The 72,089-nt window shown below is 43.1% G+C and overlaps 2 protein-coding genes and 1 long non-coding RNA gene across 3 annotated transcripts; all 3 read right to left on the reverse strand.

The window, feature by feature from the left end:
* Positions 1-3,901: 3,901 nt before the first annotated feature.
* On the reverse strand, positions 3,902-4,789 carry LOC145793860 (protein FAR1-RELATED SEQUENCE 5-like). The gene has a single exon (XM_082876741.1). The coding sequence runs from the start codon at positions 4,787-4,789 to the stop codon at positions 3,902-3,904; it is 888 nt and encodes a 295-aa protein (XP_082732867.1).
* A 45-nt stretch (positions 4,790-4,834) lies between these two features.
* LOC145793861 (protein FAR-RED IMPAIRED RESPONSE 1-like) lies at positions 4,835-5,548 on the reverse strand. The gene is made up of 2 exons (XM_082876742.1): positions 5,396-5,548; positions 4,835-5,323 (listed from the first exon to the last, which is right to left on the reverse strand). Exons 1-2 carry the CDS (start codon positions 5,546-5,548, stop codon positions 4,835-4,837), a joined length of 642 nt encoding a protein of 213 aa, XP_082732868.1.
* Positions 5,549-70,220: 64,672 nt separating this feature from the next.
* On the reverse strand, positions 70,221-70,793 carry LOC145792475 (uncharacterized). Its single transcript, XR_014331872.1, has 3 exons — positions 70,671-70,793; positions 70,464-70,576; positions 70,221-70,360 (listed from the first exon to the last, which is right to left on the reverse strand). It is a non-coding gene; the product is annotated as an uncharacterized LOC145792475 (long non-coding RNA).
* Between the last annotated feature and the right edge of the window lie 1,296 nt (positions 70,794-72,089).

The raw sequence follows: 72,089 nt of genomic DNA on the forward strand, positions 1-72,089 counted from the left end.
TTTGCTGTTATAAGTGAGCAATTGCTCAGCATAGGAGTGGAAAACTGGTTTCAAGGTGTTAGCTGGTGGGGGTCGTGCCTTAGGGAAATAGGCATACAACCAGGCCTAGAAGAGCCAGAAGGGGCCACTACAGTTGCCAGAAATCTTATTGTCGACAAAGGAAAATATGGCCTTGTAAAGGGTGGCAAGAAGATAAGGGGCTAAAGCCATAGTTTGGCCATCTTGCATACACAAGGCAAGGGGGAGGTATTCCTTCGTGATCTTGTACCTAGGGACACAAAAAACAAACTCACAATGCCAAAGTAAGTAAAAATAGTTCTTTTTTTGTCCTCGATAGGGGAACTAGGCTCGCCTTTGTATTTTTTGGCAAAATCTGTATAGCATATCTCAGCGTTTAAAGTAAAGGTCACTTTTGGAGGCTCAAGGAGAGCATGAATTGGATTGCCTAAGATTAGGAGACCAATCAAGTGAGCTACATCTAAGATGGTAGGGGAAATCATACCAAAATTGAGGAGTAGGGAGTTATAAGATTGCGACCAAAAGCATACAGCAGCAGCAATCAGCCCTTTGTCCATGTCATAATTTTTAGTCGACAGTCTAATTGCTTCACCAATGCCGTGGTGCTTCCATACTTTAGCGTCATGACCTTCAATTCTCCTAGCCCAGCTTCGCCAAACAGAGTCTGGTGACCTCCACGATCTGAGTGGGTTTTTGCTGACATTCCAGTTAGTTCACTTAAGTCTAGGTTCGTTGAGAAGAAGGTTCTCACCATTACCAAGGGGATAGTAAGGGGCTAGCTCGTCTGGGAAGCAAGACGTGAAGGTAGGGCCTAGCGTAGCCTTAGCGATAGAGCTTGTGCTGGGCAATAGGGTAATACCTAATTTTAGAGGAACGATACGTGCTCTGATAGGGTCTACGAAGCGGAGTAGGTCTTCATTGTTGTCCTCAGATGGAGATGGTGAAGATTTTTTGGGCGCCATGGCTTAGGGTTTTGTGGTGCTGTGGTTTTGAACGGCAATGCTTGAGAAGAAGGAGTCCACTCTGAGGAGTTCGAATCAGAGGGAAATGAAGTTGAAGTGGTTTGAAGTTGAAAAGGTAGGTCTTTTATAGCTTATGATGGGGCCAGTATATTTAAATGCTCTCATATTGGGCTGTAGTTTTATTTTTGTTTTGGGCCCGTACCAAGAAATTTGCTATTGGACTTATCTCTTGGGCTCAGGGGAATAAATCCTGGGTTAAGTACAAATTGGACCCAACTGGCAAGTTTACTGAAGGTTAAATCATATGATATATAACTTGAACAAGGGGGCCATTGTTTGCACTAAGTTTTACTAGTCTCTGTAGACAGATGGTCCACTTAATAGAGGATACGTGGCCTAGTCTGAAGGAATGTCCTACAGTTGAAAGTGGGTTGTCTGTATGTGGGTCACCTAGAAGTGATGGGGGCAGTTTTTAGCACCAGTCATGGAGTTGATGGGCACACTTTCAGGAGGAAGCATGAGACAAAGCAGGAGCCTTGCTTTGTCGATAGAAGTTTCAAACGGTTGGTTGCCATGAAATAAACTGAAGAAAAGGGAGATCGACAGATAGAAGCAGAGGTTTAGTATACTTGGAAAGCCTAGAAAGGAGATCATGGGTTTTGATATCCCTATGCTGTTTTTGTGGCCCATCATTGCATGATCTCACATTTCTACACCATAATTGCCACTGTAACTGCCCCCTAACTTCGAATCTTCAAACTTTGCCAAATATTGACTTTTCCCTGTCGACCTTCCTTTTCATCATTGTGGCGCATGTCCTTCATCATTATGAGACAACAATCGATAGAATATTGTCCACTAAACACAACCACAATCCTTGCAAACTGGCCTACTGAACCACAACACTTGGCCACTCACTATAACTGCCCCCTACCTTTGAACCTTCAAACCCTGCCAAATATTGAATTTTCTTTGTAATTTAATCAATAAATTCAATGTCGGTAAACTTGTTAATATTTGAAATACCTGTTTTTCTGGATTGTGATGACATAAACACAATTGTTGTCCTACATTTTACATAACCACAATACATAACTTATTTATATTAAAAACAAAATATACATTTCGGGTTTATAATCATAAAAATGGAAACTACTTTTTTTCTCTTTTAAAGTTCACTCATATTTTCAACTAAATTATTATTGGTTATTTTTAAAAAAACACCTCTTTCCACCTATTTTTTCCACATCCTGCCAACAGGTGCTCCATTCAATTCAGGGCACATGGCAAGTCCACCTAAAGACAAGGGTTATCAACTAACATTGAATCTTGCATGCCACCTGACTTACATAGTGGAGCAGTTACTGACAGTGATCATGGATTTAGTGGCCACCCTCGAAGAGGAAGCATTCACTAATTGGGAGTCTGTATCTGTCAAGGAAAGGCTAAAAGGACTTGGGCATAGGTGGCAACTTCAAGATATGCACTTCGACAGGTACAAGTAAAGGTTTTATGTGGTTTGAAGACATGGAAATGACCGTGCAGTCACAAAAGTTGCACAGAAGCAGTTGCAGATTCAGCAGATCATGGGATCGTGGGAAATAAGAGCTATAAATGGAAAAAGGTTTGCAGACATAGAGCACATGAACAACAACACAACAACTTACTTTCTACATTGTAACTTCGGAGCAGTTTTCTCCCTTCTCATTTTTCAACCTCAAATCAGCAAAGGTTTATCTTCTATGATTTTTTACCATCACCTCATATCAGAGAGGTCATTCTACTAGTTTACTTTGTTACCATCAGTTCATTGAAAGAAGTCTTCATCATTTTCAGGCATTCGAACCAATACCACAATTGCTTGATTTTCTTCTTTAATCTGTCAACTTTAAATTGCTGCTTGGTTGTTGTAGATATAGGCCCACTTTAATTTTACTAACAATAAACCCATCACTTTCGTAGTTAACATGAAATAATTTCACAACTCCTGTTCGTAAATCGTAATTCATGTAGCAATCGACATAGAGATAAAGTAAACGAGTTCGTTGGGTTACTTTCTCCAAGTAATACCCAAAATTAACTGCCACTTGGATTATATACAAAATGCATGTGCTGGGATGTAATTTTGCAAAACCACATGGACAAAATTCGTATTTTACTTGAAATATAATACTAATTTATCGAAACAAGTCATAACAAATCAATACGAAGCCAAACACATCGTTAGCTAATAAACCACACCGCAAGAAACCATTCACTTAGATCCAACCAAATATGGAACACAAACAAGCAACCCGCAATAGGAATCTTAGAATACAGATATAAACCAATTTCCAACCCAAAACAATACACAGACAACCCATATATATCTCACCTTCAATTAGTTTTCAAAATGACAAGTCACTGCAAACACAAATGACAACATCACTCTAAACAATATGGGAAATCACTGTTCCTGGCCTTGTACATAAGTAACGTTGTGCCATTTCGTGCCATTGTACGTAACCAATTATTTACACGTTACTTTCAGCAATCCATGCAAAATGAAAACTACATACATATCTACCCTGTTCTTCGCAATGATGTGTTTCCAATAGCTAGTACTGTCTACCTAATAAATTAAGGGAATAAGTAAATCATACAAATTATACAATTACCTGATTCACCTTATCAATTGTGGTTGAATCATTTTTGCACACTGTAGCTTCGACACTACCGTATTGGCCCACAGGCTATTTGGAATCAGGAGAAACATCGAAAAATAGTCGTCGTTGCTTAATGTGCGGTGTACTTGGATCCACCAACCCAGGTTTGCAGCGAATGGGCAATGACTCTGCATTGTACTCATGGTCGGTGATGTGGGCTGTATCTGCATCTAAGTTGCTGCCCACTGTTCGGCTAAACCGAATCTTAGGACACGTTCACTTTGTGTGCCTAATGCATTTGTAATTCCCACATTTTCTTGGTCTTCGACAGTTGGACGAGGCCCGTCCCGGGTTCCCTTTTGTCTTCATAAGATCAGGATCTTCTACTCTGAATTGTCGTGGGATTGAATGTTTCCTTTTGTATCCATCCCCATTGTTCAGATTCCTCTCATATAACTCCTCCATCCGGCTCGTCATCGGAAGACATGCATCCCGAGCCTCTGTGAAACCTTCTGTTGATTGTGAAGCATAGAAACACATTTCATTGTAGGAAGAACTCAATATCCCATACCAGGCCGTTTGTGTTGTAGTGCTATTAATTGAGGGTTGAGGCCATTGCTGGCCATCCTTGCTTGCAGCCCTTGTCCATCTATGCAGCACACAAGTTGGGGGAATTTGTGTTAAATTTTCAGCTTTCATAACACATATCATGTGACAACAAGGTAGCTCCAACGACTCAAACTTCATGCAAGAACATCTCATTGCAGCATCCATTGGATTGTGTGTTACTATCCATGATCTATCCTTCACCTTGTACTTATGAATATAGTAGCATTTCTGACCATCCGGCAAAGGGAACACGTCCTTCACATTCAACTTCCCCTCTTCTAAGATTTCATTGCGGAATATTCTAAATATATTTCGGGTGAATAGCTCAGCTCCATGTCTCTCCATATCTTGCAATGGAGTAATCAATACCAGAAAAGTGTTATTTGTTTCAACATCATCTCCAGCCTCGTTATACCTTATCCTTGCAAGAGCCCGATCATAGTGCCTAATAAATTCATATAGCTTCAATTTGTGTTGGAGGAAGGGATTGAAATAAGCATTCATACTCTCCGAGCGCTGAGTGCTCTTCATCCCAGCAAACAAATGTCCACGCATATATGCCTCAGCCCATATATGACGTTTCTCATATGTCTTCAACACCTAGCTGTTGGTTTGAAGTCCAAATTTTTCGACCATTCTCATCCAGCCATCCTCAAACTTTGCCTCATCCGTTTCCATGTCCATGCACTGCTTGAAAGCATGTGCAAAGCCACTTTTGTGAACATTTGAAATAGCATTTTTCCCAAGATGCCAATTACATAATCGATGTCTTACGTTCAGAAATACTCTTCTGTTTGCCTTTCGCATCGCCTTATCCCCATCTATCAGTACAGACACAGGTGCTTTATTGCCCATCGCCTCCATAAATGTTTCCAAAACCCATGTGTATGTATCAATTGTCTTATTAGCTAGCAAAGCACATGCAAATATGGTGGTCTCAAAATGGTTAGTCACACCAGCCAACATGACAAAAGGTTTCTTGTACGCATTGGTTCTGTAAGTTGAGTCAAATATCAACACATCACCAAACTTTGCGTAGTTAGCCCGCGATTTTGAATCCTCCCAGAGCAGATTTTGTAACTTGTTATCCTTACACACATCATACTTGTAAAAAAAAACGTACATCAACATCAAGTTTTGCACATAGGTAAACCAACACACCTTATTACCATCCTCAACTTCTACTCTACGTTCGGCTTGAATATGGTTGTGCAGATCCGTACGGATGAAACCAACATTCTCATAAGACCCGGATTGATTTACCATATAGTCCATGATTTGGCTAGTCTTCACACTGACGTTACGCATAGCCATTGCTTGAGCTTTGTCAACGCTGTTTAAACCGTGATGTGACCTCAGATACATCACACAGTGTTGTTTTGCCAATTCATGGTTGTGGTTTGCGACGAAGTGAGTCATAACATACTTTCCCCCTTCACCAGCATTTACCTCGTACTGTATGCGAAATTGGGCTTTGCAAGCTACTCTTGTTAGTGCCTTGGGAGCTCTACTCTTCTCAGCAACACGGTCCAAGTATTTTGGTAATCTCTGACCTTCCCTTGAACACAACCACAGCCTACTAACAACCTTTCCCTCTTTATTTGTGTTAAATCTGAATTTTCGTATACTAAATCCCTTGGCTTTAGCATACGCATTTTAGAAAGCTTCTCCATCTTCGACCGAATCAAATTTATGTTCCAGAATAGCACGTTCAACATCACCAACCATGTCATTGAGATGAGCATCGTCAACCATTTCTTGTTTCACATCAGCTCCGCCATCTTCAACGTTCATGTTGGTTGCTTCTTCATTGCTCAGACCAGCTTTGCAACCATGATAAGGTTCCGCCTGACTTTCATTGATCAAACGAATGTCATCTGCTTCATTTGGAATGTCATAATCATCACATTCCCTTTTAACTTCCGTTGGGGCCATATTGTACATGACATTAGTACAAACAATTACTTGGTGACCGAAAAATGTTAACACAAACACAAACATGACATTTTCACACGGTTTAATTGTTTGTGCAAACACAAACACTCGCTTGAGAAAGAGAAAGGTTAGTCGCCAATGGAGGGTTTCCGTTTGAGCGAAGCGTAGAGCGGTTGAAGTTAGGATGGGGGTTTAGTTGAGGGAAAATAGCTGAAGTGAAGAGGCCAGAGAGAGAGAGAGACAGAGAGAGGGAGACAGCTCCATACCTCATATCTAGTTGGAGAGAATGCCTTCACTTTAACAATGGAACCAATACAGCCATGTGGTTCCATTGTTGTTGGAAATCGCCCATTATACTATTCCCTATAGAGCTCTATCAATGGAACCCAGCAAGGGCTTCTCGTTGTTAATGGAAATCAAGGGCTACACTGGCTCAACCTTACACAGAGAGGAGAATAGAGAGAGATAGAGACAAAATAGAGAGAGTGAGTGGGATGCAATCATGAAAATACAAGCATTAACCGGTTGTCCCGGTTTCAACTTTTTCATGATTAAACAATTCAATAGTCTTGATCAATTATTGTAATCTAACGGCTAAAAATTGGGTTGCATATGGTGTGCAACCTTAAAGGGGTTGCACACTTAAACAGCGCCCTACTTTATATAGAAATTGTAAGAATCAATAAATAAAGTGATTAAATTGCACATCAACAACACCTATGTTTTCTCTTTTGAAGTGTTGTTGGCTGCAATTGAAACCTACATTGCATATATATTAAAAAATTAGAAGGTAACAAAATCAAAACCAAACAGATTTCATAAAAAATTTAAAAATGAACCTGCTCCAGAATCGATGTTGAGTCCCATATAAACCCTTCCAAATGCGCCGTAACCGATCAATTCACCTTTCCTCCACCGGATCAGCCGGGCGTCATCTTTCTTGACTTTGATTGTATCAGACTTGGCAATCGGTGGAAGTGCAGGGATTGAAGGCTTTGAGAAGAGTCCAATTACCGATTTGCAAATGCTGGAGCCGATCTTCTCAACGAAGCCTCCGAAAGGCTTGAAAACCAGAGATTGGCGAACTGAACCGATGAAATCTTGCATTGTATTGCGAGTGATGTAGGTTTGATCGAGAGAGATTGAAGAAAGAGATAGCAGAGGGAAAAGGCTTGTTTTTTTGAATTCTTTTGCACAATCATGCTCACGGTTCTATTAATTTATGGATTACACTGACACCCGGAGATTTCAACTTACCATAAATTCTTCCTTTCCATGTTTGTGCAAAAGAATTGAAGCAACTGATCATCATATTTTTAGTAATTCTATTAATTTGTGGTAAATTACACTGACACCCCGAGATTTCAACCTACCATAAATTCTTCCTTTCCATGTTTGTGCAAAAGAATTGAAGCAGCTGATCATCATATTTGCAGTAATTGTCTTCCTTTGCATAAAGTTTCCTCTCGTGAACTTTTGGAAAGAATTTTATTCACCCAAACTCAATTCAGACCATTTATTCAATAAATCAACCTTAATTTGACTCAATTTGACCTTTATTCACCCAAACTCGAGTTGGGTTCTCTGTATATGTCTCTTGAAAAAAGAAAGAAAGTGTTTTTGACTCAATTCAGACCATTTTTTTAAATAAAGCCTTGGAAATTGATATGGAGACCCAAACTTTAGCTGGGCTATCTCTGTTTCTTCACTATGCCCAATATTTTAATGTGATCATACAGCTTAGCTTTATATGGATTGGTCTATGTAAATTGTAACCTTAACCGACAAAAATTAGGAATTGTTTCAATATCAATAAACTTGAGCTTACCCGCAAAAGGAAATCATGAGAAAAGGATATCTAAAGAATTAATTGTTTGCTATAGCAGTATGTGAACTGATACCAGTATCAACTCAACTGCTTGCTTTGAATTAATTGGCAGCCTAACTTGGTGTTTTGAGCCTATTGACTAAACAAATTTGTTTCAAACAAAAAAATTTAGTTTGTATCCAGAATCCCTAGATTATAGGAGTCTCAATCTCAGTCTCGCTAAGGACCTTAAACAAGAATTGATTAGGTTCTCATTTTTAGTGTCTATGATATGAGGCTTTATTTTTTTTAGCTAATTTATATACAAGGGGAAGAGGGAAAACTTGGCATGATAGAACCAAGAGCAATGAGGAATAGTCCAAGCATAATGCTGACGATGAACTATGAAAATTATCTCTTGGACATTCTGATGATGAATTTCTAAACACAATGCTTGAAATATGACTTATATTGTGTTCCATGAATTGTTCTCCTGCTGCTCTCCTATGGCAGGCAGGCTATAATCCTATAATTCATACTTTTGCCTTCATGAAGGAGAATGTGGAGGCAAATAATCACCCCTGAGATATAGTTAACTAATTCAACTGCTTTGCCTTTGCAGGAACACTTCTGATGTGTTTTGGGAAGTAATTTCTAACCATCAAGTTCTCTCACTGTACCAGGGCCATGGGACAAAGAACCTGTAGTCTGTTATTTTTTCGTTTATCTACTTCTATGGATACAGCTTCTTTAAGAAGCTATATTTAAAGAGAAGTGGATCAAAATCTATTGGAACGAAAGCTAATTTGGTTCTTGCTGCCGCTGCTGGGGCTTGTACGATTGTGGTGACGCAGGTGAGGTCATATTTTAGCTTGTTATATTACTGATCAGTAATAAATTTTCTTCCTGTTAATTACAATCAAACACCCATACTGGGTGTTTCATATCACATTGATTTTGGCTGATCACTTAATCTATAACTTAAGTTCATGATATCCTTGTTTGATTAAAGTATAATAACCACTTTGTCTAGGCTAAATTGTTCATGTGGGGAGTCATGATGAATATTTAATAGAACAGGGAATCATAACAAAAATAATGATGATGAAAATTGATTGGATATTGTTTAATGACTTCTAATTATAATTTAAAGTTAATCTTAAATTTGAATGCATAATAGTAATGATGAAGTCTCTTTGAATGCTTAGAAGAATAAAGTAAAGCATTTTTTTGTTAAACGTTCTAATTTTTGATATTGTTGTTCAGCCTTTGAATACAGCATCATCAAGGTTGCAAACAAGTGAATTTGGGAAATCTAAAGGACTCTGGAAATCCCTTTCAGAAAACACTTGGAGTGAGGCATTTGATGGTCTAGGCATTTCTCTTCTTCTGACAGCAAATCTATCTATCCAGGTACTTGATTGTGCTTCCTAGCATGAAACATCTAAGTTGGTAGATTTGGGAGATTTTTCCAATTAAAAATAAAATAAAATTTCGGAGTAATGATTGGCTTATATAGCACTAGGAAATTGTTAAATTTTCTATAATATGAAAGTAGCAGACCATGTGCAATGGTTAAAAAAAAAAATGGTTCCGTCACTGTTGTTAACAGTAAAAGGGTGGAGGTAGAAGAGAGTAGAAACAAAAACAAAACAAAACAATAAATAGATAGAAGGAAAAAGAAAAGATGAAAAATAAAAATGGTAAAAATATAATTTTAGTAGTTTATTTTGGTGCACATGCTAAATTTGGTGCGGTGCAGTTGCTGTCAAATATAACATAATTGGTTACTTTTACGTTTTACTCTAAATTATACGAAAATTATGTATATATATGTATTTTTAGTAAGAAGGTAATGTATTTTTCAAATAAGGGAGTAAAGTATAATTATTGTAACTATGAATATTTTAAAAGAAAGAAAGAGAAAATTTTGAAGCAGAAGATCCAAATTGGGTCCATAATCATGCATTCACTGATGGGGCATTATTTTGAACACACTACTCTTGAATCTTGACTTTCCGTTTTGAGCTGGAATTCATAGCTCAACTGGTCATGAATTATGAGTGGTAAGAGGGCCACACACACCATAAGGTTTGTCGGCTGGCTGGCCAAGGGACCCACAAATATGCAGAGCAACATTTATGGTGCATGGATTTTCATCAATTTTTCAGTTGCCTGTTCATTTCAATCAAATTTCTTCATAGCATTGAATGAACATTATTGTAGCGATCCCGGTTTCGATCATTCTTTCATGATTTGTCACTTCGACTGGGCCGGTCAGCTCGCAGGGGTCCAGGGGGCTGCGCCCCTTGGCGGGTCGAAGGGCAGCGCCCTGGCAGGGGTCAAACTGCCCGGTTAGCTCGTGGGAGTCCAGGGGGCAGCGCCCCTTGGCGGGTCCTAGGGCAGTGCCTTGGCGGGGTTGAGGGGCAGTGCCCTCAAAACAAAAATGCAAAATGCATTCAAAGTTGATTGTCCGCTTGAGCAGCCGTTTATGCGCTCAAGCGGAGAATATTTGGTTTCAGAAGTTTGACCTGTCTCCAAAAGTACTGGATTAGTGTATTTGACGCTTGAGCGGGGCATTCCACGCTCGAGCAAACCATGTTATATCAATTCGTGAATCTGATATTTCATATCACTTTTTCAGTCGTCTCTCTCTCTAAAACTCTCCAGAATTCCAGATTAGGAGCTTCTCTCTCTAGAAGTCATCTTCTCTCTTTGATTTCTCCAAATCCGTTGGGATTTAGAGCTAAGTTCTTCACCAAAGTTGGTTATTATCTCAAGAGCTTCGTTGTGTGCAGTGAAGATCGAGTTTCGATACCGTTGATTTTGGGGGTTTCATTTCATTTCTTCTTCAAAACTTGAGGTAGGAATTTTTTTAGAGTTATGTATATGTTTTTGCAAGATCTAGATGATTTTCGAAATCATCCTTTGATTAGCTTTGAGAAATTGATTGTTGATTTCAAGAAGATGAGTGATTTTGAAAGAGGGTTTAATTGCTTTTCCTTTTAAAATAGAAATTGAAGGTTTTGAACCATATTGATTGAAGAAAGATGATTTGGGAGAGATTCTTCTAAATATCTTGGAGATGAATGGTTTTGGTGAGAAAACCTAGAAATTGGGTTTTTTCTTTGAAAGATGTTGAAAATCCTTGGAAGATGTTGTCATATTTATTTTATGTACAAAAATAAATGGATGTTTTGAAAATTGTTTATTTATATATAAATGATGAATTTTGTAAAAAAAAAATGAGAAATGTTGTTTATTTTGGAAATTGTTGTCAAAATGTTGATTTAGTCTTGAATTGACGAAATTGTTAAGATTGCTCGAAATGTGGGGATTACGTTATTCTCTTGAATGAATTGGATATAAAAGTATATATATATATATATATTCATCTTGTGGAATTGGGTTGAAAAGAGGATTGAGAATTTTGATCACAATGGTATATTGTGTAGAACAATTAAATATGGAAGTAATGTTGCATTGCATTATTAAGCATACATTGGCATTTCAATTCATTGGACTATGTTAAGATTTGGAAATTTTCATTGAGAAAAGAATGTAGGGAAATGGGTTTTCATGAAATGGTTTTGGGGTAAATACGGTGGTAAGTCTTGATATGTGGTGTAGATGAAATTGTTTAAGTTGACCTGAGTGTCCTTGGTGAAAGACTAGAAAGTCGCGCGGATAGGTGCCCAGCTTTCCGATTAATACCGGTAAAAATGACAATTGGTAATACTCGTATAGTCTACTTGCAGACACTAACCTAGGGATTACCAAAGTTGTATTTACCGTCCCCTTTAATTAAATTGATAAATTTTGAACAATTGAAGTTGCATAACATCATTGAGCATGCTGGTTTTCAAAAGATGAAGATGTGTTTTATTTTCAAAAAGGCATGGCATGGCATGTGCATTCATCTCTTGAGACTTGTATAAAATGTATATACTTTGTTAAGGATTTCCTACTGGGTTTTATGCTCACCCTACCGGATTTTTGTGCAAGAAAAGACGTGGTGAATCCGCCTAATTGAGGGCGTGGAAATGTGTGTGTTGAGAGCACTAAAGTTTTCATTTGCTGTGATCCTATTTGTAAGCCAAGGGCTATGTATGTGTGGGTTTGAATAACCATTTTGTGTATCGGGATTAAGCCTTGGAAGATTATAAACCCTTGGGGGTGCTTATTTGGTTATTTACTTCTTGTTGAATCAATGTAATATCGCATGAGGAACTATTATTATTATGTAATGCAAGTATGAGAAGTTATATTTGGTTTTCCTTTAAGAGAGCCATGATTGTTGCATTATCATTTGGGCTAGAAATTTGGGGTGTTACAATTATCTAGTTATTGTATTGTTCCTAATTTCTTAGGGAAGAAAATATATACCGTATTTGGTTTCAATTTTTTAGAAATTGAATTTTTTATTTTTAATGAATATTTTTAAAATTCTAAATAATTTTTTTACTTTTTTAGATGTACTTTACTTAGATATATTTAAAAAGTAAAAAGTGAAACTCAAATTTCTAATCATTTTACAGTTTAAAAAAAAAAACGTAAACATGAGGATTCTTTGCATTTTTATCCTTTACTAGAAAAAAGGTAAAAGCTAATAATAAATGAGAAAAGTAATTATATAGTGTATTAAAATAGATAAATATTTGGGACTTCTTCAATGCATGAGGCCTTCAACAAATGGCTTAATGGCCTATCAGTCAAGCTGTTACTGGTTAAACACATTGCATTTGTAAAGTTGACTTTTTTTTTTTTTTATCTATTCTTGATTGATTCTTTTTGTTATTCAATTTGTAAATACACTTGAAGGCTTTTTTAGACTAAAATTAGTCTATGTTCTTCTAACTTTGAATGTACTTTTTTTTTCTTAGAAATTATATTAAATAATTGTTGTTGTTTATTGGTTTTTTGACAAGATGATGAAGATACTTGAAACAAAGTACCGCCTTTAAAAAATTCTTGTTCTTCTGTTTTTGGGGTCTTTGATTTCTTGATTCATTCCAAACTAAAGTCTATATGGGTTCATGTGTGGTATGTATGGGTCATGCTACTACACCCCTTTTGGGGTGTGTACTATATGTAAATTATAATATTTGTGCTGTTGATTACCACAAATGTCATAACTAAATATGAGTCATAACTAAAGAAAAAAATATGAGTCATAACCAAACACTATATACGGTAGAATGTGGATGAAAAGAAGAGACCAAGTTCTTGTATAGACCATTCTTAGTGTTTGATGGTTTTCTAGTAAAAAATTATACAATCACCTGTTTAATTTCTCCAGAAATGTAATCGATTTATATAAGCTACAACAAGTTTTTGATTACATTCGGTTGTGGAATTTGAAACATGGGTTTAAAATTGCTTGACATTGTAGCTTTGATTGGTACTTTCGTTTAACCCAATCACTACAACAAAATTGAATTTTTAGGGCTTGTAATGCATGCCGTTAAAACTGTTTCACAACATGCACACAAATGCCGTTATATGACATGTCGTGGAAAGTTGAGCGTCATTTACGACATACAGGTAAAGTTGTAAAAAGCGATAAATTAAACATTAATGACATACTTTGTATGTCGTATATAATTTTTTACGACATTTTTGTCATGCCATAATGTAGACACCCCATTTTTGACCGTCCTCAAGACTTGGACGTCACTGTTTGAACACTCGGTGATTATCCTTGTTTGTGTTCGTTTGGAGTTCCCGGAGGCCTCGGCTCACGCGCCTTGTCTCAGGATCTCCGAACTTGACCTTTTAGTGTCTGGTTTTGCACCAAACACTTGCATCTTGCTTTTGAGAGGCAGGGTAGGGCTTGTAGACCATCCCTACCCATCACCGGCTGTGGCTAGATGCCACCGGCTGGTTCTTGCTGCCACCGGCAATATAGTTTGCCGGCCGGCACTCTTTGTTGCCGGTCAGCACTGTTTTGTGCCGGTCGGCACTCTTTTTGGCCAAGATGGCATTTTTTGCCGGCCGATTGCTGTTCATCTACTTTTGCAGATATTTTTAGACAGCTGTATTGATTTTACTCCCCTCCATACACGTGTATGGAGGGATCTCCCTCTTGCAAAGCTTGTCTTGTAAGCTTTACAAGAGGCATATAGAGAGAAGCCCTCTCTAAGGCAAAAAAAAGAGGCTTTAGAAATTTTTGAGGAGAGAAGACAGAGGAGAGCTCTGGTTTTTCTTAGGGTTAGGATTAGATACACAACCTATCTCTCTTTCCCTCTCATTTTGCACACTAGGTGTTTTGTGTCTCACTATTGCACACAAACACCTAGTGTTTCACCTTCCTCTTGGAGCTGAGGTTCTAAAGAGTGTGTTTTGAAGCTTTGGTGTTGGATTCAAGCTCAAGGAGGCCATTGGAGCACCATTGTTGAAGAGGACTACAAGGGTGAGAAACTAGTCCCTTTTTCCCCCATTTTTGCATTGATTTTCTACTAGTCTTAGAGCTGTTTTTGTGATTATTGTATAACATAAAAAAGTTCTGTTTTTAAGCCCTCTTTATTGTTTATTAAGAGTGTTTCATTGTTTGAGGGTTGTTGACCACCCTTAGGCCTCAAAAGGCCTCATTTTGAGCCATTTTGTGCTAGCTCCGGGATTTTGGTGTTGAGGTCTCTTCACCACTGAAATCTTGAGGGATTTCAGTGGTGAAGATGATGCTTTGAAGTCCCAAGAAGGAGAGGGCCACCCCCTCTCTTTGTTGTCCGTGAAAAGGACATATTTTGACTTCTTAAGGAAGCCTATGCTTGAGTGTGTGTTGAGCATGTTTGGTTTGTTTTTCATGCTTATATATCCATGATATAACATGATTTAAAGTTGGTTTTGGAACTCCATGCATGTTTAGCATAGTTGCCATATAATGCCTTATTTGTGCCTTAACATGTTCTAGGTTGTTAGCCTTTGTTGGAGCATGTTTTAGGCTTGCATTTGTGAAGTTTATGTGCTTATTTTGTCATGTTTTAGCTCTGTCCATAGTCGTTTGGGTTGATCTTTGCATGCATTATATAGCTCCTTTGTATTTGGGCTTGTTGGCCTTGAGTATGTGCATGTGTAGCATGCCATCTTTGCATTGTTTTGGTGATTTGGAATCATCCTACATGCTATTTCAGTCCCATTTCCATGCTTGTTTGATTGCCTTGCATGCCTCTTTAATGCTTTGAAAGCATGTGTTGCAATGCTCCATGTTTTGGCCATGGTGTATGCCTTTGAATTTGGGCCACTTAGATGCCATCTAAGGAGTCCTTTGGCCTTGTTTTAACATGCTAAAAATCTGTTTTTAGTTGTTTAATGCATGCCATGTTTGGTCTTGTTAAAGTGTAGTTCAATGCCTCATTGATTTGCTTTGAACATTTAGGCCTTTTGGTGCATGCTTGGCTTGATTTGTTGCTTGGTTTGGCACCATGTGTTAGCATGATTTTAGAGCTTATAATGCATGCTAATTTGTCCATGTTTCCTTCTTTCAAGTGTGCTTGAATGTTGTTTGATTTATGCTTAAGTGTTGGTCCTTATGTGCATGTGTGTGTGCATGCCATTTAGCCCTCAACTTTTAGCACAATGGCTACGGTTTTAGGCCTATTTTAGAGTCGCCTAATTCATGTTTAAGTCCATCTTTGCCATCCATTTGCATTGCCATATGTATGCTTGCATGATTGCATAAGTGCTTTGCCATGCCATGTTGCATCCTTAGCTTTTATGCCTAGGTTGCATTGCATCTTGCATGCATTCCTTGTCCCTTGACTTGGATGATAGGGATTGGGAGTTTTGTTTGATTGGTTTGCATTGCATTTGAAACCAAAGTTGCATACTTGGTTCTTTGGGCCATCATGCATAGAAATGCGTGATTGGTGGTCCGAGAACCGAGGCACATGTTCCTTTGAGTTATCACAATGATAAGAGACATGGTTGATGCATACATGCCTTGAAATATGCTGCCATGCCTTGTTTTGCCCTCTGTTGCTGTGAGTTGCAGGTTCTGCAGGAATACTCTGCCGACCGGCAGTGTAATGTGCCGACCGGCACAATTTTCTCTGCCGACAGCTTCAATTTTGTGCCGATGGCCATACTACACTGCCGGTGGAAATTTCAATCAGCCGGTGATGACCCCCCTCTGTCCAAGGATGCAGTCCTGAGGCTTTGACAGCCTCCAGAGGAAGAAAGGAAGGAAAACAGAGGCAGCTTGCGCATGGTGGCGCGCTTCCCGAGGCGTTTTCCCGCTTTATTTAATTTATTCAATTTGTTAATTAAATTAGTTAATTTTTAAATTAATTAGCTGGTGTAGTTAATTAATTTGTATTATTATTTTGGTCCCTCCGAGCGAGGGCAAATCTGTAATAAGTGTGCGTGAGTGCGTGTATGTCTTCCAACCTCACGTCTTTCTTCCCTTTTATTTACCTGCTTACGATGGTAGATTAGGGCACGTTCAATTTAGCATACCTTATGCTATGCATGTGTGCATCCATGCATTTGTATTACATGCATTAGGCTCGGTACATCATGCTAACCGCATATGTTTTTCAAATCAAAAACTGAATACGTGATAATTGTGCATTTTCACATGACATGTTTAGGATAGCCGAGCCTATTCTAGCAATATTTTGTATGCGACGCATTAGACACTTCACATGGACTTGGATCATGCATGTTTGCTAACAAGTTCTTTGTTTTGGCACGGAGTACTATGTAAGTATTTCCGCTTTAGCATATCGCATGAGTGTGAATGTTACCATGACAGCATGCTTAACATGTGGCTAGATGCTTATGTGTTAAACTGTTTTGAATGCCTGTGGGTGAAGGCCGGATTGTTTGAGTTGGAAAAACTCGTTGAAATCCGTATTTTAGCCTACTTGCGAGTAGCAAATTCCAAAGCATTTTCAAACCAAACGGATATGCAATGTTTATTTCCAAATTAGGCAATCTAGTCTATACTTGTTTACTGTGCGCATAACATAGTAATTCTAGGCTAATAATTGGAATAAGAACACATAACGTTTTCAAAATTGGATATCACGGTTAGTAGAGGCCGGTCTTCGGACCGGGCGAAAGGGGGTGCTCATAGCTGACCTTCCCCAATCGTACCCAAGCTCCCGAGCCGAGACAACTCCGGTGATGACGGACACGTGGCCTTCGGCACCGAGTCAGGGTTTCCTAAATTTTCCCATTTTAAAAATATTTAGGTGGCGACTCTGTATCTGGCAAAGCAGTCCATGTTTGGCACTACTTTTTCAAAAATCTGTTTCTCAAAATGATTTGCCAGATTTGGACTCTTTGGTTCAGATTAAGAACCGTGACACAAGTCGAGTCCGAACTGTAGCAGCGAGGTCCCCCCCCGCGGACATGTTACAGTTTCTGGCGACTCTGCTGGGGAATTTAGAGAGCTTGACTCGAACTCGTGATATCCTGTTTTGATTTCGCTTATGTGTTTCTTTGCATTGCATGTGCATTGGTGCGCCTAGGAACACAGTGTTTGCCATCTGCCATTCCTGAACGGTTTGCCGGAGGCTTGTCTTGTCAAGACATGTCCATAAGGCTGACCGGCTATGGGCTCTGACAGCATGGGAACACAAACCCCGGTTTTACCGGGACACCCTTTTTGACCATTCGACCTAGTACATATTCGGAATCCGTAGTGACCATTCCAAACTAGGACAGGTTGCTTACCCGATAGGTTGTTTGAAACCGCTGTGTGCGTAGTGAAACCCTAGTTCCTGACAAAATAGGACAGGGAAACCCTACCCCAACATAGGGGTGTTTTGTTCTCTTTACTTGCTATGTGCTTTTAGAGTGTTGCTCTACAGGGAACGCACATGTCAGTTTGCAAGTCTGAGTATTAAACCTGGGGACACCAGTATCAGTATCAGTTGTGAGAATCAGTTATCCGCGGGTATGGGTTCAGTTTTTGGGAACAGAAATTTGGGAATAGTGATCAGCAGTAAGGTACAGTTGTTCGGCTACACCCGTGTTTGATCAGTTTGGGCTGAAATGCTGTCTGTTTTTCTTTCAGTTCAGAGAGTTGCAGAGTTGATACAGAACAGTCAGTGTCTCCCCTTGCTGAGGCAAGATTTATGGCGACACAAAGTTCAGAAGAAATTGTGGTTATGACGGCTGCATTGGAGCAGGGAGCCGCTCCGCAGAATGAGGCCGCCATTAGTATATCATATCTGCCCAGGTCACCCGTTGTGCACCCGGTCTGGGCTCCCCAGTTATACCAGGCTCGTGAGCCCACCACTTTCGAATTAATGGGGATGATAGGCGATCTCCAAAGGTCTGTGGCAGACCTCACCTATGGAATGTCGGCTTCACCGCCAGCGGCGCCGTATGCCGGGAATTTCGTACCACAGGAGCCCCCGCTACTGGGGCGGATTGTGATAGAGCTCAGCCAGCCGGAGGTGGCTTCCGGCTATAGCCACGACACGCCAGTATTAACCCAGACCCTCGATCAAGCTGAGGCCAGGGGAAAGGACAAGGCAAAGATAGACGCCGACCCCATTGAGCAACTGCTGTGGGCAGTCGAGGCTCTGAAGGCCAGAGGGATGAACAAGCAACAAACGTCTGCAATAGTGACCAAAGCTGTGGATGATGCTTTCCCCACTCCGATCAAAGGCAGTTCAAGCCAGGCAGAAAACCGGGATGGGCCCCGTCATGCCCAGATAGTTCCAGTAGTTCCCAACCCTGCACCGGGGAAGGTTCAAAAAGCCAAGGCAGCGCTAGCTGATCCTTTCGCCAGCGCATCTGGCAAGAATCCTCAAACTGCAAAGTACCTGCCCCGAGGGCGCAGGGTCTTTCACGACCTCCACATGCCTTTGTCTAGGGCATTGCTAATATTAGTGAAGAATGGGCATCTTAAGCCTTTGGAGCACCGGCCACTCCCGAAGAATCTCCCCACCACTCATGATGCTACCTTGTACTGCGCGTACCATCAACAGTCCGGTCACAGTACCGATGGGTGTTCCCATCTTCGTCATGAAGTGCAGGATTTGATTGATAACAAGGGTATCCTACCACCTACCTCAGGCAAGCCCGTCACCACTCAGTTGCTGGATTTTGAGGGCTCAGATACTGCGAGTATGTAAAGTGAACCGCCTGCGGGCAACATTTGGTACATTTTTGGATGAAGCGTCTGGCACGCATTTTTGAGCATCGGTGAAACCGAGTTTTGTAAGTCTTGGTTTGGATGTCGAGTCAGTCTTTTGTTTTGAGTCTGTCTCTTTGTCTTGAGTCAGTCTTTTTTGCTTAAGGGTCTGTCGGGTTGTATCGAGTCAGTCCCCGTTGTATATAATACCTGGTGATTCTGGGGTTGTTGCCTCGAACACCATTTTGTTTTATAATTATTATCTGTTTTTGTTTTGAGTCTGTTTCTGCCGAGGGGCCAGTTGCACCAACAAAGCCGATCAAAACAGCTGTTGCTATCTCAACTTCATGCTTGCTTTCAGCAAAAGTGCCAGAGAATTTGAATGGGCTGACAGTACATCTCGCCTGCTCTCCTGTGTGCCAAACTCATTGCATTAACCTAAGTTTTTCAAAAAAAAACAAACTTTTGAACACTGCGGTGATGAAAACGAAGAGGAAGGAATTCCTCGGGTTTTGTAAAATTTTGATCATTTTGAGAGAAGGAAAGGCGTGCTAAGCCTTTTTATGAATAAAGCCATGCTTGTCGGCGTGAGTACTGAGAAGGATCCTGGCCTAATCCAGATTGGTTCCACACTATCTTCGGCGCGAGCGATTTGTCGCTTTCTTAAAAACTTTCAAAAGCAAATGTTTTACGCGGCCCTGCGAAGACCTGTGTGGAATCGCTCTTGAGGTCGCGCAGCCTAGGATCGCTCTCAGCCTCAAGATCCAACCTGTTTGTTTTCCGACCTTGAACCCGTTCAGAATGTTCAGAAAGTTCAACAGACAAACGCCATGAAAGGCCCGTGTGGCCAGTTTTGAGGTAGCCTTCGATCAAGAAGCATCAAAGCCAAATCAGAAGGAGTAGATCTCGCCGGAAGAAGCTCGTGGAGCAACCTTGATGGATTCTCCGCAAATCAGTGCAACAGCCGTTCTCCTAGACACAGAGAGGCTCCAATTTCAAAAACCATTTGGCATGGACTTGCTACACTTTTACCCTTTGAGAGGCTCGCTGGGCCGAAAATCCGGAAGGGCGGCCCAGGCAAAAGTTAGAGCAAGAGAAAGATACAAAAAAGAGAAAAATACAAAAAGAAAGATTGAAAAAGAAAAAAAGAAAAAAAAGAAGCAAGAAAAAAAAAGAAATGAAAAAGAAATAGAAAATGAAAAGAAGCTCGCAAGGTCGAAAACCCGCATTGGGCGCCTTGGCAAAAGTGAGAGCCAAACAAAGTGAAGGTTAAAATACCCGAGTGTACTTTAACCAGAACTACGTAAGGCTTGATTCCCATGTTTGGGATACGTAGGCAACTTCATCATGAAGTCCAGCCCCCAACGCTTTCATAAGCGTCTCAGTCCATGCAATGGTTTCGATTTCATCTCAAAGTCCAGCCGCCAACACCCTCCAAAGGCGACTGTGTCCATATATGTGTTGTGACCGTCTTCGTCATCGCTGTGTCCAAGAGCTCGACCACCGCTAATGAAGACTGTCTGCGGATTGCTGCGGCACCATCCCAAACAAGGGGCAACTTTCCGTTGCCACAAGCCGTCGTGAGACGCCATTCAAACTAGGGGAAACGTTCCGTTGCCTCCCACCCCCTTTAAACCAGGGGCAATTTTCCATTGCCTCCGATCCGAGGTTGCGCATCTCAAAGGGTAAGCTCCATGCTTGTCGAGCATCAGCTGTTTGAAAAATAGTTTTTGAAAATTTTTACTGGGGTTGACTATTTTCTCGAAAACTATTTCATTTTCCAAAATCGGACCATTGTCTTGAATCCGAAAAGGAAAACTTTCAGTGCTTGCTGCCTGACTTGCATGCTTTTCAAATCAAAAATTGAACAAGTACGTTAATCCGACTCTCATTTTGATCAAAACTGTTTTAGTAGAAAGCAAAAACAAAGAATGGTTAAAATGATGAACTAGGGGCACAGTTGAGCCAGGCGTTCTGTCTTTCCCCCGTCACCGACGTACTTGCCAGAAGAGCGCTCTGCCCGCCAGAAGAAATAGCGGTGAGCTAACGGCATCGGGCGTGAACCCGCAACTTCCTGTTCATCCATTAATCACCCCGGGGAGGGATGGAAAATGAGAGATTGAAGAATAGAGAGGTGTAAGTTGAGAGAAAAGTGAGGAAAAGGGTTTTGAGAGAAAATCTGAGCTTGAGAGTCGAGTGATGTGAGGATCACAAATCAGAAAGGGTGGGAAAACAATACCCAGATTGAACTGGCTCCTCGTGGTCCGAGGTCTCCCATCTTCGTTTACGCGTCTGTGTGTCGTGTCTCTTTCATTTGGCGGTCTCGTCTTTTGTTTTGAGTCTCTCCCGAGCGTGTCTCGTTGTGTTTAGGTTGTGTACCTCTTTGTTTGAGTCCTCCTCGCTGTGTTCAGTTGGGCTCGATATCCCGGTTTGAAAAACCCTCATTCGATTTCAAAAAAATCGCTTATGCTTATAATGCTGTGCCATTCTCTACATTTGAACGCATTTCGACTCCAACCGGTTCCATCTTTGAGGTCCGTCCTGTCAGATTGGGCTGCTTGTTTGAGAATTGCCGTGTGCAGAATGAATCGAATGTTGTGTTATGGGCTGTGTGCAGATTAATCCCCAACAGAGTAAGGGCTGTGTGTCCAGAATCAGGCAGTGGATTGCTTGGGTTATTTTGCTGTTGGCTGTTTAGTTATCTGATTATTACAGTGCAAGCGTTTAATTTTCAGACAACCAATCAATTTCATTTACATTGAGGTGTAACATGATGAGATGCGATGCAATGCATGAAATGTGTAAATGTAAACACTTTTTCAGATAAAAAGTCTGTTTCATTTACTTAGCTTTTCGAATGTACAAGTTTTGGAAACAAAAATCTGCCTGCGGCAGTACAAGGTAATCTATCTACCAACAAAAAGAAAAGTACAAAGAACGAAAGAAAAGATAGCAAAAATCTGCATCTATGTCCAGCGACTCCAAGGGCTGTCAGTCCGTCCTGGTCCTCTTCCTGGACGAAGGTCCAGGAGCATCATCAGCATCGTCGTCAGAGCCCGAGCTAGAACCGTCTCCGGTCTCCTCCTCCGATGACTCAGACTCTGCCTCTGCCTCCGCCTCTGACTCCTCATCATCATCATCGTCCGGGACTGGAGCTCGCGAGCTACTCCCGACGTGAGTACACCCTCCCCTGGTACGGGGAAATATCCTACCCTCCTCATCTCTCCTCCGAGCAGGGACAGAAGGTCTAGCTGGAGCACCTCCTGCCATGGGAATCTGGAAAGGAGGCTGAAAAGTTCACGAAAAGGGAAATGCATCAGTATACCGTGAGCAGCTTAGCAATGCAGAATGCAGTGTGTGAGTATAGTGTATGAATGCCGTGAGCAGTTTAACAGTGCAGAATGCAGTATATGAGTACAGTGTAGGAATGCCGTGAGCAGTTTATTAGTACAGAGTACGGTGCAGAATGCAGTGTATACAGTGTGTCAGATACTGTGAGATCAGTGTATCAGGTGTTGTGCCGTGCATCAGATTATGCAAATCAGTATATGAATGGTTTGAGGCCAATGTCAGAAGGACATACCGGTATGCTGTAGACGGCTAGGAGGTCAAAAGTCCGCTGAAGCATCCCCATCATCGAGGCATTCATCGCCAACGACTGACGGGTGTACTCAGAAGAGGCCTGCAAAAGTATCAGATGCATCAATATTCTGTGGAATATCAAGTAAACTGAGATGAATGACTGTACAAAAATGCAGTAATACGTACCGGAGGTAAGTCGGGGACATCAATGAACTCGTGACCAGCCGGTGGAGGAGCGAAGGGGATCTGATAGGTCGACCTACCCTGCCCCTGGAAAGTCAGTACAGCGGGCAGGGCAGGCCAGCCAGCTCCTTGTCCTCTCCGCACTCCGCCCCTGCCACGGACCCGGGCTCTCCTCGAAGATCCAGCCCCTGCTCCCGCTCCGGCCCCAGCCGCCGATGCCACAGGCCTGGCCCCCTCCGCTCGACGACCGCTCAGGGGGCGCATCAGGTACGTCCGCACGTACTCCTGATAGTCGCCGGTGCCTCGGAAGCCGGCCTCCTCCCAGCCGATGGAGTAATCATCCAGCTGCTCAGGGGTCAGCCCCTCGGTCTCCCTCATCTCTGCAGGAGGGTGAGCCGGGACTATTTGCTCAGATAACCCGCGGGTCTGGCGTAGAAAACGCTCCCCCAGGTACTAAGCCCGACAGACCGGGCCCTCAAGCAAGATCCAGAAACGCGAGGTCTCCTCAGCACCAGGGAACCGACCCCGCATCGCCGACGGCAGCGAAGCCCATGGCCGCCATGTGATCTGAAAGTAACAGACAGTTTGTTATCTACTGTTATTGAAACATGCAGTGGGAAAGCGAAGCTAAACGAACTAAAAATAAAGCATACCTCTGCGGGGGTGATGGTGTCGAAGTATCGGCGGAAGAAGCCGAACGTCTCCCGTGGTCGCCGGGTGCATCTCCCGTCAAAACGACTCAAGAACGGGACAGCCGGAGGAGGCTCCGCAACTGGCACAGGTGCAAGCCTAGGGAAGTAGGCGTAAACCCACAGCTGCAAAACAGATGTCAGTATGACCATCAGATAAAGCAGGATATACAGAATAAAGCAGAAATGGCAGAGCCGTGTGTTGAGCCGTGTATTGTGTGCAGTGCACAGTGTGAGCAGTGTACAGTAAGTGTAAAGCAGAATGTATGTGTGTGCCGTGTGTACAGTATACAGTAAGTGTAAAGCAGACCGCAGTGTGTGCAGTGTACAGAGTACGGAAAGTATGAGACAGGAGTGAAAAAGCGGAGAAGAAATGTACCTCCCAAGCCCGCCAGTAACCTCCAAGCAGCTGGCCGCTGCCGCGAGAAGCCGAGCTCATATATCCGTATAGGGTGGCCAGAGCAGCGCCACCCTAGTCATAGTGCAAGATGTCCCGGACGTCCACCAGTGCGCTGAGAAGACAGAGAGGCACGGTGTTCGCCCGGTCGGCGAAGATGGTAGTCCCGAACAGGAACATGAGGAAGCCACGAGCATACCTCTCCTCGTCCTCTGGGGTCATCTGCACCTCCTCCAATGCGGGCTGGACCCGAAACTGTGTCTCGAACCAGGAGTACCGGACGAAGCCTGGACGAGCTAGTGGTGGGGCCTCCCCTAGTAAATGGACCTGAGCGGCGGTCCACTCATCCATGTCGGTGTCGAAAGGGATCGGATCCCCCCTACCCCGATGCCTGTGAGCATCGAGAAGTCATAAGGGGTCATCGTCACGTCCCCTGCAGCAGAAAAATGGAAAGAATCGGTGGTGTCCCACCACCTCTCCGCCAAAGCAGCAAGGAGAGGTCTGCATGTGGAGAGCCTAGAGAGCCCTCGGCAGAAGGTGCCGAAGCCCGCTCGGTCCACGATGCGCTGGACCGCATCAGGGAGCTCGTCATACCACTCCCGCGCACCAGTATTCCCATACCCGCGAATGGTATGGGAACCCTCCTGCAAACAGAAAATGACAATTGCAAGACAACGTTCAAAATGCAATTTTGAAAAGACAGATATGGCATGTATGCAAGTTTGTCAGATTCAGGCAAATACCGGGTGCTGGTGTGCTTACAGTAAAATACGTGTGCTGTGTCAGCGTGTTTGGGTGTTTCAGAACAGATGTAGCATATGTGCAAATCTAACAGATTCAGACAAATACTGGGTACCAGTGTGTATGCAGTGGAATACAGTGAGTGCCGTGTGTTTGGGTGATTCAGGGCTAGTGCAGTGTGTGTGCATGTGTCAGTCTCAAGCAAATATCAGTTGTATGTATGTTTACAGTCAACTATGGTCTACGGCATATCAGATTTCAGCAGTTAGAGAATACAACTAACTATGGCAGTTTTGTATCCTACATTGCAGAAAGTAAAGCAGAAAGAAGAAAAATTACCTCGGAAGTGCCGAATGAAAGGTGGGAGGTAGGCTCGCGTAGTAGTAGCTCAGGGGCCGCGTACCTCTCAAAGCTCCGGAACTGACGCAGACCGTCTGGGGGCAGAACGTGGATCGCTGGCCGGTAGGTCACCGGGTCGAACGGGCGCTCGCTCAGTGGTAGGAGCTCGAGCCCGGGATCCATCTCGTGGTCCGGGGGAGTCCCGCCACGTGGAATGTCGTCCGCCATGAAGAGAGTGGTGTGAAAATGGCCGAAAAAGGGAAAATCGAGCCGGAATGCGAAGAGTCAACTGAAAAGTCAACTCCCGAGAGGGTCGGAAATGGCCGGGAAGGCCGGAATGTGAAGAGGCACGGAAATGAAGAGGAAAGTGAGGGGAACGAACCCCGAAAAGGCGAGAACGCCGAACGAGGCACCGAAACGAGAATGTGATCGGTGGAAAATGTCCGAAACGAGCGTAGAACGCGAAGAAACGGGCGAAAAATGAGAGAGAAGCACTCTAGAGAGAGAGAGCAAGGGTTTTCGGCATGAGAAGAATGAGAAAATAGGGCATGAAGCCCTATTTTATAACACCCAAGGTGAAAAGACAAAACTGCCCCGCACCAGCAACTGTTTGCCGGTCGGCAATGTTTTGTGCCGGCCGGCACATTTTTGTGCCGATGGAATTGTTTTTGTGCCGATGGCCAGCCGGTGGCCTCATCTTTCGGCCGATGGATTCCCACAGCCTTGTTTAGGCCATATGAGAAGTTCATGGTCTTCATAGCTCAAGAAAGTGCAAGAAAGTGCATCTCCGATGTTCAACCGGCCTCTGTTCTGACCGCGGGCCATGTCTCCAGTGCGTGGCACTCAAATTCGTGCAAGGTGTATCCTTTTTGTATCCTTTTAAATTCAAAAGCTACCCCATGTGTGTTGCACAAGTTCATCACACTACTTCGGTGCATTACATCGCGCTGTCGCGCGCCACACATTTGCATTGTTGTGCACGTGTTACATGCGTTGCAACACGCACCCCTTTGCATTGTCGTGCACATTTCTCATGCATCATCATTGCATTTCCATTCCATGCATTGTCATGCATTCCGGAATACGTGCGTTGTTGCGCATTCAAGCCCATTTACACTCCGTGGGGCATGCATGTCACACTTGGCATCGCACTGTTTTGTGCGTTTCAAACCTCGCGCTGCTCTGCGTATCGCACTGTTTTGTGCATTTCAAAAATGTTCGTGCTGTTCTGTGCATCGCACTGTTTTGTGCATTTCAAACCGACGCACTGTTTTGTGCATTTCAAACCTCGCGCTGTTCTGCGCATTGCACTGTTTTGTGCATTTCAAAATTGTTCGCGCTGTTCTGCGCATTGCACTGTTTTGTGCATTTCAAAATTGTTCGCGCTGTTCTGCGCATTGCACTGTTTTGTGCATTTCAAAATTGTTCGCGCTGTTCTGCGCATTGCACTGTTTTGTGCATTTCAAACCTCGTGCTGTTCTGCGCATCGCACTGTTTTGTGCATTTCAAACCTCGCGCTGTTCTGCGCATTGCGCTGTTTTGTGCATTTCAAATCTCGCGTTGTTCTACGCATCGCACTGTTTTGTGCATTTCAAATTTCGCGCTATTTTGCGCATCTCATTGCATTTTGCATGCATTCCATCGCACTGTCCTGTGCACTCGCGTTGCCTAACGCATTGCGCTATTTTGCGCATCATACCGTCGTGCAATACCGCCCGGTCTGGTGAGACCTTAAACATGCATGGTCTGGCGAGACCTTAAACACGTACGGTCTAGGAGACCTTAAATCCTTGGAAGGGGTAAGACCTTTAGTGTTCGCATTGTCGTACACTTCGAGAGCCGCGTGTTGTCGCGCATTCCATGCAACATGCATTTCATACATCATGTGCATCTCAAAAAAAACAAACAAAAACATGCATTGTCATGCATACATTTTGCATTCCGGTCCAGGAGACCTTAAATCCTCTGAAGGTGCAATTCCTTCGGTGTTTGTCGTGCCCGGACGAATTTCGGTGGTCTGGTAAAGCCACCTGTCTGTGCTTGCGATGAGTTCCTAGAAGACCAACTGGGACGCTGGAAACTAGAGTTCGAACGGCTTATGCCTAGAACGCAAAGGTTCGGGAGTTTCGAGACTAAAGTCTGGTTTAAATACCCAGAGGTTTACCCTCGGCTTGAAATCTGTATGGAAGCCCCATAGGTTGAGGCGGCATGTCTACGCCTCAGTTCTGGATACTGAACCAACCTAGTATATCACCCTGTTGGTAAGATAGGGAAAGTTGCGATCATAGTCATTGCATCATAGTGCATTGTCATGCATTTCCATTGTAGCTCGCATGCATCCATTGCATTTTCTCCAGTAGGTCGCATCGCACTGCATTGTCATGCATGTTGTAAATATCCACTCCATTGCATATTTGTAGATATTGCATTGTAGATTGCATGCATTCATTGCATTACCTTCCGCCTATGGCTTGCGCCTTTCCAAGTTGAGCTTGGTCCGGTATGTGCCCTTACTTTTCATGTTAAAACACAGTTCTGCATGTGTATCGCGCCAATTCCACGCTGATATGTTGGTTGAGGGTTGCGGCACCTTTTCTGTGTTACACATGGCTCGTACGTGTACATGCCCTTCCTCGGCAAAATTTGGTTTGGCTTGCGTGCCATATCCATTGTTTCCATATCCATTCCATTGCATATTTGTAGATATTGCATTGTAGATTGCATGCATTCATTGCATCGCCTTCCGCCTATGGCTTGCGCCTTTCCAGGTTGAGCTTGGTTTGGTATGTGCCCTTACTTTTCATGTTAAAACACAGTTCTGTATGTGTATCGCGCCGATTCCACGCTGATATGTTGGTTGAGGGTTGCGGCACCTTTTCTGTGTTACACATGGCTCGTATGTATGCATGCCTTTCCTAGGCAAGATTTGGTTTGGCCTGCGTGCCATATCCATCCATTACATTGTAGTGTAATTTTTGCATCCGGCATTAGGATCGTAGTCTTTTCTCCAGCGGGTCGTTTCCCCACTTATGTCAATTCCACCCAATACTTGTTCTTGCGTCTGTCTACAATACTCACAGTTCAGTTGACCGTTCTATGGTAGACAGACTTGTTATCTCCATCAATCTATTTGACATAGATGTGGTTTCGGACCGTTCGTGATTGGATCACGATTCAAATGCTTTGCATGTAGCTTGCATTGTTTCAATTACATTGCATGTTTATTTGCATGGTTTATACATTGTTTCGTATATATTGCATTTCGTTTTGCATCCACATTTGCATTGTCATGCATGTTGCTAACCATATTGTACCTGTTAAGTTTGTTTTCTTTACAGGCACGATATTGTATGTACGGTTCATTTGAAGCTGGTGCAACCAGACGAGCCGCACAGGTATTGTATCTCCCGAGTGAGACGTATTGAGAATTCCATAATTCTCTTACATCCTTTCTGCATTGTAGTGTAGTTTGGTATGCTAGCTTAAAATTGTCGCATGTTTGCTTCATTACAGCTTTCTTTGCATGATCATAAGTTATGCTCGACTCTGTGCATTGTCTTGCATTTTGCCCCTGCCTCCGGGCGCATACCTTATTTGTCTTGTATGTTTGTCTAAGTCTTCGGCCTTGTCAAAAATGGGTCGTCTCTGGGCTTTGACATTCACTCCCGTCATTGTTATGACTTTCGAGTTCTGTCAAAGAGGGGCAACTGTAGACACCCCATTTTTGACCGTCCTCAAGACTTGGACATCACTGTTTGAACACTCGGTGATTATCCTTGTTTGTGTTCGTTTGGAGTTCCCGGAGGCCTCGGCTCGCGCGCCTTGTCTCAGGATCTCCGAACTTGACCTTTTAGTGTCTGGTTTTGCACCAAACACTTGTATCTTGCCTTTGAGAGGCAGGGTAGGGCTTGTAGACCATCTCTACCCATCACCGGCAGTGGCTAGATGCCACCGGCTGGTTCTTGCTGCCACCGGCAATATAGTTTGCCGGCCGGCACTCTTTGTTGCCGGTCAGCACTGTTTTGTGCCGGTCGGCACTCTTTTTGGCCAAGATGGCATTTTTTGCTGGCCGATTGCTGTTCATCTGCTTTTGCAGATATTTTTAGATAGCTGTATTGATTTTACTCCCCTCCATACACGTGTATGGAGGGATCTCCCTCTTGCAAAGCTTGTCTTGTAAGCTTTACAAGAGGCATATAGAGAGAAGCCCTCTCTAAGGCAAAAAAAAGAGGCTTTAGACATTTTTGAGGAGAGAAGACAGAGGAGAGCTCTGGTTTTTCCTAGGGTTAGGATTAGATACACAACCTATCTCTCTTTCCCTCTCATTTTGCACACTAGGTGTTTTGTGTCTCACTATTGCACACAAACACCTAGTGTTTCACCTTCCTCTTGGAGCTGAGGTTCTAAAGAGCGTGTTTTGAAGCTTTGGTGTTGGATTCAAGCTCAAGGAGGCCATTGGAGCACCATTGTTGAAGAGGACTACAAGGGTGAGAAACTAGGCCATTGGAGCACCAAGGTTTTTGCTGCCACCGGCAATTTAGTTTGCCGGTCGGCACTATTTGTTGCCGGTCAGCACTTTTTTGTGCCGGTCGGCACTTTGTTTGGCCAAGAGGGCATTTTTTGCCGGCCGATTACTGTTCATCTGCTTTTGCAGATATTTTTGGACAGCTGTATAACTTTTGCTCCCCTCCATACACGTGTATGGAGGGATCTCCCTCTTGCAAAGCTTGTCTTGTAAGCTTTACAAGAGGCTTATAGAGGGGAGCTCTCTCTAAGGCAAAGAGAAGAGGGGCTTGAGACATTTTTGAGAGAGAAAGGACAGAGGAGAGCTCTGGTTTTCTAGGGTTAGGGTTAGACATACACAATCTATCTCTCTTTCTCTTCCATTTTGTTCACTAGGTGTTTTGTGCCTTACTATTGCACACAAACACCTAGTGTTTCACCTTCCTCTTGAAACTAGGGTTCTAAGGGCTTGTTCTTGAGTTTCTTGACTGGTTTGGAGCCAAAGGAGGCCATTGGAGCACCATTGTTGAAGAGGACTACAAGGGTAAGAAACTAGTCCCTTTTTCCCCCATTTTTGCATTGATTTTTCACCTGTCTTAGAGCTGTTTTTGTGATTATTGTATAACATAAAAAAGTTCTGTTTTTAAGCCCTCTTTATTGTTTATTAAGAGTGTTTTGTTGTTTGAGGGTTGTTGACCACCCTTAGGCCTCAAAAGGCCTCATTTTGAGCCATTTTGTGCTAGCTCCGGAATTTTGGTGTTGAGGTCTCTTCACCACTGAAATCTTGAGGGATTTCAGTGGTGAAGATGATGCTTTGAAGTCCCAAGAAGGAGAGGGCCACCCTCTCTCCTTGTTGTCCTTGAAAAGGGCACATTTTGGCCTCTTAAAGAAGCCTATGCTTGAGTGTGTGTTGAGCATGTTTGGTTTGTTTTTCATGCTTATATATCCATGATATAACATGATTTCAAGTTGGTTTTGGAACCTTATGCATGTTTAGCATAGTTGCCATGTAATGCCTTATTTGTGCCTTAACATGTTCTAGGTTGTTAGCCTTAGTTGGAGCATGTTTTAGGCTTGCATTTGTGAAGTTTATGTGCTTATTTTGCCATGCTTTAGCTCTGTCCATAGTCGTTTGGGTTGATCTTTGCATGCATTATATAGCTCCTTTGTATTTGGGCTTGTTGGCCTTGAGTATGTGCATGTGTAGCATGCCATCTTTGCATTGTTTTGGTGATTTGGAATCATCCTACATGCTATTTCAGTCCCATTTCCATGCTTGTTGGATTGCCTTGCATGTCTCTTTAATGCTTTGAAAGCATGTGTTGCAATGCTCCATGTTTTGGCCATGGTGTATGCCTTTGTATTTGGGCCACTTAGATGCCATCTAAGGAGTCCTTTGGCCTTGTTTTAACATGCTAAAAATCTGTTTTTAGTTGCTTAATGCATGCCATGTTTGATCATGATAAGTGTAGTTCAATGCATCATTGATTTGCCTTGAACACTTGGACTACTCTTTGCATGTTTTGGCTTGATTTATAACTTGATTTGGCATCATTTTATAACATGATTTTAGGGCTCATGTTGCATGCTAATTAGTCCATGATCCCTCCTTTCAAGTGTGCTTGAATGTTGTTTGATTCATGCTTAAGTGTTGGTCCTTATGTGCATGTGTGTGTGCATGCCATTTAGCCTTCATTTTATAGCACTTTGGCTACTGTTTTAGGCCTATTTTAGAGTCGCCTAATTCATGTTTAAGTCCATCTTTGCACTCATTTGTATTGCCCTATGCATGCTTGCATGATTGCATAAGTGCCTTGCCATGTCATGTTGCATTCCTAGCTTGTATGCCTAGGTTGCATTGCATTTTGCATGCATGCCTTGTTCCTTGAATTGGTTATAGGAATTGGGCCTAATTTGTTTGATTGGTTTGCATGCATTTGAAACCAAAGTTGCATACTTGGTTCCTTGGGCCATCATGCATGGAAATGCGTGATTGGTGGTCCGAGAACCGAGGCACATGTCCCTTTGAGTCATCACAATGATAAGAGACATGGGAAGTGCATACATGTCTTGAAATATGCTGTCATGCCTTGTTTTGCCCTCTGTTGCTGTGAGTTGCAGGTTCTGCAGGAATACTCTGCCGACCGGCAGTGTAATGTGCCGACCGGCACAATTTTCTCTGCCGACAGGCCCTATTTTGTGCCGATGGCCATACTACACTGCCGGTGGAAGTTTCATCTAGCCGGTGATGATCCCCTCTGTCCAAGGATACAGTCCTGAGGTTTTGACAACCTCCAGAGGAGGAAAGGAAGGAAAACAGAGGCAGCTTGCGCATGGTGGCGCGTTTCCCGAGACGCTTTCCTGCTTTAATTAATTTAATTTAATTTGTTAATTAAATTAATTAATTTGTAATATTTAATTAGCTTGCGTAGTTAATTAATTTGTAATATTTATTTGGTCCCTCCGAGCGAGGGCAAATCTGTAATAAGTGTGGGTGAGTGTGTGTATGTCTTCCAATCCCCATTTCTTTCTTCCCTTTTATTTACCAGCTTATGATGGTAGATTAGGGCACATTTATTTTAGCATACCTCATGCTATGCATGCGTGCATTCATGCATTTGTTGACATGCATCAGGTTCGGAACATCACGCTAACTGCATTTGTATTTCAAATTCTAAATCGAATATGTGATAATTGTGCATTTTCACATGCCATGTTTAGGGTTAGCCGAGCCTGCCTAGATTGCATTTTTGCATGTGTTGCATTAGGCAAAATAACATGAACTAGGACATGCATGTTTGCTAACTAGTTTACTGTTTTGGCACGGAGTACAATGTAAGTATTTTTGCTTTAGCATCCAGCATGCGTGTGAATGTTGCCATATTAGTATGCCTGCCATGCGGCTAAGTGCTTACATGGGATAAACTGCTTGAATGCCTGTGGATGGAGGTTGAATTACTTAAATTGGAATAATGCGTTAAAACTTGAATTTTAAGCCCACTAGATAGTGGCAAAACCATCTTTTCCAAAAGCCCACTTGAGGGTGGCAAAATCTGCATTTTAGCCTACTTGCGAGTAGCAAACCATTTTCAAAACAAACATGAAATGTTTTGTTCCAATTTGGGCGATTTGGTCTATACTTGTTTGCTGTGCGCATAACATAGTAATTCTAGGCTAATAACCGGAATAAGAACACATAAAGTTTTCAAAATCAGATATCATGGTTAGTATAGGCCGGTCTTCGGACCGGGCGAAAGGGGGTGCTCATAGCTGACCTTCCCCGATCGTACCCAAGCTCCCGAGCCGAGACAACTCCGGTGATGACGGACATGTGGCCTTCGGCACCGAGTCAGGGTTTCCTAAATTTCCCCATTTTAAAAATATTTAGGTGGTGACTCTGTATCTGGCAAAGCAGTCCATGTTTGGCACTACTTTTTCAAAAAATCTGTTTTCTCAAACGATTTGCCAGATTTGGACTCTTTGGTTCAGATTAAGAACCGTGACACAAATCGAGTCCGAACTGTAGCACGAGGTCCCCCTCCGCGGGCGCCGTCTACAGTTTCTGGCGACTCTGCTGGGGAGTTTAGAGAGCTTGACTCGAACTCGTGATATCCTGTTTTGATTTCGCTTATGTGTTTCTTTGCATTGCATGTGCATTGGTGCGCCTAGGAACACAGTGTTTGCCATCTGCCATTCCTGAACGGTTTGCCGGAGGCTTGTCTTGTCAAGGCATGTCCATAAGGCTGACCGGCTATGGGCTCTGACAGTATGGGAACACAAACCCCGGTTTTACCAGGGCACCCTTTTTGACCATTCGACCTAGTGCATATTCGGATCCATAGTGACCATTCCAAACTAGGACAGGTTGCTTACCCGTTTATAGGTTGTTTGAGACCGCTGTGTGCGTAGTGAAACCCTAGTTCCTGACAAAATAGGACAGGGAAACCCTACCCCAACATAGGGGTGTTTTGGCTCTCTCTTATTTGCTATGTGCTTTTAGAGTGTACCTCTACAGGGAACGCACATGTCAGTTTGCAAGTTTGAGTATCAAACCTGAGGACACCAGTATCAGTATCAGTTGTGAGAATCAGTTATCCGCGGGTATCGGTTCAGTTTTCGGGAACAGTGACTTCTGGGAACAGTGATCAGCAGTAGGGTACAGTTGTTTGGCTACACCCGTGTTCGATCAGTTTGGGCTGAAATGCTGTCTGTTTTTCTTTCAAGGTTCAGAGAGTTGCAGAGTTGATACAGAACAGCCAGTGTCCCCCCTTTGCTAAGGCAGGATTTGTGGCGGCACAAAGTTCAGAAGAAATTGTGGTTATGACAGCCGCACCGGAGCAGGGAACCACTCCGAAGAATGAGGCCAGCATCAGTATGTCATACCCGCCCAGGATGCCCGTTGTGCACCCGGTCTGGACTCCCCAGTTATACCAGGCTCGTGAGCCTACCACCTTCGAATTGATGGGGATGATAGGCGATCTCCAAAGGTCTGTGGCGGACCTCGCCTATGGAATGTCGGCTTCATCGCCAGCGGGGCCGTACGCCGGGAATTTTGTACCACAGGAGCCCCCGCTACTGGGGCGGATTGTGATAGAGCTCAGCCAGCCAGAGGTGGCTTCCGGCTATAGCTACGACATGTCAGCACCAACCCAGACCCTCGATCAGGCTGAGGCCAAAGGAAAGGACAAGGCAAAGGTAGACGCCGACCCTATTGAGCAACTGCTGTGGGCAGTCGAGGCTCTGAAGGCCAGAGGGATGAACAAGCAACAAACATCTGCAATAGTGACCAAAGCTATAGATGATGCTTTCCCCGCTCCAACCAAAGGCAGTTCAAGTCAGACAGAAAACCGGGATGGGCCCCGTCATGCCTAGACAATTCCTGTAGTCCCCAACCCTGCATCGGGAAAGGTTCAAAAAGCCAAGGCAGCGCCAGCTGATCCTTTCGCCAGCGCATCTGGCAAGAATCCTCAAACTGCAAAGTACCTGCCCCGAGGGCGCAGGGTTTTTCATGACCTCCACATGCCTTTGTCTAGGGCATTGTTAATATTGGCAAAGAATGGGCATCTTAAGCCTTTGGAGCCCCGGCCACTCCCGAAGAATCTCCCCGCCACTCATGATGCTAGCTTGTACTGCGCGTACCACCAACAGTCCGGTCACAGTACCGATGGATGTTCCCGCCTTCGTCATGAAGTGCAGGATTTGATTGACAACAAGGTTATCCTACCACCCACCTCAGGCAAGCCTGTCACCACTCAGTTGTTGGATTTCGAGGGCTCAGATACTGCGAGTATGTAAAGTGAACCGCCTGCGGGCAACATTTGGTACATTTTTGGATGAAGCGTCTGGCACGCATTTTTGAGTATCGGTGAAACCGAGTTTTGTAAATCTTGGCTTGGATGTCGAGTCAGTCTTTTGTTTTGAGTCTGTCTCTTTGTCTTGAGTCAGTCTTTTTTGCTTAAGGGTCTGTCTGGTTGTATCGAGTCAGTCCCCGTTGTATATAATACCAGGTGATTCAGGGGTTGTTGCCTCGAACACCGTCTTGTTTTGTAATTATCTGTTTTTGTTTTGGGTCTGTTTCTGCCAAGGGGCCAGTTGCACCAACAGAGCCGATTGAAACAGCTGTTGCTATCTCAACTTCATGCTTACTTTCAGCATAAGTGCCGGAGAATTTGAATGGGCTGACAGTACATCTCGCCTGCTCTCCTGTGTGCCGAACTCATTGCATTAACCTAAGTTTTTCAAACTTTTGAACACTGCGGTGATGAAAACGAAGAGGAAGGAATTCCTCGGGTTTTGCAAAATTTTGATCACTTTGAGAGAAAGAGAGGCGTGCTAAGCCTTTTTATGAATGAAATCATGCTTGTCGGCGTAAGTACTGAGAAGGACCCTGGCCTGATCCAGATTGGTTCCACACTATCTTCGGCGCGAGCGATTTGTCGCTTTCTTAAAAACTTTCAAAAGCAAATGTTTTACGCGGCCCTGCGAAGACGTGTGGAATCGCTCTTGAGGTCGCGCAGCCTAGGATCGCTCTCAGCCTCAAGGTTCAACCCGTTCAAACTTTGAACCCGTTCAGAATGTTCAGAAAGTTCAACGGACAAACGCCATAAAGGCCCGTGTGGCCAGTTTCGAGCAGCCCTCGAGTAAGAGGCACCAAAGCCGAATCAGAAGGAGTAGATCTCGTCGGAAGAAGCTCGTAGAGCAACCGGGATGGATTCTCCGCTAATCGGTTCAACAGCCGTTCTCCTGGACACAGAGAGGCTTCAATTCAATTTCAATTTCAAAAAAAAAGAGACCATTTGGCATGGACTTGCTACTCTTTTACCCTTTGAGAGGCTCGCTGGGCCGAAAACCCGGAAGGGCGGCCCAGGCAAAAGTTAGAGCAAGAGAAAAATACAACAAAAAAGAGAAAAATACAAAAAGAAAGATTGAAAAAGAAGAAAAGAAAAAAAAGAAAAGAAAAAGAAATGAAAAAGAAATAGAAAATGAAAAGAAGCTCGCAAGGTCGAAAACCCGCATTAGGCGCCTTGGCAAAAATAAGAGCCAAACAAAGTGAAGGTTAAAATACCCGAGTGGACCTTAACCGGAACTACGTAAGGCTTGATTCCCATGTTTGGGATACGTAGGCAACTTCATCATGAAGTCCAGCCCCCAACGCTTTCATAAGCGTCTCAGTCCATGCAATGGTTTCGATTTCATCCCAAAGTCCAGTGGCCAACGCTCCCAAGGCGACTGTGTCCATATATGTGTTGCGACTGTCTTCGTCATCGCTGTGTCCAAGAGCTCGACCACCGCCAATGAAGACTGTCTGCGGACTGCTGCGGCACCATCCAAACAAGGGGCAACTTTCCGTCGCCACGAGCCGCTGTGAGCCGCCTTTCAAACTAGGGGCAACTTTCCGTTGCCTCCCACCCTCCTTCAAACCAGGGGCAATTTTCCATTGCCTCCGATCCGAGGTTGCGCATCTCGAAGGGTAAGTTTCATGCTTGTTGAGCATCAGCTGTTTGAAAAATAGTTTTTGAAAATTTTTACTGAGGTTGACTATTTTCTCGAAAACTATTTCATCTTCCAAAACCGGACCATTGTCTTGGATCCAAAAGGAAAATTTTCAGTGCTTGCTGCCTGACTTGCACGGTTTTCAAACCAAAAATCGAACAAGTACGTTAATCCAACTCTCGTTTTGATCAAAACCGTTTTAGTAGAAGGCAAAAACAAAAAATGGTTAAAATGATGAACTAGGGGCACAGTTGAGCCAGGCGTTCTGTCTCTCCCCCGTCATCGACGTACTTGCCAGAAAAGCACTCTGCCCACCAGAAGAAATAGCCGGGAGCTAACGGCATCGGGCGTGAACCCGTGCCTTTCCATTTATCCATCAAATCACCCCGGGGAGGGATGAAAAATGAGAGAATGAAGAATAGAGAGGTGTGAGTTGAGAGAAAAGAGAGGAAAAGGGTTTTGAGAGAAAATCCGAGCTTGAGAGTCGAGTGATGTGAGGATCACAAATGAGAAAGGGCGGGAAACAATCCCCAGATTGAACTGGCTCCTCGTGGTCCGAGGTCTCCCATCTTCGTTTACGCGTCTGTGTGTCGTGTCTCTTTCATCTGACGGTCTCGTCTTTTGTTTTGAGTCTCTCCCGAGCGTGTCTCGTTGTGTTTAGGTCGTGTACCTCTTTGTTTAAGTCCTCCCCGCTGTGTTCAGTGGTAGGCTCGACATCCCGGTTTGAAAAACCCTCATTTGATTTCTAAAATCATCTATGCTCAGAATGATGTGCCATTCTCTACATTTGAATCTGTTTTGACTCCAACCCGGTTCCGTCTTTGGGCTCCGTCCTGTCAGATAGGGCTGTTTGTTTGAGAATTGCTGTGTGCAGAATGAACCGAATGCTGTGTTTTGGGCTGTATGCAGATCAATCCCCAACAGAGTAAGGGCTGTGTGTCCAGAATCAGGCAGTGGGTTTGCTTGGGTGTATTTTGTTGTTGGCTGTTTAAGTTATCTGATTATTACAGTGCAAGTGTTCAATTTTCAGACAGCTAATCAATCTCATTTACATTGAGATGTAACATGATGAGATGCGATGCAATGCATGAGATGTATAAATGTAAACACTTTTTCAGATAAAAAAGTCTGTTTCATTTCACTATCTTTCCAAATGTACAAGCTTTGGAAACAAAACCTGCCTGTGGCAGTACAAGGTAATCTATCTACCAACAAAAGAAAAGTACAAAGAAAGAAAGAAAAGATAACAAAAATCTGCATCTGTGTCGATCACTCCAAGGGCCGTCAGTCTGTCCTGGTCCTCTTCCTGGACGAAGGTCCAGGAGCATCATCAGCAGCGTCGTCAGAGCCCGAGCTAGAGCCGTCTCCGGTCTCCTCCTCCGACGACCCTGCCTCCGCCTCTGACTCCTCGTCGTCATCATCGTCCGGGACTGGAGCTCGCGAGCTACTCCCGACGTGAGTACGCCCTCCCCTGGTACGGGGAAATATCCTGCCCTCCTCATCTGTCCTCCGAGCAGGGACAGAAGGTCTGGCCGGAGCACCTCCCGCCATGGGAATCTGGAAAGGAGGCTGAAAAGTACACGAAAAGGAAATGCATCAGTATACTGTAGGCAGTTTATCAGTGCGTGGATGCCGTGAGCAGTTTAACAGTGCAGAATGCAGTGTATGAGTACAGTGTATGAATGCCGTGAGCAGTTTATCAGTACAGAGTACAGTGCAGAATGCAGTGTATGCAGTGTTCAGATACTGTGAGATCAGTGTATCGGGTGTTGTGCCGTGCATCAGATTATGCAAAGCAGTGTATGAATGGTTTGAGGCCAGTGTCAGAAGGACATACCGGTATGCTGTAGACGGCCAGAAGGTCAAATGTCCGCTGGAGCATCCCCATCATCGAGGCATTCATCGCCAACGACTGATGGGTGTACTCAGAAGAAGCCTGCAAAGGTATCAGATGCATTAGTATTCTGTGGAATATCAAGTAAACTGAAATGAAATAACTGTACGAAGTGCAGTGATACATACCGGCGGAAGGTCGGGGATGTCAGTGAACTCATGCCCAGCCGGTGGAGGGGCGAAGGGGATCTGATAGGTCGCCCCACCCTGCCCCTGGAAATTCAGTACAGCAGGCAGGGCAGGCCAGCCAGCTCCTCGTCCTCCCCGCACTCCGCCCCTACCACGGACCCGGGCCCTCCTCGAAGATCCAGCCCCTGCTCCCGCTCCGGCCCCAGCCGCCGATGCTACAGGCCTGGCCCCCTCTGCTCGACGGCCGCTCAAGGGACGCATCAGGTACGTCCGCACGTACTCCTGATAGTCGCCGGTGCCTCGGAAGCCGGCCTCCTCCCAGCCGATGGAGTAATCATCCAGCTGCTCAGGGGTCAGCCCCTCGGTCTCCCTCATCTCTGCAGGAGGGTGAGCCGGGACTATCTGCTCAGGTAACCCGCGGGTCTGGCGTAGAAAGCGCTCCCCCAGGTACCAAGCCCGACAGACCGGGCCCTCTAGCAAGATCCGGAAACGCGAGGTCTCCTCAGCACCAGGGAACCGACCCCGCATCGCCGACGGCAGCGAAGCCCATGGCCGCCATGTGATCTGAAAGTGGCAGACAGTTTGTTATCTACTGTTATTGAAATATGCAGTGGGAAAGCGAAGCTAAATGAACTGAAAGTAAAGCATACCTCCGTGGGGGTGATGATGTCGAAATATCGGCGGAAGAAGCCGAACGTCTCCCGTGGTCGCCGGGTGCATCCCCCGTCAAAGCGACTCGAGAAGGGAACAGCCGGAGGAGGCTCCGCAACTGGCACAGGTGCAAGCCTAGGGAAGTAGGCATAAACCCACAACTGCAAAACAGATGTCAGTATGACCATCAGATAAAGCAGAATATACAGAATGAAGCAGAAATGGCAGAGCCGTGTGTTGAGCCGTGTATTGTGTACAGTGTACAGTGTGAACAGTGTGCAGCCAGTGTAAGGCAGAATGTATGTGTGTGCCGTGTGTACAGTATACAGCAAGTCTAAGGCAGACTACAGTGTGTGCAGTGTACAGCGTACAGAAAGTACGAGACAGAATGAAAAAGTGGAGAAGAAATGTACCTCCCAAGCCCGCCAGTAACCTCCAAGCAGCTGGCCGCTGCCGCGAGAAGCCGAGCTCATATATCCGTACAGGGTGGCCAGAGCAGCGCCGCCCCAATTGAAGTGCAGAATATCTCGGACGTCCACCAGTGCGCTGAGAAGGCAGAGAGGCACGGTGTTCGCCCGGTCGGCGAAGATAGTAGTCCCGAACAGGAACATGAGGAAGCCGCGTGCATACCTCTCCACGTCCTCCTCGGTCATCCGAGTCTCCTCCCCCAGTGCGGGCTGGACCCTGAACTGTGCCTCGAACCAGGAATATCGGACGAAGCCTGGACAAGCTAGCGGTGGCGCCTCCCCCAGTAGATGGACCTGAGCGGCGGTCCACTCATCCATATCAGTGTCGAAAGGGATCGGATCCCCCCCTACCCCGATGCCTGTGAGCATCGAGAAGTCATAAGGGGTCATCGTCATGTCCCCTGCGGCAGAAAAGTGGAAAGAATCGGTGGTGTCCCACCACCTCTCCGCCAGAGCGGCAAGAAGAGGTCTGCATGTGGAGAGCCTAGAGAGCCCTCGGCAAAAGGTGCCGAAGCCCGCCCGATCCACGATACGCTGGACCGCATCAGGGAGCTCGTCATACCACTCCCGCGCACCAGTATTCCCATACCCGCGAATGGTATGGGAACCCTCCTGCAAACGGAAAATGACAATGGCAAGACAACATTCAAAATGCAGTTTTGAAAAAGCAGATAAAGCATGTGTGCAAGTTTGACAGATTCAGGCAAATACCGGGTGCCGGTGTGCTTACAGTAAAATACGTGTGCTGTGTCAGCATGTTTAGGTGTTTCAGAACAGATGTGGCATGTATGCAAATCTAACAGATTCAGACAAATACTGGGTGCCAGTGTGTGTGCAGTAGAATACAGTGTGTGCCGTGTGTTTGGGTGATTCAGGATTAGTGCAGTGTGTGTGCATATGTCAGTCTCAAGCAGATATCAGTTGTATGTATGTTTACAGTCAACTACGGTCTACGACATATCAGATTTCAGCAATTAAAGAATACAGCTAACTATGGCAGTTTTGTATCCTACATTGCAGAAAGTAAAGCAGAAGATGAAGAGTTACCTCGGGAGTGCCGAATGAAAGGTGGGAGGTAGGCTCGCGTAGTAGTAGCTCAGGGGCCGCGTACCTCTCAAAGCTCCGGAACTGACGCAGGCCGTCTGGGGGCAGAACGTGGATCGCCGGCTGGTAGATCGCCGGGTCGAACGGACGCTCGCTCAGTGGTAAGAGCTCGACCCCGGGATCCATCTCGTGGTCCGGGGGAGTCCCGCCACGTGGAATGTCGTCCGCCATGTAGAGAATGGTGTGAAAATGGCCGGAAAAGGAAAACCGAGCCGGAATGCGAAGAGTCAACTGAAAAGTCAACTCCCGAGAGGGTCGGAAATGGCCGGGGAGGCCGGAACGTGAAGAGGCACGGAAATGAAGAGGAAAGTGAGGGGAACAAACCCCAAAAAGGCTAGAACGCCAAACGAGGCACCGAAACGAGAATGTGATCGGTGGAAAACGTCCGAAACGCGAAGAGGATCGCGAATCCGACGACGAAACGAGCGTAGAACGCGAAGAAACGGGCGAAAAATGAGAAAGAAATGCTCTAGAGAGAGAGGGCAAGAATTTTCGGCGGTGGAAAAGTGAAGAATAGGGTTTTCAAGCCCTATTTTATAATGCCCGAGGTGAAAAGACAAAACTGCCCCGCACCAGCAACTGTTTGCCGGTCGGCAATGTTTTGTGCCGGCCGGCACTTTTTTGTGCCGATGGAATTGTTTTTGTGCCGATGGCCAGCCGGTGGCCTCCCCATTCGGCCGGTGGGGTTCCCACAGCCTTGTTTAGGCCATTTGAGTTATTTTTGGTCTTCATAGCTGAAGAAAGTGCAAGAAAGTGCATCTCCGACATTCAACCGGCCTCCGTTTTGACCGCAGACCGTGTCTTCAGTGCGTGGCACTCGAATTCGTACAAGGTGTATCCTTTTTGTATCCTTTTGAATTCAAAAGTTGCCCCATGTGTGTTGCACAAGCTCATCACACTACTTCGGTGCATTACATCGCACTGTCGTGCGCCGCACATTTGCATTGTTGTGCACGTGTTACATGCGTTGCAACACGCACCCCTTTGCATTGTCGTGCACATTTCTCATGCATCATCATTGCATTTCCATTCCATGCATTGTCATGCATTCCGGAATACGTGCGTTGTTGCGCATTCAAGCCCATTTACACTCCGTGTGGCATGCATGTCACACTTGGCATCGCACTGTTTTGTGCATTTCAAATCGTCGCACTGTTTTGTGCATTTCAAATTGTCGCACTGTTTTGTGCATTGCATTTCGTCGCGCTGTTTTGCGCATCCCCTTTGCATGTTGCATTGTCATGCATGTTAATTGTATTACCTGCATAGACCGCATGTTTGTAATCATCTTTTTACTTGCGTAGACCGCATGTTAATTCTTTATTTGCGTAGACCGCATCTCAATTCTTTACTTGCGTAGACCGCATGTTAATTCTTTATTTGCGTAGACCGCATCTCAATTCTATGTTTGCGTGGACCGCACGTATTACCTGCGTAGACCGCATGTTTGTAATCATCTTTTTACTTGCGTAGACCGCATGTTAATTCTTTATTTGCGTAGACCGCATCTCAATTCTTTACTTGCGTAGACCGCATGATAATTCTTTATTTGCGTAGACCGCATCTCAATTCTATTACTTGCGTAGACCGCATGTTTAATTTCAATACTTGCGTAGACCGCTTGTCTTGATTGCATAGATCGCATGTTAAATCTCATTACCTGCGTAGACCGCATGTTTTGATTGCGTAGACCGCATGTTTAATTTCATTACCTGCGTAGACCGCATGTTTTGCTTGCGTAGACCGCATACTTGCCAATTTCGATACTTGCGTAGACCGCATGTCTTGATTGCGTAGACCGCATGTTTAATTCCATTACCTGCGTAGACCGCATGTCTTGATTGCGTAGACCGCATGTTTAATTCCATTACCTGCGTAGACCGCATGTTTTGATTGCGTAGACCGCATGTTTAATTCCATTACCTACGTAGACCGCATGTTTTGATTGCGTAGACTGCATGTTTAATTCCATTACCTGCGTAGACCGCATGTGTTGATTGCGTAGACCGCATGTTTAATTCCATTACCTGCGTAGACCGCATGTCTTGATTGCGTAGACCGCATGTTAAATTCCATTACCTGCGTAGACCGCATGTTTTGATTGCGTAGACCGCATGTTTAATTCCATTACTTGCGTAGACCGCATGTTTTGATTGCGTAGACCGCATGCTTAATTCCATTACCTGCGTAGACCGCATGTTTTGATTGCGTAGATCGCATGTTTAATTCCATTACCTGCGTAGACCGCATGTTTTGATTGCGTAGACCGCATGTTTAATTCCATTACCTGCGTAGACCGCATGTTTTGATTGCATAGACCGCATGTTTGATTCCAATACCTGCGTAGACCGCATGTTTCGATTGCGTAGACCGCATGTTTAATTTCATTACCTGCGTAGACCGCATGTTTTGATCTGCGTAGACCGCATGTTTTGACTGCGTAGACCGCATGCTTATCCAAATCTCATTACCTGCGTAGACCGCATGTCTTGATTGCGTAGACCGCATTATCAATTTCATTACCTGCGTAGACCACATGTTTCAACTGCGTAGACCGCATATTTGTTAAACTTCATTATCTGCATAGATTGCATGCTTATGATCAATTTCGTTGCCTGCGTAGACCGCATGCTCCACTTACATGTTTGTATTTTCACAGCATTGTTATGCTCCCCACTTGCTTTGCGCTGTCACGCATTTCGAGTACACCACATTTGCATTGTCATGCGTGTTACTAACCATATTGTACCTGTTAAGTTTGTTTGCTTTGCAGGCACAATATTGTATGTACGGTTCATTTGAAGCTGGTGCAACCAGACGAGCCGCACAGGTATTGTATCTCCCGAGTGAGACATATCGAGAATTCCATAATTCTCTTACATCCTTTCTGCATTGTAGTGTAGTTTGGTATGTTAGCTTAAAACTGTCGCATGTTTGCTTCATTACAGCTTTCTTTGCATGATCATAAGTTATGCTCGGCTCCGTGCATTGTCTTGCATTTTGCCCCTGCCTCCGGGCGCATATCTTATTTGTATTGCATGATTGTCTGAGTCTTCGGCCTTGTCAAAAATGGGTCGTCTCTGGGCTTTGACATTCACTCCCGTCATTGTTATGACTTTCGAGTTCTGTCAAAGAGGGGCAACTGTAGACACCCCATTTTTGACCGTCCTCAAGACTTGGACGTCACCGTTTGAACACTCGGTGATTATCCATGTTTGTGTTCGTTTGGAGTTCCCGGAGGTCTCGGCTCGCGCGCCCTGCCTCAGGATCCCCGAACTCGACCGTTTAGTGTCTGGTTTTGCACCAAACACTTGCATCTTGCCTTTGAGAGGCAGAGTGGGGCTTGTAGACCATCCCCACCCATCACCGGCAGTGGCTAGGTGCCACCGGCTGGTTTTTGCTGCCACCAGCAATTTAGTTTGCCGGTCGGCACTATTTGTTGCCGGTCAGCACTTTTTTGTGCCGGTCGGCACTTTGTTTGGCCAAGAGGGCATTTTTTGCCGGCCGATTGCTGTTCATCTGCTTTTGCAGATATTTTTGGACAGCTGTATAACTTTTGCTCCCCTCCATACACGTGTATGGAGGGATCTCCCTCTTGCAAAGCTTGTCTTGTAAGCTTTACAAGAGGCTTATAGAGGGGAGCTCTCTCTAAGGCAAAGAGAAGAGGGGCTTGAGACATTTTTGAGAGAGAAAGGACAGAGGAGAGCTCTGGTTTTCTAGGGTTAGGGTTAGACATACACAATCTATCTCTCTTTCTCTTCCATTTTGTTCACTAGGTGTTTTGTGCCTTACTATTGCACACAAACACCTAGTGTTTCACCTTCCTCTTGAAACTAGGGTTCTAAGGGCTTGTTCTTGAGTTTCTTGACTGGTTTGGAGCCAAAGGAGGCCATTGGAGCACCATTGTTGAAGAGGACTACAAGGGTAAGAAACTAGTCCCTTTTTCTCCCATTTTTGCATTGATTTTTCACCTGTCTTAGAGCTGTTTTTGTGATTATTGTATAACATAAAAAAGTTCTGTTTTTAAGCCCTCTTTATTGTTTATTAAGAGTGTTTTGTTGTTTGAGGGTTGTTGACCACCCTTAGGCCTCAAAAGGCCTCATTTTGAGCCATTTTGTGCTAGCTCCGGGATTTTGGTGTTGAGGTCTCTTCACCACTGAAATCTTGAGGGATTTCAGTGGTGAAGATGATGCTTTGAAGTCCCAAGAAGGAGAGGGCCACCCCCTCTCCTTGTTGTCCTTGAAAAGGGCACATTTTGGCCTCTTAAAGAAGCCTATGCTTGAGTGTGTGTTGAGCATGTTTGGTTTGTTTTTCATGCTTATATATCCATGATATAACATGATTTCAAGTTGGTTTTGGAACCTTATGCATGTTTAGCATAGTTGCCATGTAATGCCTTATTTGTGCCTTAACATGTTCTAGGTTGTTAGCCTTAGTTGGAGCATGTTTTAGGCTTGCATTTGTGAAGTTTATGTGCTTATTTTGCCATGCTTTAGCTCTGTCCATAGTCGTTTGGGTTGATCTTTGCATGCATTATATAGCTCCTTTGTATTTGGGCTTGTTGGCCTTGAGTATGTGCATGTGTAGCATGCCATCTTTGCATTGTTTTGGTGATTTGGAATCATCCTACATGCTATTTCAGTCCCATTTCCATGCTTGTTGGATTGCCTTGCATGTCTCTTTAATGCTTTGAAAGCATGTGTTGCAATGCTCCATGTTTTGGCCATGGTGTATGCCTTTGTATTTGGGCCACTTAGATGCCATCTAAGGAGTCCTTTGGCCTTGTTTTAACATGCTAAAAATCTGTTTTTAGTTGCTTAATGCATGCCATGTTTGATCATGATAAGTGTAGTTCAATGCATCATTGATTTGCCTTGAACACTTGGACTACTCTTTGCATGTTTTGGCTTGATTTATAACTTGATTTGGCATCATTTTATAACATGATTTTAGGGCTCATGTTGCATGCTAATTAGTCCATGATCCCTCCTTTCAAGTGTGCTTGAATGTTGTTTGATTCATGCTTAAGTGTTGGTCCTTATGTGCATGTGTGTGTGCATGCCATTTAGCCTTCATTTTATAGCACTTTGGCTACTGTTTTAGGCCTATTTTAGAGTCGCCTAATTCATGTTTAAGTCCATCTTTGCACTCATTTGTATTGCCCTATGCATGCTTGCATGATTGCATAAGTGCCTTGCCATGTCATGTTGCATTCCTAGCTTGTATGCCTAGGTTGCATTGCATTTTGCATGCATGCCTTGTTCCTTGAATTGGTGATAGGAATTGGGCCTAATTTGTTTGATTGGTTTGCATGCATTTGAAACCAAAGTTGCATACTTGGTTCCTTGGGCCATCATGCATGGAAATGCGTGATTGGTGGTCCGAGAACCGAGGCACATGTCCCTTTGAGTCATCACAATGATAAGAGACATGGGAAGTGCATACATGTCTTGAAATATGCTGTCATGCCTTGTTTTGCCCTCTGTTGCTGTGAGTTGCAGGTTCTGCAGGAATACTCTGCCGACCGGCAGTGTAATGTGCCGACCGGCACAATTTTCTCTGCCGACAGGCCCTATTTTGTGCCGATGGCCATACTACACTGCCGGTGGAAGTTTCATCTAGCCGGTGATGATCCCCTCTGTCCAAGGATACAGTCCTGAGGTTTTGACAACCTCCAGAGGAGGAAAGGAAGGAAAACAGAGGCAGCTTGCGCATGGTGGCGCGTTTCCCGAGACGCTTTCCTGCTTTAATTAATTTAATTTAATTTGTTAATTAAATTAATTAATTTGTAATATTTAATTAGCTTGCGTAGTTAATTAATTTGTAATATTTATTTGGTCCCTCCGAGCGAGGGCAAATCTGTAATAAGTGTGGGTGAGTGTGTGTATGTCTTCCAATCCCCATTTCTTTCTTCCCTTTTATTTACCAGCTTATGATGGTAGATTAGGGCACATTTATTTTAGCATACCTCATGCTATGCATGCGTGCATTCATGCATTTGTTGACATGCATCAGGTTCGGAACATCACGCTAACTGCATTTGTATTTCAAATTCTAAATCGAATATGTGATAATTGTGCATCTTCACATGCCATGTTTAGGGTTAGCCGAGCCTGCCTAGATTGCATTTTTGCATGTGTTGCATTAGGCAAAATAACATGAACTAGGACATGCATGTTTGCTAACTAGTTTACTGTTTTGGCACGGAGTACAATGTAAGTATTTTTGCTTTAGCATCCAGCATGCGTGTGAATGTTGCCATATTAGTATGCCTGCCATGTGGCTAAGTGCTTACATGGGATAAACTGCTTGAATGCCTGTGGATGGAGGTTGAATTACTTAAATTGGAATAATGCGTTAAAACTTGAATTTTAAGCCCACTAGATAGTGGCAAAACCATCTTTTCCAAAAGCCCACTTGAGGGTGGCAAAATCTGCATTTTAGCCTACTTGCGAGTAGCAAACCATTTTCAAAACAAACATGAAATGTTTTGTTCTAATTTGGGCGATTTGGTCTATACTTGTTTGCTGTGCGCATAACATAGTAATTCTAGGCTAATAACCGGAATAAGAACACATAAAGTTTTCAAAATCAGATATCATGGTTAGTAGAGGCCGGTCTTCGGACCGGGCGAAAGGGGGTGCTCATAGCTGACCTTCCCCGATCGTACCCAAGCTCCCGAGCCGAGACAACTCCGGTGATGACGGACATGTGGCCTTCGGCACCGAGTCAGGGTTTCCTAAATTTCCCCATTTTAAAAATATTTAGGTGGCGACTCTGTATCTGGCAAAGCAGTCCATGTTTGGCACTACTTTTTCAAAAAATCTATTTTCTCAAACGATTTGCCAGATTTGGACTCTTTGGTTCAGATTAAGAACCGTGACACAAATCGAGTCCGAACTGTAGCACGAGGTCCCCCTCCGCGGGCGCCGTCTACAGTGTGCATCCATGCATTTGTATTACATGCATTAGGCTCGGTACATCATGCTAACCGCATATGTTTTTCAAATCAAAAACTGAATACGTGATAATTGTGCATTTTCACATGACATGTTTAGGATAGCCGAGCCTATTCTAGCAATATTTTGTATGCGACGCATTAGACACTTCACATGGACTTGGATCATGCATGTTTGCTAACAAGTTCTTTGTTTTGGCACGGAGTACTATGTAAGTATTTCCGCTTTAGCATATCGCATGAGTGTGAATGTTACCATGACAGCATGCTTAACATGTGGCTAGATGCTTATGTGCTAAACTGTTTTGAATGCCTGTGGGTGAAGGCCGGATTGTTTGAGTTGGAAAAACTCGTTGAAATTCGTATTTTAGCCTACTTGCGAGTAGCAAATTCCAAAGCATTTTCAAACCAAACGGATATGCAATGTTTATTTCCAAATTAGGCAATCTAGTCTATACTTGTTTACTGTGCGCATAACATAGTAATTCTAGGCTAATAATTGGAATAAGAACACATAACGTTTTCAAAATTGGATATCACGGTTAGTAGAGGCCGGTCTTCGGACCGGGCGAAAGGGGGTGCTCATAGCTGACCTTCCCCGATCGTACCCAAGCTCCCGAGCCGAGACAACTCCGGTGATGACGGACACTTGGCCTTCGGCACCGAGTCAGGGTTTCCTAAATTTTCCCATTTTAAAAATATTTAGGTGGCGACTCTGTATCTGGCAAAGCAGTCCATGTTTGGCACTACTTTTTCAAAAATCTGTTTCTCAAAACGATTTGCCAGATTTGGACTCTTTGGTTCAGATTAAGAACCGTGACACAAGTCGAGTCCGAACTGTAGCAGCGAGGTCCCCCCCCGCGGACATGTTACACATAAATCATCATACTTTCCATGGAATAATTTTGCATGCTGTAGAAGGTTATTTTTAATATATTTATGACATACTTTGTATGCCGTATATAATCTTTTACGACATTTTCTTGTATGTCATAAATCATTACACTTTTCACGACATAATTTTGTATGCTGTAAAAGATTATTTTTAGTATATTTCTGACATATTTTGTATGCCGTATATAATCTTTTACAGCATTTTCTTGCATGTCATAAATTATTACACTTTTCACGATATAATTTGGTATGCCGTAGAAGGTTATTTTTAATATATATATATATATATATATATAGAGAGAGAGAGAGAGAACAAAAGCAAATTCAAAGTTCATTACATGATTAAACTCAATACATGAACACTTGATATCACTAAAATGCCCACTTTAGTACTTGAAAAGCAAATTACAAGACCAGATAGCAAATTATATGTACAAATGAAAGCAAAAAGATCATACACAACACAAGCCAGTCAAGTCTAATTCATTATTAGGAGCAGTAGAGAGAGCTAAAGAATCAATTAACTTGGTTGATACAGAACTGTCATGACCCGAACCCGCCCCCAAGGGTTAAGGACATAACTGGCCAGTAATCATGAGATTACCTACGGCCTCAAACCATTTCAGACTTAACTCATCAGAGTAAAGGGGCCAAACAGAAGCAAAATTTAAAACTTTGTCCATAGAGCTATGCTTACATGGCACATCATAACAAACCATACATAGATATATTAATAATTCACAACAGAAAACACAGTAACATAAAGTTCTGTACAAACAGGATCATTTAAGTCTAAGTCAACCCATGAAACTATGTACAACAGATCCAAAGTCTTCGCCAACATGACAAAATATAACTACATAACAAAAGGGCGAAGACGAGTCTCGTGCGTGAGACGCAAGGGCTGACTCTTCAAAACCTTGGTTGTTCCACACAGACTTCACTGAGGCTGGGTCTGGACCTCTCTTGGCTCACCTACAAAAACATGAATGAGCGTGAGCGAAAGGCCAGTGAATAATAGCAATTAAAGAAGATGTATTGGAACAATATACATCGGATGGCCTTAGGCCCAATTCATATTTCTATCTAGTATATAAATAGATATGGATCAAGTAACTTCGGTTCTAAACATTTCGGACGGTTGGCCCAATTCATTCATGTCAAACTGGCCTTTGATCCATTTGTCTTTCATTCATGTCAGACTGGCCTCTGGCCCATTTGTCTATCATTCATGTCAGACTGGCCTCTGGCCCATTCATACTTTCATTCAGATCATACTAGCCTCTGGCACATTCATTCTATCATTCAAATCATGCTGGCCTCTGGCCCATTTATTCATTTATGTCAAACTGGCCTTCGGCCCATTCATGCATTCCTTCATGTCAAATTGGCCTTTGGCCCATTCATACTTTCATGTCAAATTAGCCTTTGGTCCATTCATTTGGCATAGCAAACATTGTCCACCAATCAAATCAACAAACTTATAAACCTTCATAGAAGTAAGCAATTGGACAACAACATGTTTCAGATATCTTTGTCAAGATATTACTCACAGTGATCGGTTGGTTGGTTTGCCCTGGAGCTTGACCCTACACATCACATAACACATACGGGTCACAAATGATTCAATCCGTTTTTTAATTCACATATTCCTCTTTATGCTTAATCCTTATCCCTTTAATTCATTTACAATGCTTAATGCATGCCTAAGAGTACTTAGAAGTGAAAGAGAACGGAAAACGAAACACAGAATGCACTTTCAAAATTTTCAGAAACAGGATCCCCGGTCGAGCGTAGACTTCCCCGCTCGAGCGGACCCATGAGGTCTGCAAAAGTACTGGATGCATCAAAATTACGCTCGAGCGTGAAGTCGGGTGCTCGAGCTGAAGGTCTGTCTACATAGCTCCCCGCTCGAGCGTGAATTTCCCCTGCTCGAGCGGACACTTGTCTACAAAAAAATACTGGGAGCTCGTATTTGCCGCTCGAGCACCGGTTCTCCCGCTCGAGCGGACATCAAAATTTATGGGTTTTCCAGCAATGTTCTTGAGCTCAAATTCAACCTTCAAATCAACACATCTTGCATTTTATGGCTCAATCTTCACATAAACATGTACTAACATGGTACAAACACCAAATTACAACATTATGAAGCTCAATTCCATGAATCAAATGTTCCAAATTGACTCAAACTCGTCACCAACACACTAATTTCAAACATTCAAAGCTCACACTTTCATGATTCGCTCATGCATGTGGGAGATACTCGTTATCCTCAACTTAATTGGTGAAGAGATGATCAAATACATGGACCTCAATCAAAAATCAACATGGATTACATACTCTATGCCCAAACATGGAAATTCATAGAAATTTCCTACATGCATGCATACATTGACCTTCAATTCAACATGATCAACTCAATTTCATTTCAATTCTCACTCTTGATTACCCAACTAGCTTGAAGACACAATTTACAAACTAAAATCCATGAGTCAATGGTTGATTACTCACCTAGGAGCCTTAATTCTCACAATTTATGGTAAATTCTTGAGTGTGCCTTCAAGATCACCAAGCTTCTTGAGCAAAATTGCACAATTCTGCCCTCTCTCCTCTCTATAGCTGGCCTTCTCACCCTCACAAATGTATAACTCAGATTTTGAGCTCAAAATAAACAAATGAGAGTGTATATGGCCCTTTAAATAAAAGTCCCACTAACCAAAATTATAAATGTTAAATAATTGGGCACTATATCCTTAATTTAATCTAATTAATTTGGTCCGAATCAATTTCCAATAAAATTTCACCGCAGGCTTTAAAATTTATGTCAATCACAATGGCGCAATCAATTTTGGGTTTCGTGACCGATAAGGCCTCCAATTTAAATTCCAAAGCAGATAATCAAACAAATATTCCTACGGTGAACAGATAGAAATTCAAAACCACATATTTTCACATAATGGCACACAAAATCATATCAAACACATAATCACATTCATAATAAGGACCAATTAGCATAATAAGGAACAAGGTTATCACAAGAATGGCCCTACCCCAATACCAATTGTAAGGATTCGAAGAGCAAATATTGCAGCAGCAGCAACAGGTGCAAGCACACATTCTAGAACAACAAAAAACCACCCAGCTTCCTGCAAAGCCAGGGCAAACTCAACAACCTGCAGAAAAATAAATCCATCTTAATAGGAAATCTCTTCTTCAAAGCTTGCAAACTTATGAATTTTTCTGGAAAATATATAATAGTGGTAGGGTCATAACAGTTTTATGCACTATGCATCACTCAGCAAATTCAAAATTAATAAAAGTTACCCAAATTTGGGAAAAAAGGAAGAAAGAATATAACAAGAAAAGAAAATGAAAAGAGATAGTGTATACCCAAATTGACATGGACATCATCAGCCACTTTTACATAGAAATCAGCATCCCATTTTGCAACAGCAGTGGAGAAGAAAATTTTGGTTTTTGCAGACAATTCATGATACCCTTCAACATGCTCCTGCAAGACAACATGACTCATGAGCACCAAGATTGAGAAAAAAATTTGTGAATTGTCCATAATATTTTTTTTACATACAAGCTCTGTGCATCCTTACCATCCTAAGGAAGTCCTTATGCTGACAATTTTCTGAATCAATGGCTCGATCTAGTATGTTGTTAGATGTTGCACTGCACCAATCAAAACAATTGGCATTCAACATAATTCTCAATTATACACACAGGTGCCCTATATGATGCAAATATATTGTAGCAAGAGCAAAAGGTATGTATCTTCCATTTAGTAATATTATTCTATTCGAATGGATCTGCGTTAGTTTGAGTTAGGACTAGCTTTTTCTAAACCCCAAATTAAAAAGACCTCTATTTCTCAAATGAATTAGACTATTTGAAATCTAGAAAACAAATAATTTTTGGGTATTAATGGTTAGATTGAAAACCAATATGTAGGAGAAAGGGTTAAGGTTAATTTAAACATAGTTTGGTAGGCTTTTGGGGAATTTCAGGCATTATGAACAATAACCTACAAATAGTACTTGGGGTAATTCAGACAGAGGAAGAGAAGAAGGGGGGAAGAAGTGTCTCACCCTCGTCACAAGGTTTAGGGAAATTCATACAACCACAACCTCAAATCCTCATAACTCAACTCTCCACTAAAAACTAAAGATTATTTGCAAATCCATAGGATGCTACATTCTCCAAATTCTACAAAAAACAATGACTTCAAAATTTGGAAATTAAAAATTTTTAACCAACTAAAATATTTTAGAACTAATAACGACTCTATGAAAGATCTAATAACATTATTTAAAGCATGGTAGTAAGACAATAGTAGTCTATTATTCACACATTGAAGCTTTCATTGTCTAAAAAGAATATATTGGTCCCAATTGTGTCCTTTTCTCGTAGCAGTTACTCATAAAGTCACATGATCAATTATGCTCAATAATCAAAGTTTCTATAGGGCATGATCATGCGTGAATTATTTCAATCAATGTATCACCCATTAAGCTACTCCAATATTTTTATTGAAGTACCCATGTCGATTCTAGTCTTTCCAATTTTTTATGCTCATTCAATCAAATATCCTCATAAATCCCTTTCACTCTTTTCCATTTTTTATTCTCTTTTGGCTACAACTCATTTCATTATATCTTATCTAACACCACTATTTCTTGGCTTTCCAACATTTGCTCTATGGCATTTAGGTCATTCTGTCACTAATCAACATAAATTTTCTTGTTTTTTGGTAAGTATAAATTCTCTTTAAATTTGCTGCTTTTATCATTACTAAAGCAATTAAGGTGAAAATCAAACTTTAACTATCCACCTAAAATGCTAGGTGTAACAAGCCCGCGGGGGACCTCGCTACAGCTCGGACTCGATTTGTAGTCACGGTTCTAAATCTGAACCAAAGAGTCCAAATCCAGCAAATCGTTTTGAGAAAACAGATTTTTGAAATAAGTGCCAAACATGGACTGCTTTGCCAGATACAGAGTCGCCACATAAATATTTTATTTTGGGAAATTTAGGAAACCCTGACTCGGTGCCAAAGGCCACGTGTCCGTCATCACCAAAGTTGCCTCGGCTCGAGAACTTGGGTACGATTGGGGAAGGTCACTTCGTGAGCACCCCCGCTCGCCCGATCAAAGATCGGCCTCTACTAACCATGATATCTATTTTTGAAAACATTGTGTGTTCTTATTCCGGTTATTAGCCTAGGTTACTATGTGATGCGCACAGCATACAAGTATAGACTGGATCGCCTGAATTGGAACAAAACATTTCATGTTTATTTTTGAAATGTGGTTTGCTACTCGCAAGTAGGCTAAAAATGCAGATTTTGCCACCCTCGGGTGGGCTTAGAAAAGATGGTTTTGCCACTATCTAGTGGGCTTAAAACAAATAGTTGATGATTTATTCCAATTCAAGTAACCCAACCTTCACCCACAGGCATTCAGGCAGTTATATCATATAAGCACATAGCCTCATGGTAAGCATGCTATTCATGGCAGTCACTCACACGCATGCAAGGATGCTAAAGCACAAAGCTTACCGAGTACTCCAAGCCAAAACAGAAACTCATTAGAAATCATGCATGAATCCTAAGTATACAGAAATGCCTAATACAACACATGCAAAATGCAACTATAGTAGGCTCGGCTATTCTAAACATGGCATATGAGATGCAACAACTATCATGTATTCGATTTAGAATTGAAAAATACAATGTAGTTAGTATGATGCGCCGAGCCCGGTGCATGCAATACAGATGAATGATGCAAACATGCTGTCATACTGTATGCTAATTTAAACATGCCCTAATCTAACCATCAAAAGCGGATAAATAAAAGGGAGAAAGACGTGGGGTTGGAAGACATACAACACACACACGCACACTTATTACAGTTGTGCCCTCGCGCAGAGGGTCCGAATAAATAATACAGTCCCAAATAAAAGAATATTACAGTCCAAATATTACAGTCCAAATAATATACAAATTCCTAATTAATTAACAAATCAACTAAGAAAATAAATAAAATTGGCATGCAAGCCAGGGACTGCCTTGCTTCTGATGGATGATGCATGTCCGGGTTGTCTTGTGCGGAAATCCACCGGGATGCCCCAATTAGCCTCTGTTTAGCAGTTATTCTTGAAACGCGTGCCAAGTCCCGAAAAGTTGCTGATTCTTCATTTTGCTGCAACAGAGAGCAGGAAAGGGGCATGGCAATGTATTTTCACAAATATATGCATGCCTCGATCCTCGTGCCACCAATCATGCATACCGAGGCATGATGGCCGAGGAGTCGAATTGCACAACTCAATATAGAATGAATGCACATGAAAACACAACAAGACCTAACTCCATCATGGATGATCCGGAGTGTCGGTGACTGGGGAATTGAGACATATTCCGTCACTCGGAGTACGAAATGCACCTCATTTCCCGTGCCCGAGCTAACTTCTATTCCGAACACGATGCAATATGCATAACATGCATGAAATGCAACTAAGATACAATCCTAACATACACAATGCTATGGAATGACATGCCTCGAAATGCGTGCACACGGGCACGCAAACGGAGGAAATACATGAATGCGATCTAAGATACAACCTAGTATGCACTATGCTGTGAAAATGAGATGCCTCGAGATGCGTGCACACGGGCATGCAAACCGAGGCAATGGCAAACGCAAAGCAATAGGGCTAAAATGGCGTGGAAAATGCAACATGGACTTATACTAACATGAGAGAGCCTCAGCCACACTCACATAAGAGGCCGATGGATGAAAATGAAGTGCCTCGAAATGCGTGCACACGGGCACGCAAATCGAGGCAATGGCATATGCAATGCAATATGGCTAAAATGGCATGGAAAATGCAACATGAACTTATACTAACATGAGAGAGCCTCAGCCACACTCACATAAGAAGCCGGTGGATGAAAATGAAGTGCCTCGAAATGCGTGCACACGGGCACGCAAACTGAGGCAATGGCATACTCAACGCAATATGGCTAAAATGGCATGGAAAATGCAACATGGACTTATAGTAACATGAGAGAGCCTCAGCCACACTCACATAAGAAGCCGGTGGATGAAAATGAAGTGCCTCGAAATACGTGCACACGGGCACGCAAATCGAGGCAATGGTATATGCAATGCAATGGCATGGAAATTGATATGCAAACATGTTAATGGATTTTCAGCAATGAAAAGTGGGGGAAAACAGCCCCGAAATGAGGCAAAAACACACCCGATGCATGGAATCTCTCCCGAAATGCAAATTAGGCGCATAGAATGAACTACAACTATACAAAGCATGCATAATTGTTACATGAGATGAAAAGACAGAAGCAAGGAAGCCTCAAACTAAGCATTTTTACAGTACAAATCATGGCCAAACAGCAAGCAAAGATAGGGCAACAATGGCATGCAAAAATGGCCCTAAACATGAGATTATGAAGCAACTCACAGCTGCTAACTCCAAATAGGTTAGGGCCCTTCAACAACATTGAAGAGGGGCCAAGAATAAGCCATTTTACAGAACTGTAAAAATCCTAAAAACAAACATAGATATGCCTAACCTCTTATGCAAGAAAAAGGGCCAAAAGATGGCCAAAGAGGCAAGTGGTATATGCAAAGCCCAAATTGAAAAATTCCCTTCTACAACATTGAATAGGAACCAAAAATATGCATATTTACAGAACTGTAAAAACCCCAAAACAGTATACAAACATGCTAGAAATGCAATGCAAAATGAGGCTCAAAAGTGGCTATAACACAAAGTATACAAAATATTCATCAAACAGCCAAAGACCCTTGATGAAACATGAATAATGGGCCAAAATAAGACTATTTTTAGTTCTGTAAAAAGGCCAAAAACCGAAGCACAATAGGCTACAAAAACATGCAAGAAATGGGGACCAAAGAGGGATATAAAGGCAAGTGCAATATGGGGGCCTCAAACAGTGTTGAGTCCTTCTTCAATATTTAAGAGGGGCTCAAAATAAGCCTATTTTTAGTTCTGTAAAACGCCCAAAAATGGAAGCATAATGGGCTGCCAAAGCATGCAAGAAAATGGCATTCAAGGGAGATATTGAAGCAAGTGCAAGATGGGGGCCTCAAACAGGGTTGAGCCCTTAATGAAACAAGAAAATGAGCTCAAAAGAAGGCCACTTTCAGTTAGGTCCGGAGCTCAAAACAATAAGCATATATGGTTAAGAAATGTTGCAAAATTAAGCTCAAAAGAGGGGAAATAGGACTTGCCTTTGAAGATAAGTCTTGGATGCTCCTTGGCTTGAGTTTGCAGCACCCTTAGGCCTTGGAGAACACCTTCAAACTTCTGGAATGGAGGATGGAAGGGTGGGGGTTGGTGGTGTAGAAGAAATGGTGGTGTTGGACTTGGAGGTTTTCAAGGAAATGAGAGAGATGGAGGAGGATTTGTGTATCAAGGCTTGAAGACTAATTTTTCTAACCCTCAAGACCAATGCTTGTAGCTGGTTATAAGGACCAAAAAGGGAGAGACAAGGAGGGGAAAAGGAGGCAAGTCTTCCCCCACAAAATATCCCCCGGATTAAGATATTTTCTGGGGGAAACAGCTACACAGCTGTAAAGTGCAAATTGAGAGGATCATGGCCGGCCAGTTTAAAAGGGAGAAAAAGGTCAACCACCAGGTAAGTGGCCGGCCGGCCAGAAAAAGTGGCCGGCCGGCTAGGTCAAAGGGAAAAAAGTGGCCGGCCACCTCCTAGGATGAAGCCCCAGAAGTTAGCTTTCCATTGGCGCAAACCTTGTATTAAAATTCCTCTTGTAGAGAAAGTTATGCCCTTTTCCGTGAAGCCGCGCAGATTCGGTCCAACCAGAATTCAACCAACCACATCTCGCCCCCCCGGACTTGGACATGGGAGATTCTTGAGTGCAAAATGAAGCCCCGGAAGTAAGCTTTCCAATGGTGGTAGCCTCATATCTTAATTCCTCTTGTGCAAAGAGTTACGCCCGTTTCGGTGAAGCCGCGCAAATTTTTCTCCTTCCCAGATTCATGCTGAACCACTTTTGACCAAAACGAAGTTGGCTTTTCAGCAAAATTACTGGCCTCCCACCCTCCTAAAAGATTTCTAATAGTGAAAATAAGGTCTCCACCAAAAATGAGCCCAAACCGATGGAAAATGAAGGTTCGGGGACCGAAACGCGCAGCCCGAGGCCCCGAAAACTGGCTGTTAGGCAGCGGGAGTGGTGTTCGACCACGAAGTGGGTCTCTCAGACCCCAGTGTCCCTCAAAAGGGAGTAAATAAGAAGTATGCCAAAAATCGGGGCAAACGGAGATGGTTAGGCAGTCCCGAACTGAGGCACACGGCCAACGGTCCCGAAAAACCAGAAATCGGGCTTCGAAATGGGCAAAATGGCCTATGGCCACTGAGAGATGGTCTACAGGACCTCTCTCTCCCCTCAGGAAAAGAAACAGATAAAATCGAGCCTGGTTCGCAAACCGAGGGAAAGCACAAAAGAGTCCGGAAGTCCGGAGGCAAGGCTCGCAGCCGAGACTCTAAAACTTCTAGACAAGCACGATATGCAGTATCACCAAGCGCTCAACTGGTGATGTCTGAGTCTTAAGGTCGGTCAAAAATGGGGTGTCTACAGTTGCCCCTCTTTGACAGAACTCGGAAGTCACAAGTGACGGGTGTGAATGTCAAAGCCCAGAGACGACCCATTTTTGACAAGGCCGAAGACTTAGACAAACGTACAAGATAACACAGAGATGTGCTCGCAGGCATGCCCGCAGGCAAGGGGCAAGATGCAAAATGATATGCTGGAAGACTTTGATGATTGGACTTATACGCTACGCGAAGCCGGTTTGAAGATTGGACTTATACGCTACGCGAAGCCGGTTTGAAGATTGGACTTATACGCTACGCGAAGCCAGTTTGAAAATTGGACTTATACGCTACGCGAAGCCGGTTTGAAGATTGGACTTATACGCTACGCGAAGCCGGTTTGAAGATTGGACTTATACGCTACGCTAAGCTGGTTTGAAAATTGGACTTATACGCTACGCGAAGCCGGTTTGAAGATTGGACTTATACGCTACGCGAAGCCGGTTTGAAGATTGGACTTATACGATACGCGAAGCCGGTTTGAAGATTGGACTTATACGCTACGCGAAGCCGGTTTGAAAATTGGACTTATACGCTACGCGAAGCCAGTTTGAAGATTGGACTTATACGCTACGCGAAGCCGGTTTGAAGATTGGACTTATACACTACGCGAAGCCGGTTTGAAGATTGGACTTATACGCTACGCGAAGCCGGTTTGACAATTGGGGATTCATGCAATGCACTGTAATGTAATAACTTGAAATGCAATGTAATAGCTAGCAAATGAAGGTACCTCACAGGGGCATTGGCAATGACTTACCTCATGCTGCTGGGGGTCTCCCGCTTCTTCTCAGTTGAACCACAGGTACTACTTTTCTTCCTGACTATGGTTGCAGCTTTCCCTATTCTCCAACAGGGTGACAGACTAGGTTGGATCAGTATCCAGAATTGAGGTGCATACAGATGCTATCTCAATCTATGGGGCTACCATACAGATTTCAAGCCGAGGATAAACCCCTGGGTATTTAAACCAGACTTTAGTCTCGGAAATCCCGAACCTTTGCGTTCTAGGCATAAGCCATTCGAACTCTAGTTTCCACCGTCTCAGTTGGTCTCCTAGGAACTCACCGCAAACACAGGCAGGTGGCTATACCAGACCACCGGAAGTCGTTCGGGCACGACAAACACCAAAGGAATTGCACCTTAAGAGGATTTAAGGTCTCCTAGACCGGGGAGTGCACAAGACAGTGCGAATAAAGATGCAGGATTTAAGGTCTCCTTAGACCGGGGGATTTAAGGTCTCCTAGACCAGATAACAATGGTGTAACCAACAGGCGTATCTCAACGTATTTCATACGGAGAGAGGGAAGGTTTTAACCGGGTAGAACAACAATGGTGTAACCAACAGGCGTATCTCAACGTATTTCATACGGAGAGAGGGAAGGTTTTAACCGGGGAGAATAACAATGGTGTAACCAACAGGCGTATCTCAACGTATTTCATACGGAGAGAGGGAAGGTTTTAACCGGGTAAACGTCACATCCTAATACGTTTCACGTGAAAGGAGGAAAGGTGGATTCGAAATCCGAATGCGTCTCACGCGAGTGGAAGAATGGTAAAATGACAAAGGGTAATCTCTACATGTAAAAGCCACGGATGCCGCTTTTCTTTCTGATCATATTCACAACTTTCCCTCATTACAAAGAAAAGCCAAGATAACTCTGACAGGGAATGGTACTTGGGGAGAGCACTTCTGATCGCCATTCTGGCTTGAGACAGTGAAACAGTCAACATAGTAATCTGTTCACTTTGAACACACAGCTCACATCAGCACACTGCTCATTCTGAACACGCAGCTCATAACACAGTATTTGGTTTATTCGGCACACAGCTCATTCTGAACAGACAATCTGATCTGAAAAGACATGACACAAAACGGAACCTGTAGAAGTTGAAACAAACTCAGATACCCGACATTTTCCTCTTTTGCTTTTGCTTTGCAGTCCGGAACCATATATAGCTTCAGATAGGTCCTGATTCTACTGTTCTCACATGACCTGGGTTGAATCCTGCGATTTTATGAAAGAACGAATCTTGTTTTGCACAGATGTGGAGAACGGCACGGCACTCGGAGCGCGAAACGATTTTATTTTGAAATTGATAAATGAGTTCTCAACCAGGTATTGAGCCTACAACTGAACACAACGCACTACGACTCAACAACGGAAAACAAAAGGTAAACAACCTAAACACATCGAGTAACACTCGAAACGACTTAAAACGAGAATCGAGATAAAACAAAAAGACACGACACTCAGACGTGCACATGGAGCCTGTTTCACCGGGTAGTGTTTCCCACCCTTTCTCATTTGTAGTTCTCACATCACTCGGCTCTCAAGCTCTATTTTTTTGAAAAAGTTCTCTTCTCACTTTTCCTCTCATTGCACGTCTCTCTATTCTTCAATCTCTCATTTTTCATCCCTCCCCTGGGTGGTTGATGGATAAACAGCAAATTGTGGGCTCGTGCCCTTAGCATTCCGCTAGATTCTTCTTCTTGTTCACAACAGTGAGTTTCTCCCACAGAGGGGTTATGATCAGATCTGTCCAGATAAGGGAGTGGAATGTCTTGTCCCATTCCAGTTCGTGCTTCGCACTTTGCTTGATACCTCGTTGCTTGGAGGATATGAGAGCTTTTTGCCCTTTGTTGTGCCCTTTTTCTGGCGAATACGGTGCCCTTTCCGACAAGTATAGTGCCCTTTCCAGCAAGTATTTTGACAAAGGGGAAAAGACAGAACACCTGACTCAACTGTGCCCCTAGTTCATCATTTTGACCATTTTTTGTTTTAGTTTTCTCCTAAAAAAAAAAATTTGACCAAAATGAGAGTTAGATTAACATGCTTGTTCAATTTTCTGATTTAAAATCATGCAAGTCAGGCCATGAGCACTGAAAGTTTTCCTCTTTTGGGTCCAAGAAATGGTCCAGTTTTGAAAATGGAATACTTTTCGAGAAGATTAGTCAACCTCAGTAAAAATTCTCAAAAACTATTTTTGCAAACGACCACTGCTCAACGAGCACGAAACCTACTCTTGAGATGCACAACCTCGGATTCGAAGGAAAATTGCCCCTTGCTTGAGGGGAACTGTATGGCAACGGAAAGTTGCCCCTTGTTTGAACGGCACCGCGGCGCGTTGAATGGCAACGGAAAGTTGCCCCTTGTTTGGATGGCATTGCAGCACATCGAGTGGCAACGGAAAGTTGCCCCTTGTTTGGATGGCACCGCAGCGCTTTGTGGGCAGTCCTCAGAGCGACGAACGCAACCAAATCCTCAGATACAGAGAAGACAAAGATGACCAGAACCATCGCATGGACACAATCGAATTGGAAGTGTCTATGGCTGGACTTCAGAATGAAGTTGCCTACGTATCCCAAACATGGGAATCAAGCCTTACGTAGTTCGGGGTTAAGGTACACTCGGGTATTAACCTCTCCTTTTTAGGCTCTAACTTTTGCCAAGGCGCCCGTTGCGGGTTTTCGACCTTGCGAGCTTTGTTCTTCTTTTCTTTTCAATTCTTTTCATTTCTTTTCTTTTTTTGATTTTCTCTTCTTTTTTTTGTTCTTTTCTTTGCATCTTTCTTTTTTGTTCTCTTTTTTTCTTTTCTTTTGCATTTTTTTTTTGCTTCTTTTTTTTGTATTTTTCTCTTGCTCTAACTTTTGCCTGGGTCGCCCTTCCGGGTTTTCGGCCCAGCGAGCCTCTCAAGGGTAAAAGTGTAGCTTTGTCCATGCCAAATGGTTTTAGGATCTCGAAGCCATCTGTATCCAAGAGAGTGGCTGTTGTATCGATTTGCAGAAGGATCCATCTTCGGCTCTTCGAGCACATCGGACATTTTCGCCCCTAGTTCGAGGGGTGTTTCTGTTCTAGCTTCGCAAGCTTCTTCTGACGAGGTCTGATCTTCTTGATCTGACTTTGGTGCCTCTTGTTCGAGGGCTGTTTCAAATCTGGCCACACAGGCCTCATATCGCGGTTGACCGTTGAACACTCTGAATCCAAGGTCAAGGTTTGAAAGCAAGGGCTCAAGTCTCGAGGCTGAGAGCGATCTTAAGCTGCACAATCTCAAGAGCGACTCCACACAAGTCTTCGTAGGACCGCGCAAAACATTTTGTTTTTGAAAATTTTTTAAGAAAGCGACAAATCGCTCGCGTTGAAGATAGTGTGAAACCAGTCTGGATCAAGCCAGGGTCCTTCTCAGTACTCACGTTAACAAACATGATTTCATTCATTAAGGGCTTAGCATGCATCTCTTTCTCTTAATTGATCAAAATTTTGCAAAACCCGAGGAATTCCTTCCTCTTCGTTTTCATCACAATGTTCAAAAACAGCTTTGAAAAACTTAGGTCAACGCAATGATTTAAAAGCACAGAGAAGTAGGTGAAAAGTACTGCCGTTTGATTCAAAATTTCTAGCACAATTGGCACACGACCGAGGCAAACACAAGAGTGTGAAAATCACTGCTGTTTTATTCAAAAAAACTGTTGGCACAACTGGCTCCCTGGCAGAGACAGACTCAAAACAAAACGAAAAGACAAACACAAAACAAAATGGTGATGCCCAAGGTAACACCCCCCCCGGAATCACCCGACTCCTATACAATAAGACTGACTCGATACAACGAGACAGACCCAAAACAAAAAGACTGACTCAAAACAAAAGGACAGACTCAAAACAAAACAACAAGACTGGCCCAATACCCAAGTCAGAATGCAAAATTAACAGCACTTGTACATTGCTCAAAACAGTGCATGCCATCCACCACAGCTGGAGTAATCTGAGCGCCATCCGCAGGTGGTTCATCCCTCGATCACATCACATTATCCCCTACAAGTTCACTGATCAAGTGCCGATAGACTTTGCAGGATCTGGTGCGGGGATGACCCCATTGTCAAATAGATCCTGTACTTCATGGCGAAGACGGAAGCAGGCATCGGTAGTATGGCCAGTTTGTTGATGGTACGCGCAGTACTGGGTAGTATCATGTGTAGCCGGAAGAGGCTTCGGGAGAGGCCAAGGCTCAAGGGGTTTGAGATGGCCTTGTTCGACAAGGATTTGGAGAGCTTTGGACAAAGGCATATAGAGGGCATGGAAGACCCTCCGACCTCGGGGTTGGTACTTCAAGGCTTGTGGATTTTTACTGGGCGCACCAGCAAAGGGACTGGCGGGTGCTGGCCTGGTTTGTTGATCTCTTCCGAGTGCAGGATTATAACTGAAAGGAACGTTTCCGATACAACGACCCTTCTCCTGACTCGCCCCTTGATTCAAAATGCTCTCATTTTGAGTGGCAAAAGTGTCGTCCACAGTTTTTGCAACAACCGCGAGCACTTGCTCTTTGTTCAGTCCCTCAGCTTTCAAAGCCTCAACAGCCAACAGAAGATGTTCATGGGGATCCATGTCCGTCCCTATCTTGTTTTCACCACTTCCCCCCACTTGGTCAAGGGATCGGCCTTCTTCAAATGCAGCCCGTCCCAAGATTGGAGAGCTTTTTGTCGTGAAACTCCTAGCATGTGCTGTGGCCGATGATGGAGCCAATGTCCCAGAAGCTAGATCTGTCACAGTTCTTTGAAGGTCTTCGATCATTCTCCTTAGCTCAGAAGTAGTGGGTTCACGGGTTTGAAATAACTGGGGTTCCCAGATCGGATGTGCGGCAAGTGACCTAGGTGGGTGTGGCACTCCAACATCGGTATCACCCCGCAATGTGATTCCTTGGTCTGATGCGGCTGCCATAACCATAATTTCTTCCGAATTTTGCATCATCACGAGTCTGCCGATGATGTGACTGGTGACTGTCGGATCAGATGAACAAAGTGAACCTTATCTGGCCCTCCTTTGCCTTACCTCAGCGAAGAAACACTGATTTGCCGTTGAACTGAATTTCCGACCTGACAAAGTCTATCAACACGGATCCAATGTACCTGGGGGATATCGGAGCCTTCTGAAGCTATGGTTCCAAGACTACCCTGGCAAAAGGGAAAACATGCAGCATCTTAGCCTGATTTCCTAGAACAGATTTGAGCGTAGTTGAATGAGTGTGCTCTTTACTGAATTCTGCCCCAAAATTCTGCCACAAATCTGAGTCTGATACCCACAGGTAAAGCTGACTCCCAAATATTGATAGTAATGCCCGCAGGCTTGATGCCCAGACTTGCAAACTGATACATGCATTCTTGTAGAGACGCACTCTAAAGCATATAGCAGACAAGTGAGAGCCAAAACACCCCTATGTTGGGGTAGGGTTTCCCTATCCTATTTTGTCAGGAGCTAGGGTTTCACTACGCACGCAGCGGTTTCAAACAACCTATAAACGGGTAAGCAACCTGTCCTAGTTTGGAATGGTCACTATGGATTCTGAATATGCACTAGGTCGAATGGTCAAAAAGGGTGCCCCGGTAAAACCGGGGTTTGTGTTCCCATACTGGCAGAGCCCACAACTAGTAAGTCTTATGGTCATGCCTTGACAAGACAAGCCTCCGGCAAACCGTTCAAGAATAGCAGATGGCAAACACGGTGTCCTAAGCGCACCAATGCAAATGCAATGCAAAGAAACACACAAGTGTAGTCAAAAACAGATATCATGAATTCGAGTCAAGTTCTCTAAATCACCAGCGGAGTCGCCAGAAACTGTAACAAGCCCGCGGGGGACCTCGCTACAGCTCGGACTCGATTTGTAGTCACGGTTCTAAATCTGAACCAAAGAGTCCAAATCCGGCAAATCGTTTTGAGAAAACAGATTTTTGAAAGAAGTGCCAAACATGGACTGCTTTGCCAGATACAGAGTCACCACCTAAATATTTTATTTTGGGAAATTTAGGAAACCTTGACTCGGTGCCAAAGGCCACGTGTCCGTCATCACCAAAGTTGCCTCGGCTCGGGAACTTGGGTACGATTGGGGAAGGTCACTTCGTGAGCACCCCCGCTCGCCCGATCAAAGATCGGCCTCTACTAACCATGATATCTATTTTTGAAAACATTGTGTGTTCTTATTCCGGTTATTAGCCTAGGTTACTATGTGATGCGCACAGCATACAAGTATAGACTGGATCGCCAGAATTGGAACAAAGCATTTCATGTTTATGTTTGAAAGGTGGTTTGCTACTCGCAAGTAGGCTAAAAATGCAGATTTTGCCACCCTCGGGTGGGCTTAGAAAATATGGTTTTGCCACTATCTAGTGGGCTTAAAACAAATAGTTGATGATTTATTCCAATTCAAGTAACCCAACCTTCACCCACAGGCATTCAGGCAGTTATATCATATAAGCACATAGCCTCATGGTAAGCATGCTATTCATGGCAGTCACTCACACGCATGCAAGGATGCTAAAGCATAAAGCTTACCGAGTACTCCAAGCCAAAACAGAAACTCATTAGAAATCATGCATGAATCCTAAGTATACAGAAATGCCTAATGCAACACATGCAAAATGCAACTATAGCAGGAAAGGGGCATAGCAATGTATTTTCACAAATATATGCATGCCTCGATCCTCGTGCCACCAATCACGCATACCGAGGCATGATGACCGAGGAGTCGAATTGCACAACTCAATATAGAATGAATGCACATGAAAACACAACAAGACCTAACTCCATCATGGATGATCCGGAGTGTCGGTGACTGGGGAATTGAGACATATTCCGTCACTCGGAGTACGAAATGCACCTCGTTTCCCGTGCCCGGGCTAACTCCTATTCCGAACACGATGCAATATGCATGACATGCTGAAATGCAACTAAGATACAATCCTAACATACACAATGCTATGGAATGACATGCCTCGAAATGCGTGCACACGGGCACGCAAACGGAGGAAATGCATGAATGCGATCTAAGATACAACCTAGTATGCACTATGCTGTGAAAATGAGATGCCTCGAGATGCGTGCACACGGGCACGCAAACTGAGGCAATGGCATACGCAAAGCAATAGGGCTAAAATGGCATGGAAAATGCAACATGGACTTATACTAACATGAGAGAGCCTCAGCCACACTCACATAAGAGGCCGATGGATGAAAATGAAGTGCCTCGAAATGCGTGCACACGGGCACGCAAACCGAGGCAATGGCATACGTAATGCAATATGCCTAAAATGGCATGGAAAATGCAACATGGACTTATACTAACATGAGAGAGCCTCAGCCACACTCACATAAGAAGCCGGTGGATGAAAATGAAGTGCCTCGAAATGCGTGCACATGGGCACGCAAACTGAGACAATGGCATACGCAATGCAATATGGCTAAAATGGCATGGAAAATGCAACATGGACTTATACTAACATGAGAGAGCCTCAGCCACACTCACATAAGAATCCGGTGGATGAAAATGAAGTGCCTCGAAATGCGTGCACATGGGCACGCAAGCCGAGGTAATGGTATATGCAATGCAATGGCATGGAAATTAATATGCAAACATGTTAATGGATTTTCAGCAATGAAAAGTGAGGGAAAACAGCCCCGAAATGAGGCGAAAACACACCCGATGCATGGAATCTCTCCCGAAATGCAAATTAGGCGCATAGAATGAACTACAGCTATACAAAGCATGCATAATTGGTACATGAGATGAAAAGACAGAAGCAAGGCAGCCTCAAACTAAGCATTTTTACAGTACAAATCATGGCCAAACAGCAAGCAAAGATAGGGCAACAATGGCATGCAAAAATGGCCCTAAACATGAGATTATGAAGCAACTCACAGCTGCTAACTCCAAATAGGTTAGGGCCCTTCAACAACATTGAAGAGGGGCCAAGAATAAGCCACTTTACAGAACTATAAAAATCCTAAAAACAAACATAGATATGGGTAACCTCTTATGCAAGAAAAAGGGCCAAATGATGGCCAAAGAGGCAAGTGGTATATGCAAAGCCCAAATTGAAAAATTCTCTTCTACAACATTGAATAGGAACCAAAAATATGCATATTTACAGAACTGTAAAAACCCCAAAACAGTATACAAACATGCTAGAAATGCAATGCAAAATGAGGCTCAAAGGTGGCTATAACACAAAGTATACAAAATATTCATCAAACAGCCAAAGACCCTTGATGAAACATGAATAATGGGCCAAAATAAGACTATTTTTAGTTCTGTAAAAAGGCCAAAAACCGAAGCACAATAGGCTACCAAAACATGCAAGAAATGCGGACCAAAGAGGGATATAAAGGCAAGTGCAATATGGGGGCCTCAAACAGTGTTGAGCGCTTCTTCAATGTTTAAGAGGGGCTCAAAATAAGCCTATTTTTAGTTCTATAAAATGCCCAAAAATGGAAGCATAATGGGCTGCCAAAGCATGCAAGAAAATGGCGTTCAAGGGAGATATTGAAGCAAGTGCAAGATGGGGGGCTCAAATAGGGTTGAGCCCTTAATGAAACAAGCAAATGAGTTCAAAAGAATGCCACTTTCAGTTAGGTCCGGAGCTCAAAACAATAAGCATATATGGTTAAGAAATGTTGCAAAATTAAGCTCAAAAGAGGGGAAATAGGACTTACCTTTGAAGACAAGTCTTGGATGCTCCTTGGCTTGAGTTTGCAGCACCCTTAGGCCTTGGAGAACACCTTCAAACTTCTGGAATGGAGGATGGAAGGGTGGGGGTTGGTGGTGTAGAAGAAATGGTGGTGTTGGACTTGGAGGTTTTCAAGGAAATGAGAGAGATGGAGGAGGATTTGTGTATCAAGGCTTGAAGACTAATTTTTCTAACCCTCAAAACCAATGCTTGTAGCTGGTTATAAGGACCAAAAAGGGAGAGACAAGGAGGGGAAAAGGTGGGGGAAAAGGAGGCAAGTCTTCCCCCACAAAATATCCCCCGGATTGAGATATTTTCTGGGGGAAACAACTACACAGCTGTAAAGTGCAAATTGAGAGGATCATGGCCGGCCAGTTTAAAAGGGAGAAAAAGGTCAACCACCAGGTAAGTGGCCGGCCGGCCAGAAAAAGTGGTCGGCCGGCTAGGTCAAAGGGAAAAAAGTGGCCAGCCACCCCCTAGGATGAATCCCCAGAAGTTAGCTTTCCAATGGCGCAAACCTTGCATTAAAATTCCTCTTGTAGAGAAAGTTATGCCCTTTTCCGTGAAGCCGCGCAGATTCGGTCCAACCAGACTTCAACCAACCACATCTCGCCCCCCCGGACTTGGACTTGGGAGATTCTTGAGTGCAAAATGAAGCCCCGGAAGTAAGATTTCCAATGGCGGTAGCCTCATATCTTAATTCCTCTTGTGCAAAGAGTTACGCCCGTTTTGGTGAAGCCGCGCAAATTCTTCTCCTTCCCAGATTCATGCTGAACCACTTTTGACCAAAAAGAAGTTGGCTTTTCAGCAAAATTTCTGGCCTCCCACCCTCCTACAAGCTTTCTAATAGTGAAAATAAGGTCTCCACCAAAAATGAGCCCAAACCGATGGAAAATGAAGGTTCGGGGACTGAAACGCGCAGCCCGAGGCCCTGAAAACTGGCTGTTAGGCAGCGGGAGTGGTGTTCGACCACGAAGTGGGTCTCTCAGACCCCAGTGTCCCTCAAAAGGGAGTAAATAAGAAGTTTGCCAAAAATCGGGGCAAACGGAGATGGTTAGGCAGTCCCGAACCGAGGCACACGGCCAACGGTCCCGAAAAACCAGAAACCGGGCTCCGAAATGGGCAAAATGGCCTATGGCCACAAAATGTAGCCTACAGCCACTGAGAGATGGTCTACAGGACCTCTCTCTCCCCTTAGGAAAAGAAACAGAGAAAATCGAGCCTGGTTCGCAAACCGAGGCAAAGCACAAAAGAGTCCGGAAGTCCGGAGGCAAGGTTCGCAAACTGATATGCAGTATCACCAAGCACTCAACTGGTGATATCTGAGTCTTAAGGTCGGTCAAAAATGGGGTGTCTACACTAGGGAATATCCTCCCTTAAGGTGCTACATACGACAAAATAATTGTTGTCTATAAATTTTATTACACTTTTAAGTTTCTACATATTATAATTCTAAAAATCAAGTTAATTCCAACTCATTTCTGTCTACAAAAACCTCCAAACTTTCCCTAACCTTCTTAAATCCTAGAACTACAAGTTCACCTTATTCAAACCAACCATGATTTCAACCATATGGAGCAGCGATCAAAGTTTCCTTCCTAGTGCAGCTTTACATAAATTTGACATCAAAGTCCACAAGAGAGTGCTTCTAGTACTTGTCCACCAACACCAACGTGGAATGTAGATCAATTAAGATTTAGTTCACCTGACCAATTGATTAATTGGCCAAATAGTTCTGCAGTTCTTAGATAAACCAACAAACATCTTCATGGTAATTTAGTTTGTCTTTTTCTAGTCTTATCAAAGAGCATCACAACACATAAAAGTAAATTACCCTGCAGCATACTCATATTTTTCACTAGCCAAAACATAATGTGAAAGTGAGTGGTAAAGATTATTTGTGCTTGTGCTATGACTATGGTTGTTGACCACCAATGGAATGGAAATACTGTAAACAAAGAATAATTTAAAACTTGTTCATTCTCATAACAAGTGAACATCTCAAAACTTCCTAGATATTCTATTTTAATTTTTAAAGGCAATTCATGTGATAATGATACAGTTATTTGCTTAACAATGTCTATTGTTACACAAAGAGGAGCTGACTTTTGACAAATCCATATCAAGGAAAAGCAATGGATCCAACTTCAAAAAATTAATAATGAGATCATATTGCCCGAAGAATTCCTATTGTTTTCAAATAACACTAAACTAACCAACTTGTGAGAAAATGCAGACAAGAGATTTACCTATGGCTGATCATGAACCGGATGTTAATTCCTTTCTCTTGTTCCAATTGAAGAAGTCTCTCTCCTAATCAAACCCAAAAAGCTAGTCAGGGAAAGCCATGAAATTAAGATATAATAGGACATACACACAAGGACAATATCAAATTATCACCTTGAGGCATCCAAGTTTGTCTGACCGAATCGCGCCTCTTCCTACTACTAAAAGTAGTATTAATTCCAATAACTATAAAAGCCTTCTTCCTTGGCAAGCCCTCATGAGTCAATTCAGAGATGTGAGTGAACTCATCAGATCTTCACATCTCTTCAGAACTTCGAGTAGCAGCCAGCTCCATCTGAAGCGTTGAAATTGACTTGTCTAGTGATCTGCCAGACCTCCAAAAAAACTGAATTATCAATACAAACTTCAATTGATCTAGTAAACACACACACAAGAAAAAATACGAAGTATGATGAGTTTCAAACTCACTGAATCGTTCGATACAGAAGAGCGTATGGAGATCAGTTAGGGTTTGAGATCAATTGATTGAGAATGCATTTGGCTTCGTAGTCTACATTTCCATGGCTCTCACCAAACCCTAACTTCAAATGAAATGATGAATTCGAAGCTTTTGGGAAAAAATGATCGAGAAACAGAGAAAAATTGATCGATTGGGAAAGAAAGTAAATGACATACATTGTGAGGCCATGCGAAATCGCGCGATCGATCAAGGCAATGCTCGAAGAGAGCTCGAGAGCTCGCACATAGAGAGAGAGAGAGAGAGGGTTTAGGGCAAAAATATATACAGATAGAATGAGAGTCGTCTGGGAGAGTGGTGAACGAGGCTAAAATAATGTTTTTGAGTTTTTTTTTTTTTTTTTTTGCTTTAGTTATTGTAAGTTTTTAAATATTTTAAATAATTTTTTTTTTACTTTTTAAATTCAAATAATTAACATATATTTAACAAAAAATATTTTTAACTTTTTAAAAAAATCATTCAATTCAAAAAAATATAAAATTTAATACATTTCGTATATATTATATTTTTTTTACAAATATTTTACTTTTTAGTTGTATTCAGATTAGACACATCTAAAAAGTAAAAAATATATAAATTATTAAAAGAAGGGAAAATATCAAATCAAGGTAATTTTTTTTTAAAAAAAATTACAAATTAGTGAGAAGCCATATAAATATTAATTTTGAAAATTATAAACTTTTTCATGAATATGTAATTTTTTTGCCAAAATCCCACTGGGCGCAATTATCTCTTAAAAGAGACACTAAATTATAAAATAATGTATAAGTTATTTTTTACATTTTCCTCAATTAGGAAAATTTAAAGTGAGAAGTGTGGTTGGAAATTGTTAGCTTTTTAAAATCAAAAAAAAAAAAATCAAATTGAAATTTTCTTTAATAAAAGTTTTCACGACATGCTAATGCATGCCGTGTAAAGTTGTACTATTTTATGACATGAAATGTATGTCGTCTTAAGTACAAATATTTTATGACATATTTTTGTATGCCGTGGAAATATACATTTTTTATGACATGCTTTTGCATGCCATAAAAAAATTCCGGATTGAATTTTTTTTTTTTTTTTTTGCAAAAGTTTTCACGACATGTTAATGCATGCCATGTAAAGTTATAATACTTTTTAACATGAAATTTATGTCGTCTTAAGTGCAAATATTTTACGACATATTTTTGTAAGTCGTAAAAACATGCATTTTTTACGGCATACTTTTGCATGCTATAAATATATGAATCAACGACTTACATGGTATGTATGCTGTTATTGACAAAATATTAACGGCTTGTAAAAAAAAAATGCCGTAGAATGTACTAACTACGACATGCATTTAATGCATGTCGTAAACATGATGCCGTGAATAGTTAGTGTTGTTGTAGTGAATATGTTTATTTTGGGTTTAACAACACATGACGTAATTTCATATTACTTGCAAAAATTGTTTTGGTATTGTAGATACACAATTTTTGACATCTTTGTTACTAAATATCATCAGTTGTTGGGTTTTTCATATAATCAAAGGTATAAATTGTTTTTCTCACAAAACATTTTTCTTTATTTCATTTGTTTGATTACTCATAAAT

The sequence above is a fragment of the Camellia sinensis genome, chromosome 6 (assembly GCF_055761805.1).
Source record: "Camellia sinensis isolate YWXY chromosome 6, ASM5576180v1, whole genome shotgun sequence".
Classification (NCBI taxonomy): domain Eukaryota; kingdom Viridiplantae; phylum Streptophyta; class Magnoliopsida; order Ericales; family Theaceae; genus Camellia; species Camellia sinensis.

Excerpts from the sequence above, each read along its gene's own strand:
- LOC145793861 (XM_082876742.1), bottom strand. The coding sequence starts at position 5,548 with ATGGCTATGCGTAACGTCAGTGTGAAGACTAGCCAAATCATGGACTAT. Across the intron at positions 5,324-5,395 it reads AAGTTGAGGATGGTAATAAG|GATAACAAGTTACAAAATCT; the intron begins GTGTGTTGGTTT and ends GATGTGTGTAAG.
- LOC145793860 (XM_082876741.1), bottom strand. The coding sequence starts at position 4,789 with ATGCGTGGACATTTGTTTGCTGGGATGAAGAGCACTCAGCGCTCGGAG.